The sequence below is a fragment of the Cibotium barometz genome, chromosome 11, assembly GCF_041138505.1.
Source record: "Cibotium barometz isolate CiBa-2024 chromosome 11, ASM4113850v1, whole genome shotgun sequence".
Taxonomy (NCBI): Eukaryota; Viridiplantae; Streptophyta; class Polypodiopsida; order Cyatheales; family Cibotiaceae; genus Cibotium; species Cibotium barometz.
Genome location: NC_141056.1, coordinates 26,171,710 through 26,243,798, shown reverse-complemented (window position 1 = coordinate 26,243,798; position 72,089 = coordinate 26,171,710). Strand labels below are relative to the sequence as shown.

Below are 72,089 nucleotides of genomic sequence, written 5' to 3'. Positions count from 1 at the left end.
TCTCGGCCAAGCCCTTCCCACCCCCTAGCGAGATCGGTACTCAAGCCAAGGGTTGGGGCCAAGTCTTCACCACCAATGTACCTAATCCTCCACTGTACCGCTTTACTCGGCAATCCCGGCATGGTAGATTCAAGCCATTCTCCCCCTGGGCCTCTCCTCCAATGCCCGAGGTACCCTCACCACATTTCTAGATTCTATGAATTGGAAGTGGGTACAATGTGAAGTGAGGTATGCTTGCTTGAATCAAATGATTAGGTTGGAGTTCTTACAAGTATGTGGCCTGACTCATGCCTTACATTTCATATGATTTACAATAAGATCTAGCATGAACTCATGCTTATCCCTTGCTTCCACAAATCCAAAACATCAACACCATTACAAGTCGATTGATCTTAATATATAGCATCAATCCCATTGGCAATGCAACTCCAAGCACTAGTGAGAATATCAATGGCTCTAAGTGAATGACTCAATGGCATGAAGCATGGCCAAGAGCATACTAGAGCATTGATGATCAAACCAATAACATTCTCAAATGGTATTCAATGGCATGAAGCATGGTCCAAAGTATACTTGAGCATTGATCACAAGCCCATAGCATCCCCAAATGACATAAGAGGTGCTTCATGCATCCCCATATTGCAATAGATGTGCTTCATGGCTTCTTACCACACTATGGCCAATCCCTGGATGACATATTGCAAGTGTCCAATCCATTAGCACTCAATGGATGGGCTATTGCATTCCCATAATTCTTAATGCCATGGAATAAGCCCCAATTTGCAATGAAATGAAGAGAGATGGCACCAATTGGAAAGATCACTTACCAATGGAATCAATCGGTGCATAAATGGTGACGATTGAAGCTTCTTTCTTCAATTTGCAGCTTCAATGGGAGCTTGAGAGTTGATGAAGAAGAGTCCTCCCATGAATTTGATGAAAATCTTGCTTCCTTGATGTAGCCTTCTCCATAATGTTAAAATGTGCAATAGGATCATCAAGAGATGTAGATTTGTAGGTTCTTCGATGTAATGATGCTCCATACTCTTCACTCACTTCATGTGAAACCCTAATTGAAGAAGAAGATAAGAAATCCCCAAAATGGATGCCATACTCTAAGATGATGATTAAGGGGGCCCAAGGACTTGTTAATTAAGAGCTTTAAGCTCTTGGCTCATAGCAAATTGAGCCGTAAGGCTGTTCGTGCAGTTGGTGCTACCGAGGGCAGCCTTATGGGCCAAAGTGTGATGTGGGAAACCATCCGAAGGGACATGGTGCCTTGAGGGTGTGCTAGACCGCCCCGCATATTATGCCTCTATATGGGGAGGAGGTGCAAGGAGAGGAAAATCATAGACCCATGGTAGGCACCTTAGGAACGCACTCATGCACCGGGTAGGCACGTTAGGCCCTCCCGGGTGTGGGGGAGGTTCCGCGGGAAACCATGTCCCTTCGGATGGTTTTCCATGTCACACAAAGAAGCGAAGAACACACACAAAGGCTTCAAATGGTGGTAGGCTGAGTGAATGGTCAAGAAACCCTATGGTTCTAGGGTTTGAGTAAGGGGAAGAAGAAAGAAAGCAGAAAATTTTCAAAAATCGCTCAAAATGTGCCCCATTATGGTATATGCATTGGATAGATCTTGGAGAGCAGTAAAACCCCCACATTAATGGCATTAAACGGTGAAGGAATGAGGGAGTAGAGCCATGTGAATCTTGGCATAGAAGCACAATTTGCTAATAATCATTAACAGAGTAATTAGCAAGTGGATTAATTCAAACTTCCCCCAAATTCTAGTCCCCTGCCCCAAATTTTGGTCCCATGGCCCAATTTTTGACCAAAATTGACCAAAATGGAGCCTCTAGCACCCAAATCTCCCCTAATCCCTCAAGATAAATAGATTTAGAGCATGATTAGAAATAATTAACCAAGGAAAGACCAAGAAAATCAAGAAATGAAAGAAAATAAAGGAAATAGTCACATGAAAATCAAGCAAATGGTATAAAATCAATGGATCAAATCCAATGCTTTGATATCAATGCAAGAGAGGAGGGAGATTAGGGAGGATTAATGATGGATTAGACTCATGACATGGAGTCCACATGGGTGTAGCTCACCAAGCACACTCATACATGAGGGAGTGTCACCTTGCACATGTGCTTGGCACCAAAGTTCCATTAAGATCATAAAGTGTAAATGATACATCCAAGGGCCCTTTTATACTGTTGGCCACCTTATTACAATGTATGTTGACCCATGGGCCATTATTGGGCTTATTTACACTTAAGCCACCTCATTAATACATGTAGCCATGTTACAATCTTCTGGTCATGTGACACACTCTTCTTAATTAGTGCTCTTCAACATATGGTAGTGCTATCATGTGATAACAATTTGGAGTGTTGTCTTGTGATCAAATAGGATTTATAAGGACAAAATACTCTCCATCTTTTGGTCATGTAACAAAATCTTATTGAAATTAAATAGCTATTGAGGCTATGAGGGTCTATAATGAAACCTATTCTAAGTGCTCTAAAACTAGGAGTTGATTGTTTTGACAACCAAACCAAAACTAGGAGAGCTAATGTTAATATCCATATATGTTTAGGTCACATGACCAAATCTTGTGAGAGCACATAGATATGTTCATGTGACCAAAACTTTGTGTTCTACATAATAGCATCATCTACTAATTTGGTCATAGCCATTTGAAAGTCCTCTCATAAATTTTGGGCTTATTATAAGTGCTATCAAACATTTGGTCATTTGACAAAAACTAGGAGAACTCATGTATATGTCCAAATTTGTTTAGGTCACATGACCAAATCTTCTTCTCAGTGCTTTGCGAATAGGAGAGATCATGACCAAATCTTCTTCTCAGTGCTTGCGAATAGGAGAGCTCATGTATATTTCCAAATTTGTTTAGGTCACATGACCAAATATTCTTCTCGGTGCTCTCTATTAGGAGAGCTCATGTATATGTCCAATTTTGTTTAGGTCACATGACCAAATCTTCTTTTTCTCAGTGTACTCTAATAGGAGAGCTTATGTATATGTCCATATATGTTTAGGTCGCATGACCAAATCTTGTAGAGCACATAGATATGGTCATGTGACCAAAACTTTCTGTTCTACATAATAGCATAATCTACTAATTTGGTCACAGCCATTTGAAAGTCCTCTCATAAATTTTTGGCATATTATAAGTGCTCTCGAACATTTGGTCATTTGACCAAATCTAGGAGAGCTCATGTATATGTCCAAATTTGTTTAGGTCACATGACCAAATCTTCTTCTCAGTGCTTGCTAATAGGAGAGTTCATGTATATGTCCAAATTTGTTTAGGTCACATGACCAAATCTTCTTCTCAGTGCTATCTATTAGGAGAGCTCTCTCAGAGATTTTCACATGGCGCCTCACTCTTTGGAGCCTCACATCTTCTCTTGTCTTCAGTCTTCTTGTCGTGGCAGCTTCTCTTCACGCGTCCATGTCTTCCTCTTCTTTCAGTCTTCTTGTTGTGGTAGCTTCTCTTCACACCTCCATGTCTTCCTTCAATGCTTCCTTTAGCTTTTCTTCTTAGTGTGGATCTTCCTCTTGGAAAGAGATGTTCTTCTTCTTTCATGGCTGGGGCCATGAGCTTGTCCGTCAGTTCTTGCTCCATGTGAGCAACATGTTTAAATGTTTTATTGACAGTTCTTTTGGGCTTTTGATGTTTATCTTGTGTCATTATGCAATGCAAACCCAAATCTACGTGGGAGGTCTTACCTCTTGCCTTATTCTGGACAAGGGCGGTGTCCGATCCCATTTTTACACTGATGTAATGTGCCCAATACATAATGCATATAGCATTCATTCTTATGTACATTCCCAAATGCAACTCTGGCTGTAAATAATCTTAAATTTGAGTGTAATTTTTAGGCATTAACTAAGGGTTAAATGCAAAATGATGATTACCATAAATTTATCAGCATAATTTTACCAGATTTACATTTGTACGGAATGGTTGGAGTATCAAACCATCTTCGAATTGCAATCTAAAGTTATAGGGATCTGTATCAGATACAACCCTCAATTGCACCAAAATATAGTGATTAGTATTGATTAATCATTGATTAGCAAATTAATCCTCTGTTTTGTGAGGAGATCTTCACTAAAAGTGTGCCTATGACAAAGTGACGAGTACAAGTATAGGTTATGAGACTAAAAGTAAAGTTGCTTGGAAGGAGGAGTGATGTGTTCGTCCCTCAAAATTTCAGCATCTCCAAGTTTTTGGCATGTGATCAAACCTTCTTCTCTCTAAATATTGGTTTTTTATGACATACGTTAGCCACTAATCATATGTTTGAACCATCATTTAAATGAGAAAAGGGACTCCAATCCACAAGTATGTTAACATATATTTGCATGTTTGTTGATAGGGTGACATGGCCCTTCAATTCTATCGTGGGGGTCGAGTGGGTAAAGATGATCATCAATGGTGACATGGTGGCTACTAGAAGGGTACATGCAGTTGATGTAAACGACGTATGTCATGGTGAGGTATTGGGGGATGGAAATATGTCGGCCTCTATAGAAAATCGCATCAATTGTGGCATCAGACTACCATTTCCTACATTGGATCCATGCACTGTAGGTGAGGCAATTGGCAGTATTGTCCAAGTGGCATAAGAATTGCTTAGAAAGCTTAGGGGCAACACCAAATTCCCAAGATGAACTTCAAGAAAGCGTGGATGAAAATAACTACATGAAATTAGTGCCATGAGATGAAATTTCATCCCATGATAGTTGGTAAGAGAAAATGATACTGCTATGGTCCAAGGACAAAGCATTATGTCTTGGCACAAAGGAGTTGTTTTATTGGTCTATCCATATGAGGTAGTCAACTTTAAAATTCTTGGAGAGGATGATGTGGGAGTGGTAGTTGACCAAGCTAGACATGATAATTCAGCAGTGCTCCAATGAGTAGATATTGCTAATCTCGTGAGGTGGCCTATAAAACAACTAACTTTCGAAGATGGATCACCACTTGTACATGCTGTTATGCAAGATGAGCAAGGAATGGATAGCAAATTTGCATGCAATGGTGATAAGTTTCTAGCTAAAAAGAGAAGGTATTGTATGGTGAAGAGGCAAGCCAAGGAGTACACAACTACAGGAGCTCCTAAAAGAACAATGCTAGAGGTAGTGGCACGTGTTACCATTGCCTGTTGTGGAAACAAATGTTGCCAATTAGCAAACTGCGATGTATTGTTGGCCTTGCAAAGAGATTATCGGGGGCATAGCTTGCAGATTTGCACAGACTATGTGTATGACTCCATGGACATAGCATGCCATTGTGGATGCAGTGGGAACAAGGCAACACAGGTTCACATTTAATGGTGTCGAGATATGTAGCAGGGCTGGATATGAGATGCATGAAATTTCAACTACATTATATTATTGATACAGGGGTAAATTTGAGAATGGCATGCGTAGATCTATGCATGGAAACAAAGGAATTATCAGAAAAGCATGGGATCATACTAAGTCAGCAAGGCAATAATACGAGATTTTGTGCAAAACAATGCTGAGCAGATGGGCCACAAGAGCAAGACATTAACAGATGGCTCAAGGGAGACACAACCTGTGATACCTGATGTTTATAAGCAAGTGTACATTTTGAATGAAGTAAATATGACATTGAAGCAACTAAATCAAAAAGAGATGTCCACGTCCACATTTGGTAGGATTTGGAATGTATCCAATAATGGCATTAAGCATATAGTTATTTTGAAGGTTGATAGTGTATGTTAGGTTCATTGTTTTTTTTAAATTCAGAAAAATAGAGTAGCTCAAGTAAAATTGTGTTCCATTAGCATCGGTGTTTATAAACACCACCTATATGCATTCGATCAACCTTGCTCTTCAGTATGGCAAAGAATTTTCACTATTTTACATGTTCTAAAAGACAAGCTCCTTATAATATATGATAACCAAATTTAATGAAATTATCAAAATAAATGAAATTACCATAATTAATTTCATGTCCACAATTTTGTGATTTCCAAAATATATGGATTTTCCCAAATTCCCTAATATGGTGTTCTATACTAAATGCACCTCTTTTACCTATATTTAGAGGAGAGTGTCTTTAATATGCCATCCATCACGTATCTATAAACTTCAATTCACCTATCCTTTTGGTGGACCTCTTACGTACTCTAGTACACATTTTCTAAAATAAGCTAATTTCATATATTTGAATACATAACATACTTCTCTCTTCCATAGGGCATGACACGAGTTTTTCCCTCTCTTTTCTTTCTACTTTTTTTTTCTCTCCCTGCCATCTCTTGCTTTCTCTTTGGATCATTTTTATTCCTATGGTGACTCCAAGAGTTGATCCACACTTAAAGAAAAGACACAATATCAACTTAGTACTTGACAAAGAATATTGTGCATGGAGAACTATTCATCTCACAAAGCTCTACATGATGAGGCTGAAGTTCAAAGGCTATGTGCATAAGGAAAGAAGCATGTAGATTTGTGGATTCAAGGAGGTTTATACCCGCTTGACCCATTAGTTGGTAAGCCTCTATCATTTAACACCTTGCATGATCTTGTTTGATTCATTGGGGATGGTAAAAAAGGCTTATTTGGATATTGCTCAAGATTGAATAATCAAGCTACTATTTTCAAGAAAACTATGCTTAGTGTGTGTAAGCAATCTGTTAAAGGACTAGAAGATATCATGATCTCACAAACGCAACATGTAAATGAGTTGGAAAGCCTACTTCAGTCATCTCAGGAAGAGGTAACAAAGCTTAAAAATACTAAGCAAACATTAGAGGAACATGAACTCCAAAAAACCCAACTAAAAAGCACTCCTTTTAGGTTAAGAGTGAGATCTAGATAGTTTAAAAGTGTTACATGCCTAGCCGCACATGGGGGTGCTAAGAAGAAATGGATGAGGCTTGCTCCAATCTACATGAATAGTGTGGGAGGTTTCTGCTTGGATAACCCACTATATAAAATTTCTATGATAAAATCTTCTATAAAAAATAATGACATGATTAAAATGATCAAGCTCTCGCAAGTGTGCAGGGAAGAAAGGCATTCAAGGAAGTTTGCAATGACTTTCGTGACTCGGTCAAGCCTGATGAGGTGGTGGAGGCATGGGACAAGGTTTCAATAAGCAGAAAGGAATACAAAGCCATATCAAAGCTACTCATCCAAGGTATGAGGCCTCATCGTCTTCATGTGTTCGGCTTACCCCGACCACATACCGTAGCAATGGCATGACACTAAAAAAATTTGGTTATTCTAGGGTTCATAGGTGAATACAAACACATTGATGGTTTAATAAACCCAAAAAAAAATATTCAACTACGACATGTATAATAACATATTTAAAGATGTTAGAAGGGTCCGATTAGCCATGGTGAAGTTCTATCAATGCACAATAGAGGATTGTGAGGGTAATCTTATTTTTGTTATCAAGCTTGATGAGACACAAATTTTCAAACATAAAAAAATGGAAAGAATCAGTATAGGGCTGATAAACAAAGATTTAAATTATTCCCAAGGTAAGGAAGACCAGCCATTACATAGCACACAGTCAGAGATGGAACTATGGTACATAGGGGTGGCTGTAGTGCCAGATGAGAGTCATGATACTCTCAAATGGTTGTTTTGGCACACAGAAATTCCAAGCATCATTGATGCTCATAATAAAGGAGAGATGATTGTGGTGGATGGGGTAGGAAACTTTATAGTTGAGCGGTACATGAGTGCTGACTTGAAAGCATTGAAGTGCATATATGGGGTGTGTGGTGGTCCTAGATGTGCAAACCCATGCCTCTATTGCATGGCAAGAATAAACAGTCCGGATTGGTACAACCCTACAATGGATTGTACAAAGTCTCCATCTAGAGACAAGATAAAGCAAGTAACTGGTGATAAAGACCAGACCAAGGCTAAAGGGAAATCAAAGACTAGGAGCAAGGGAAAGTCAACAAAATAGCCAAATTTAAGGGTGAACCAAGTATTGTGCTTGAGGATCCCATACTTCCTATAAAGCTAGAGAGAGTTCGCATTTGTAGTTTACATGCAAAAATTAGAATATTGGATAAGCTATTAAAGCTTCATCTTGACTATGCTCATTCGATTTTGCCATCAGAGTTATCAGATGCATGCTTAGAGCAATGTGAGATTTTACTCTCTAACATGGGATTTCATGGTGGACATGTGCAACTTAAAAAGGATGACAAGAAATCAGGTACCACTGGTGATATTTTGGCAGATGTGTTAATGGGAGGAGCCAAAGCTAGGAGGTTCTTGTCAAACTATGAAAACAAACAAGTTACAACAGTATGGGAATGTTGGAATTCTCTACGTGAGCACACAACTAACCAAGCTAGTGATCCAAGGATGATAAAACTTTGTATGAGGGTTTGGATAGAGCTTGATAATTTTATAAAACTCTTACGTAAGCAAACGACTGAAGGTGATTAAGCAAGTCAGTTTGAAACAACAATCAAGACGCTTGCTGGGAGAATAAGGACATAACCTTCTACCTAGTAAGAGTTTTTGCTTCATGTAATTCATACATTGACTAATTAATATAATATAAATTTATTATTAATATATTTTTTTATAGGTGAAGCATATTTTGTTTGCACATGGCCCATACTTTGTGAGGAGCCTCTTGCTAGACTCCCCTCCTTTTTGGGACTTTCTTTGGGAAACTATTTACCCTCGTCTTTGGATAACTGCTTAGCTTCGCCTTCTTTGGGTAGTTTGCCTCTATAACCATGCCAGTCTCTAGTAATCCAAAATGGATGTCACACAACCTGTCATCCCACTGGCCGTATATCACTCATAATCTCACCAACTATGCCAGTGTGGTGTAGATGCGGAAGCTATCACCCAGGCGGGTCATCAATGTGTGCCGTAGCACTAGTTGAGCTCGATATCTCAACAAAAGCTACGGCTGAACATTCTACCATAAATTTGTGCCACCTCTCACTATTATTGAGAGTCGCAACAAGAAGCAAGCTTCAATATTCACAAAATCTAAGGAAACCCCCTTCACTTTAGCATCCACTATTCAAGGAACTCTGGATTATTTTACCTCCATAAGAAAAATACCTGCATGTCAAACGGACGACTAGATATGATGAGCTACAAAAACATGGCAACCCAAAGCTACCTTGAAATGGGTTCCTAGAATTTCTCCATCTGTATCACCTCAACCAACAAAACAAAGAGGGCCGGAAAAAAATAATCGACGCACAACGTCCAAATTACAAGCTACCCCAAAATGTATACCCAAATGCTTATTGAAAGCTCAAGGATACTATGAGAGTAACCATTATATTTGGATACCAAAACATAAAGGTATACCACTAGTCTCACCATTTTGCTTACAAATTCTCAAATCTTCTCATCAGTGAGATGGATAAAGGCTTTAATAGCTTAAATACCAATAAAGGGAAAAATATTGTAAAAGAACCTTCACCACAAATTCCCAAATAAGTTTGGATCCCAAAGAGAAACCTTATCACACGAGACATGGTGATTGATGGTGAAGCTTCTACACCACAAAATGTTACAAAACCATTGTTGGGTATCCAAACCCCAACCCCATTTGACCCACTTTGCAAGTACAAATTTCCTTGTCATGTCAACTCCATTGCTCATCTATAAGGGAGAACCCATAAGCTCCATCCAATCTTATGAGAGCCCTTTACCGCCATTAAAGATGGAAATTGACATTCCATAACAAGTAACAAAGGGCACTCCTAGTAGCCAACAAACACTGATGGAGCACAATTGGAAGGGATGGTTACAAAAAACCTACAATACTTTCCGTAAGGTCAAGGTATGATAGAAATCAGGAAGAGGGGACTTATGCTAATATCATTACTTTCATCCTCCACGTTTTCTCCCCGATAATTTTTATGGCCATATCAAGAGGGAGCCTGTTGAAAAAAGCCAACACATAATGATAATATATGTAAGATTCCTCCCCAGCCTCTCAAGATGTCCAGCATCTTCCCCTGTAATCAAATCCCTCTTCAGAAATATAAAAGATCTTGTTTCTACCAGTTTTGGCCTAGAGAGAGAAAATATTCTAGAAAGAGAATATTCAGATTTTAAATATTTTTGGATAGAAAAATATCTCATCTTATTAAAATAAGTTCCCTTGAAACAGAAATTCAAAAAGATTTTCAGAAGGTGCATTAGAAATTAAGTATAATATCTGTTCAAGAGGCATTATCCTGGGAGTGAAGATTTTTTCGAAATTTTAAATTAAGGTTCCTATGGACCAATAAGATTCATCCAAATGTAGGGAAGAGATAAATGAATAAATAAAAGAAAAATCCCCAAAAAATGAGTAAATACTCACATAAGATGAAGAGTTTGCAAGGTTAATAGTTAAAAAAGAGAAATATTTAGGTGAAATGATGCATTTTTGGCACCTCTACATGGGGAAATTCCCCTCATGAAGGAGGCACCTATTTCACATGCTTGAATGAGTTTTAAACTCCCAAATAATGGGATATTTTTATCTCTCCTGTTTCAACTAGATCCAAAAAGTGAGCAAAACTGACCTAAAAATGGTCAAAATTGACCAAACTGATCTGGAAAATTCTAGTTGGCTTGGTTAGAAGCTCACTTTTTCCTATAAATAGAAACCCTTCCCTTTGTTGAAACTTAATAGTGTTTTGCACTGTTACCCTGTCTCTCCCAAGTGCCAAAAACAGTGAATTGTATTCATAATTCATTAGTTTTTGGCCTTCCCTCTTCCAAAAGATTGGTGGCCACTCTTGTCTCAAACAAGAGTTGAATCCTCAAACCATCAAGCCAAAGGAAAGCTCTCAAATTCATTAGTAAGTTGGTGATTCTTCTCTTTTTCATTTATTTTATGGTTTTTATGGTTTTTTATGCTTTTTGTCTTCTCTAAAATTGCAAGTGATGTTATGCCTCATTGGCAAAAGGCATTCCCCTCTCTTCTCTAGTAAATCCAACCATTCTCTATCCTAGGTGAAAGATTAATGATTAAAGTCAAGTTTTTTATAATGTTTCTCTTAAATAAGTAGAAAAATGTTTACTTTAGAATAATCTCAATACTCTTGGTGAACTTTTAATTAATTTTAGAGACTTAAATATTGAAAAATTATCAGCCATACAAAGGAGGTTATGGTAAAATTTTTGAAAATTAGTAAAATAAATTTCATCTTTTATTATTCTAAAAGAGTAATTCTTATGGTTTCTATATTCTAAAGTATCATTTTCATGCATAGAAGATGCATTTTGATTATTTGTATAAAAGAAAATTAGTATTATTATAAAAGTATTACTTTCATTATATTTGATTTTTATGCATAAAAGATTATTTTTTATTATAAAAGTATTACTTTTATCATATTTGATTTTCATGCATAGAAGTATGCATAAAAGATTTTTTTTTATCATAAAAGTGTTACTTTTATCATATTTGATTTTCATGCATAGAAGTATGCATAAAAGATTATTTTTTTATCATAAAAGTGTTACTTTTATCATATTTGATTTTCATGCATAGAAGTATGCATAAAAGATTATTTTTTTATCATAAAAGTGTTACTTTTATCATATTTGATTTTCATGCATAGAAGTATGCATAAAAGATTATTTTTTTATTATAAAAGTGTTACTTTTATCATATTTGATTTTCATGCATAAAAGATTATTTTTTTATTATAAAAGTGTTACTTCTATCATAATTGATTTTCATGCATTCATGCATAGAAGTATGCATAAAAGATTATTTTTTTAATTATAAAAGTGTTACTTTTATCATATTTGATTTTCATGCATAGAAGTATGCACAAAAGATTAATTTTTATTATAAAAGTGTTACTTTTATCATATTTTATTTTTATACATAAAAGTATGCATAAAAGATTATTTTTTTATTATAAAAGTGTTACTTCTATCATAATTGATTTTCATGCATAGAAGTATGCATAAAAGATTTTTTTTTATTATAAAAGTGTTACTTTTATCATATTTGATTTTCATGCATAGAAGTATGCATAAAAGATATTGTTTTATATATTAAAAGTGTGATTTTCATCATAAATGGTTTTTAAGCATAAATGAGTGCATAAAAGATATTTTTTATATTAAAAGTGTGATTTTCATCATAAATGGTTTTTATGCATAAATGGGTGCATAAAAGATATTTTTTTAAAAGAGTGATTTTCACCATAAATGATTCTTTTTGTTTGATGATAAAAGTGTGACTTTCATCAAAATCGGATTGTATGCATAATTAGATGCATATAGAATCTTTATAATTAAATAAGGGTTCTCCTTAATCCTCTATTTAATTTTCACAAAAATTGAAAAAATGAATAAATAGATAATCTGTGAGAAAAAATGCTACCGTAATGAAAAAAATTCAATAAAACTATCGAAGTCAGAGATCATCGAGATAAAAATTAGAAAAATGAATAAATAGATAATCTGTGAGAAAAAATGCTACCGTAATGAAAAAAATTCAATAAAACTATCGAAGTCAAAGATCATCGAGATAAATGACTATCTTATTCCTCATAAGAAGTTCATGTTTTAGAAACCTGTAAGCAAATATTCGTCGAACGAAATTTAGAAAAAGAGAAATTGAAATAGTAACTTTCGAGAGAGATAGTTTAGGAAGAACCTTTCGAGACCCAAACTCTGATTCTGACTATTGACCAAGACCTAATTTCTTTGTCAATGACGATGTGCTCAGTTCAGGAAAAATGCACTCAAAACACCCACCGAATCTGAAACTAAGTTAAGACTTTTGATTTTGATCTGAGGATCAAGTTAACAGAATTCAAGGAATTTTGTTTGGAATTCAGACCTGGATCTAGAAGTATTGGGATACGGATTTAAGATTATTCATGGTTTTCAAACAAAAATCAAAACAAAACTTGCATAGAAACCCTGTTTTCTTAAAAGACTGTCTTACGCCAGAATGCTGGAGGGAGCATTGAGCATATATGTTTATCTAAGGAAAGTTCGGTTGCAATAGCTGGCGGGGAGTGTTCGAGGGACAGCTCACGCGACAATGCCTACCGAGGTCTTGACCAGCCTTGGTATGGTTAAAATGGTACGCTTCCGGTACGATGGGCAAGGGCCGACGAAGCGGTCCCTGAGTGAAGTGCCAGGACACCTAAGGAGGATACTGGAGGGTTCTGACCAGGCGATGCACGGGCTCACGGTGCCGAGGACACCCATTCGTATGTCGAGGAAGATATTGTATGACAGACCAATGTTATTGTAATCTATCACTGGATCTCATTGTTGACTCGCTGGTCTCAAAACGGAGAGTCCAGAGTGATACTGTTTTGTGAGAAACAAAGACTCAATGGAAATTTTGAAGTATGAAATGTGTAACCAATAAATTGTTTGTCCAATAGATTGTTTTTATTAAAGTTTTAAAGAGGACTGTGTGCGTATCTGTTTTCTAAAGCTAAAGTTAAGAAAGGTATTTCAATTATGGGTGGGTGAGTACTTGTTGGTTCCACCGATTCCAGTGGTAGGGTGGTGGCTAACCCATGGGCTGGATGGGGTTAGGCTGGAATCATGGAGTTTTAATAATCAAACTGAAAAATCTTAGGATTATGCTAGGCTTCGAAATCAGGAAAACCTATGTAAGTTGAATTGGCCAGTGGGAAGACTCTTTTCACTCACCATGAGACAGATCTTATTCAGTTCAATCTAGATGGTAATGTAACCGACTGTCAGTTTAAAGTCTTACCTTTGGGAGTTTTTGACGGGATCCTTGGAATGGATTGGCTCCACAAAAATCAAGCTGACATACACTATCACAATGGAACCATTTCCTTCCATGACCTTCACGGGAACAAAGTTCAAGGAACCAGAATTTCAGGATCCCCAAGTTTGCAGTTAGTAAAGGCTTCTAAGTTACTAAAAGGACTTAGAAAGAAACAGCGCATTTATCTTGTCAAAATGAATCCGGTAGACTCAAAGTTAAAAGCTAAAGAGCCTTATTGGTTAAGTGAATATGATGATTTATTCCCAGCAGAGCTAACTGAAATGCCTCCAATTCGGGAAGTAGATCATGTGATAGAATTGACCCCCGGAGCTCAGCCAGTAGCCCTGTGCACGTACAAAATGCCAGTTCCTGAAGCCATCAAACTCAAGGAACATCTTAGATAGCTATTGGAACAAGGGTTTGTAAGACCCAGTATTTCACCTTGGGGTGCGCGAGTTCTCTTTCAGAAAAAGAAAGATGGAATGCTAAGACTCTGTGTGGACTACAGAGGTCTAAATCAATTGACAATTAAGAATAAGTATCCTATCCCCAGAATTGATTAGCTTTTGGACAGGCTAAATAGAGCCCAGATCTTCACAAAGATAGATCTCAAAGCAGGGTATTATCAGATCAGGATTAATGAGCAAGATATCCCAAAGACAACCATCAATACTGGGTATGGGCATTATGAATTCACTGTCATGTCGTTTGGATTGACAAATGCCCCAACTACATTCAATCGCTTAATGCAAGACATTCTCAGAGAATACTTGGATGATTTTGTTCTTGTTTTCTTTGATGATATCTGATTTACTCAAAGAATGCAGCTGACCATGAAGCTCATGTCAAAAAAGTTCTTGAGATTCTAAGGAAGCATCAACTCTTTGCCAAAAAGAGCAAATGCACTTTCTCTACCGACCACATTGAATACTTGGGCTTTTTGGTATCCTCCAAAGATGGAATTTCTCCAGATTCCACAAAAGTCCAAGCAGTCATAGATTGGCCGCAACCAAAGACAGTGAAAGAAGTCAGAGGATTCTTGGGATTGACTGGTTGGTATAGAATTTTTATACCAAAGTATGCTCTCATAGCTTCCCCCTGACTAACCTTCTCAAAAAGAATATCCCATTTCAGTGGTCTGCTAGGTGTCAGAGTGCTTTTGATAAGCTGAAGACCGCCTTGGTAAAACGAGTCCCGTTCTGAAGCTGCCAGATTTCTCTCTACCCTTTGAGGTAGTAACTGATGCAAGTGGTTTTGCCCTGGGAGGTGCACTCATGCAGGAAGGTCATGCAGTGGCCTATGAATCCCGAAAGCTCAGAATGCATGAGAGGAATTATGCTGTCCACGACCTGGAATTACTTTCAGTAGTCTATGCCTTAAAGTTGTGGAGACATTACCTACTGGAAAAAGATTCACTTTGATGACAGATCATTAGAGCTTAAAGTGGATCTTTACTCAGAAGGACCTCAACATGTGCCAAAGAAGGTGGATGCAAACCCTGCAGGAATTTGATTTTGAAATCAAGTACTGCCCAGGCAAAGAAAATGTGGTAGCAGATGCCCTCAGCAGAAAAGCCTCCTTGCTTGCAATTACTATGATATCAAATCCTTTGATTATTGAAGCAAGAGAGAAGATCATGCAGGATAGATTCTTTGGCCCTATTGCGACCCTACTTATGCAGGAAAGCAAAACTCCTCAGGAGAGTTGAACAGAGTTCAAGGGTATAGCCTAGATGATGGCATCATGTATTATAATCGCAGGCTATGCATTCCTAATGATGAGGGAACCAAAGATCAAATTCTGAATGAAGCCCATGATAGCCTTATAGCAGGACATCCAGGTTTCATCAAAAACTACATGTCTGTAAAGAAAAGCTTCTTTTGGCCTGGTCTGAAAAAGGATGTATTGAATCATGTACGTCAATGTCTGACATGCCAGAAAGTCAAAGCCGAGAGAGTACAGATGCCTGGGAAGTTACATCCATTGGACATCCCCCAGATGAAGTGGGAATGTATCAGTATGGATTTTATTACTAGATTACCTTCAGTGCAATCAGGTTACAACTCCATTTTTGTGGTAGTTGACAGACTAACCAAAGTTGCCCATCTAATCCCAGTAAAAGAAACCTACAGAGTAGTGGATGTGGCCAGAGTGTTCCTCAAAGAAATCTTCAGATTGCATGGCCTACCCAGGAGAATAGTAAGTGATCGAGATCCCAAGTTTACTTCAAGGTTCTGGACTGCATTTTTCGAAGCAGTGGGAACTTTCTTGGATCTCAGGACAGCTTATCACCCTGAGACTGATGGGTCAAACTGAAAGGGTAAACCAAGTAATCGAAGATATACTTCGATCATGCTGTGGCAGAGAACCCAAGAAGTGACTAAGCTATCTGCACCTAGTCGAGTTCGCCTACAATGCTTCTTATCACCGAAGTATCGAGATGAGCCCTTTTAAAGCTCTATATGGACAAGATTGCTTAACTCCATTAACTTGGTTCGACCCATTGATTAGGGTCGAGATGTCCAGACAAATGCTTGACGACATGGAGCAGCAGATGCAGGCAATTCGTAAAGATATAAAAGCTGCCCAGGATCGACAGAAGCAGTATGCAAATAAGAAGAGGATAGACAGAGAATTCAAAGAAGCAGATATGGTCTTCATTCGAGTACGGCCCAAAAGAAGTTCTCTATCTCTTGGGAAGTACAAGAAATTATCCCCTTGATAATGTGGGCCATATCTGATTACAAAGAAAGTAGGTGACTTAGCCTACGAGCTTCTTCTGCCTCCTCATCTCGAAGCTCATAATGTATTTCATGTAAGCCTTCTAAAGAAATATGTGCCAAGCCCAAATCATGTGCTTGATGATGAAATCCTAACCTCTTCAACCCAAGGGCAGATGGAACTCCAACCTGAAGAAATTCTTGATGTTCGAGAAAAGATTCTCAGGAACAAAATTCTTAGAGAATTATTAGTAAAATGGAAGTTCTATCCTTTTGCAGATGCCACCTGGGAGAATGAAGTCGATCTGTTGTTTTGCGGGATTACCCCCAGTTTGCAAGATCAGGACATCTCACATTTTTCAAGTGGGAGAGAATGTAAGATTCCTCGCCAGCCTCTCAAGATGTCCAGCATCTTCCCCTGTAATCAAATCCCTCTTCAGAAATATAAAAGATCTTGTTTCTACCAGTTTTGGCCTAGAGAGAGAAAATATTCTAGAAAGATAATATTCAGATTTTAAATATTTTTAGATAGAAAAATATCTCATCTTATTAAAATAAGTTCCCCTGAAACAGAAGTTCAAAAATATTTTCAAAAGGTGCATTAGAAATTAAGTATAATCTGTTCAAGAGGCATTATCCTAGGGGTGAAGATTTTTTCAAAATTTTAAATTAAGGTTCCTATGGACCAATTAGATTCATCCAAATGTAAGGAGGAGATAAATGAAGAAATAAAAGAAAAATCTCCCAAAAATGAGTAAATACTCACATAAGATGAAGAGTTGACTAAGGACAAGGTTAATAGTTAAAAAAGAGAGATATTTAGGTGAAATGATGCATTTTTGACACCTCTGCATGGGGGAATTCCCCTCATGAAGGAGGCGCCTATTTAACATGCTTGAATGAGTTTTAAACTCCCAAATAGTGGGATATTTTTATCTCTCCTCTCTCCTGTTTCAACTAGATCCAAAAAGTGAGCAAAACTGACCTAAAAATAGTCAAAAATTGACCAAACTGATCTGGAAAATTCTAGAATCAATTGGCTTGGTTAGAAGCTCACTTTTTCCTATAAATAGAAGCCCTCTCCTTTTTTGAAACTTAATAGTGTTTTGCACTGTTACCCTGTCTCTCCCACTGTCTCTCCCAAGTGCCAAAAACAGTGAATTGTATTCATAGTTCATTAGTTTTTGGCCTTCCCTCTTCCAAAAGATTGGTGGCCACTCTTGTCTCAAACAAGAGTTGAACCCTCAAACCATCAAGCCAAAGGAAAGCTCTCAAATTCATTAGTAAGTTGGTGATTCTTCTCTTTTCCATTTATTTTATGGTTTTTATGGTTTTTTATGCTTTTTGTCTTCTCTAAATTTGCAAGTGATGTTATGCCTCATTGGCAAAAGGCATTATCCTCTCTTCTCTAGTAAATCCAACCATTCTCTATCCTAGGTGAAAGATTAATGATTAAAGTCAAGTTTTTTATAATGTTTGTCTTAAATAAGTAGAAAAATGTTTACTTTAGAATAATCTCAATACTCTTGGTGAACTTTTAATTAATTTTAGAGACCTAAAATTTGAAAAATGGTCAGCCATACAAAGGAGGTTATGGCAAAATTTTTGAAAATTAGTAAAATAAATTTCATCTTTTATTATTCTAAAAGAGTAATCCTTATGGTTTCTATATTCTAGAGTATCATTTTCATGCATAGAAGATGCATTTTGATTATTTGTATAAAAGAAAATTAGTATTATTATAAAAGTATTACTTTCATTATATTTGATTTTTATGCATAAAAGTATGCATAAAAGATTATTTTTTATTATAAAAGTGTTACTTTTATCATATTTTATTTTCATGCATAGAAGTATGCATAAAAGATTATTTTTTTATTATAAAAGTGTTACTTTTATCATATTTGATTTTCATGCATAGAAGTATGCATAAAAGATTATTTTTTTATTATAAAAATGTTATTTTTATCATATTTGATTTTCATGCATAGAAGTATGCATAAAAGATTATTTTTTAATTATAAAAGTGTTACTTTTATCATATTTGATTTTTATGCATAAAAGTATGCATAAAAGATTATTTTTTTATTATAAAAGTATTACTTCTATCATAATTGATTTTCATGCATAGAAGTTTACATAAAAAGATTATTTTTTATTATAAAAGTGTTACTTTTATCATATTTGATTTTCATGCATAGAAGTATGCATAAAAGATTAATTTTTATTATAAAAGTGTTACTTGTATCATATTTGATTTTTATGCATAAAAGTATGCATAAAAGATTATTTTTTAATTATTAAAGTGTTACTTCTATCATAATTGATTTTCATGCATAGAAGTATGCATAAAAGATTATTTTTTTATTATAAAAGTGTTACTTTTATCATATTTGATTTTCATGCATAGAAATATGCATAAAAGATATTTTTTTATATTAAAAGTGTGATTTTCATCATAAATGGTTTTTATGCATAAATGAGTGCATAAAAGATATTTTTTTATGTTAAAAGTGTGATTTTCATCATAAATGGTTTTTATGCATAAATGAGTACATAAAAGATATTTTTTTAAAAGAGTGATTTTCATTCTGACTATTGACCGACTAAATTCCTTCATCAATGACGATGTGCTCAGTTAAGGAAAAATGCACTCAAAACACCCATCGAATCTGAAACTAAGTTAAGACTTTTGATTTTGATCTGAGGATCAAGTTAACAGAATTCGAGGAATTCTATTTGGAATTCAGACCTGGATCTAGAAGTATTGGGATACGGATTTAAGATTATTCATGGTTTTCAAACAAAAATCAAAACAAAACTTGCATAGAAACCCTATTTTCTTAAAAGACTGTCTTACGCCAGAATCCTGGAGGGAGCATTTGGCATATATGTTTATCTAAGGGAAGTTCGGTTGCAACAGCTAGCGGGGAGTGTTCGAGGGACAGCTCATGCGGGAAAGCCTACCGAGGTCTTGACCAGCCTCGTGATGGTTAAAATGGTGCGCTTCCGGTACGATGGGTGAGGGCCGATGAAGCAGTCCTTGAGTGAAGTGCCAGGACACCTAAGGAGGATCTTGGAGGGTTCTGACCAGGCGATGCATGGGCTCGTGGTGCCGAGGACACCCATTCATATGTCAAGGAAGATATTGTATGATAGACCAATGTTATTGTAAGCTATCATTGGATCTCGTTGTTGTTGACTCGCGAGTCTCAACGGAGAGTCCAGAGTGATACTGTTTTGTGAGGAACAAAGACTCAATGGAAATTTTGAAGTATGACATGTGTAACCAATAAATTGTTTGTCAATAGATTGTTTTTAATAAAGTTTTAAAGAGAAGTGTGTGCGTATCTGTTTTCTAAAGCTAAAGTTAAGAAAGGCATTTCAATTATGGGTGGGTGAGTACTTGTTGGTTCCACCGGTTCCAGTGGTAGGGTGGTGGCTAACCCATGGGCCGAATGGGGTTAGGCTAGAATCATGGAGTTTTAATAATCAAACTGAAAAATCTTAGGATTACGCTAGGCTTCGAGTAGATAGTTAATGCCCTGATAAATTTCTCGATTGAGTGGATCAACGGCTGTGCCTAATCTTGATTAGGAAAAAATCTTAGGATTACGCTAGGCTTCGAGTAGATAGTTAATGCCCTGATAAATTTCTCGATTGAGTGGATCAACGGCTGTGCCTAATCTTGATTAGGAAAAAAGCGTTGAATTGCTCAGATGATCAAATTATATCAGTGATAGTTTCCTTCTATTTGGTTTATTCAGGTGGAGGATAGTTTAGATTTTGATCTTGTTGATAATGGTAGTAGCTCTTATTAACCCTAGAAATGGGTTAACATTCTTCCCTTCTTGATGGCAATCGCGTCCTTGTGATCACGTTGAAAACCTTTATGTGGGGAGAATTGACATGCTTGTAGATGGCTTTGATGTTGATTGTTTAATGGTCTTTTGTTCCTCCGGAAGGAATAAGAAGGGCTAGTTAGTAAATGAAAAGTTTAGTGGTTTACTGGGAATTCATAACGGGTTTGGGGGGTGGGTGTTTTGCGAATGATTGCATTTTTATATTTTTGTGAGCATAGTTTTTTTTTGGCTCACTTTGTTTTTGGCAGTCATAAGCTAGGTTACATGTGATTTGTGTTAGTGGGGAAGCTAAGAGATGTTAATGATGGGGGAGAAGAGAAGTAAGGATTCGGAGGAACGTAGACAAAATCATCAGAATGAGATTGTGTTTCTCAGTTCCTCATTTGATTCATTGAAGTGACATTCATCATTTGAAGAAATTGGTCTTCGATGATGTCCCTATGTGTGGCAGGATTCTTGTTAAATGTTGTTAAGTAGGGCATGTTCTTGCATGCTTCTTCCCATATGCTTTTTATATTTTTATGATATTTAAGTGCTCTTCTGAAGTAGATATACATGAAGTATAAGAATTGAGTCATATAGACTCTTATTGAAGTGCTTTGTGTTGAAGTAGCCACTTGTTTGGTAAGGATTGAAAGAATTACGTTGACTTGCAAGGCTAATATATATATCTTCACTAAGGATTGGAGATCATGCGTTGTGAAGAATTGTGTTTGGGGAGAGATTTGCAATTTGAAGGAAAGTTTGAGGCGATGGGTTGTAGCATTGACCAGGCTTTTGCCCACCATGCTCCCCCATCCAAAGATGTACCTGGAAGTTGTCTAGATGAGGCTTTGGTGCAAATGTCCTCAAGTGTATGAGTATGGATATGCACTCATGGAGCAACTGCTATATTAACTTAGCCAAAATAATAGTAAGCTATAAGCTTAACGAAATTGTATTGGCCTATTGACGATTATTAGGAGTTACTTCTGATATTTTACCTTTTTTAGGTAGGCCATATGTGTGACACCCTAGTGTTTCTCTCTCTCTCTCTCTCTCTCTCTCTCTCTCTTTGCTACCACCTTCTTGCGATCAACGATTCTTGTGTCTATTCCCTATTTTAGAGAATAGGTGCTTATGTCTGCCACGCGTAGCTTCTACAATTATGCTTCAGATCTAGAGGGGTGAAAAGAGCATTGTGAGTTTGTCTTTGATGCGCTCATAAGTCTCTATTTGTAGATGTGGAAATGGAATCTTGAATTTTTGGCACAAGTGTTGTCGAGGCGGTAGGTACAACTTCTGGTTGGTTTCCATTGGGTTTAAATGGACATGCAAGCTCTTGTGTATTTGTTGAGTGGCTTGTTTTTAGTGTTGCTTGAGTTTCCATTCTTGTCGAACTTTAGATGAAACTATTGGGGTTGAAGTCACTAGTGAGACTTTCTTCACTTTGTTCGATTTTGGTAGCCATATGAAGGTATTACCATCATAATACCTTTGTTGTTGAAGCACGTTCACAGGCACCCATCTTTGATGAACATTATAAATTGGTGTGGCTGATGACTTTAGTGCTGATGTTTCTTTCTTTGTATAGGCTTAGGGGACTTTTTGATGCTCTTGGGAATCCAAGCTTTGGTATTACCCTTGTGCTTGCAATAATCTTTTTGGTACCCACACTGGTTGACTTATTAGAGTTGTTTGAGGAACTCGCATAGGCTTTTGTAGACGGTATTATGGAGAACTTTTATTTCTCCTTGGCCTCTAAGTGCTATGTTGAGGAAGAGGCTTTGACTGTGAAGGCACCGAGATTTGATTGGCACCTTTGTAGTAGCCTTGTGCTACAAGTAGCTACTTCTCCACCCACATTTTGATACTATTAAGATACCTTGATTTGTTTTTCTTGGTGGTTTTTCTTCTTGGTGGAATTGGAAGGTTTTGGGCCCTCCTTCACATTGGTTAAGGCTATAGATTTGAGACTCATGGTGTTGTTGTTGATGAAGCTTTTGTGGAGTTGATGATGAGGCTTTAGAGCATATTGCCATATCCTTTGATGAGGTTTGTCGATAAAGAGACATTGGCTCCGGGGTGTTTCCTTTGAGTTCCTTATTAGAGATAGATGGATGTGTATGGGGAGCTTTTTCAGGAATAGCTGCTAACTGCGAGGTTTCGACATTGGACTTCGTTTTGGTGAGGATGGAGTTGAAGGAGTAGATGGTTGTGCATGGGGAACTTTTTCAGGAATAGCTGCTAACTGCGAGGTTTTGACATTGGACTTCGTTTTGGTGAGGATGGAGTTGAAGGAGTAGATACTTTATCAGAGTCGGTTGTTGAGGAAGATAGTAGGTCATTGCATAGAGGGGCTTCCGTGGAAGAAGCTTGTAACTTTTTGTGTTCAGCATCATAGAAATCCATTAGGGTTGGATCCTCTTCCTCGCAGTATGGTATTGTTAACTTTGTGTCATTGACCATCATGATGATGAAAAGATGCAGGGAAGAAGAGATCTTAAGCTCTTGCGAGCACACACACACTCACACAAACTCTAGAAGAGAACACATAAGGTGAGAGGCTGAAAATTCTTCTTCTTCTTCACACAACAAAAGAGGTCTACAAAGAGGATAAATTGACTAACACATATAACAGAGTATATACAAGCGGTCCATAACATGAACACGCTAAGTGGAGTGGATAGGTGTGCACTAGTTAGTGTAGTCTAGCTATAGAATCTCTGGGGAAGATATGTAAGTGCCAGCTACCAAACTCGCCAATGATATAAATGTCGAACGGTCATGCAGGCACCTCATGAGTGTCAGCTCATGTTGAGCTAAACATCTTAACACTCCCCCTTAACTCTAGCTCATGAACTCCATGCATATCTCAAAATCTGCGGAGCTTCTCAGCTCCCAGAGCCTTTGTTGGAAGATGTTAGCGACCTGATCCTATGTGCTAATGTAGGCCAAGTCGATGTCACCTTCCAAGACTCTCTCCCTAATAAAGTGGTAATGTATCTCAATGTGTTTCATCTGCGCATGGAAAACTGGGTTCCTAAACCAACTGTATACTACTAAGATTGTCACAATATATGACAACCTTTCTCTCCACATGCAACCCCAAATCAACACGTAGCTTGCGTAACCAAACTACCTCACATGCTGCCACTGCAGCTTCTTTGTACTCTACCTTTGTACTTGACAAGGCAACTGTGGGCTACTTCTTACTGCTCCATGTCACAAAAGCACTCCCCAATGAAAACATAAATCCACTACTAGTAGATCTCATGTCTAAGATGCTACCTGCCCAATCTGCATTTGTGTACCCATATAGCTCTAATGGTACACCTGCTGCATAAAACAATAACAAGGGCCCTCAAATATCGAAGTGTGTGTCACACACTATCAAGATGTGGTTTATATGTATAACCTACATAAAGTGGCTCTCTAAGACAACACTGTAACTCAAATCTGGCCTGCTAATCATGACATATCCCCACAATCTTCTTGTACATAGTGGGGTCCTCCAACACATAACCTACATCCGCAGTAAGCTTTCCATTTTGATCTAATGGCACTGATATTGACTTATAGTCAACCATCCCATACTTGGACAACATTTCCAATACATATTGTCTCTGTGTGTGGCAATCAAGTGTGCGAATGACCTCAATTCCTAAAAAGTATCATAGATCTCCCAAATCCTTCATCTCAAACTTCCTTTTGAGATGACTTTTCACATTCTCAATCTCATCCAAGTTGTTACCCCCAACAATAAGATCATCTACATAGATGGTGATGATCATAATATCTTTATCACTCTTGCTCACATATAAAGAGTGATCTACATCTGCCATATGAAAACTAATATAGTGACAAGATACTCAGCAATCTTGTCATGCCATGCTTGTGGAGCTTGCTTGAGCCATATATAGCCTTATGAAGCTTACATATGTACTCCGGGTGACCTATATCCTCCAAACCAGGTGGCTGATCCATATACACTTCTTCTTGCAAGTCACCATGCAAGAATGCATTTTTTACATCCATCTAATGTAAAAACTTGCCTTTAGTTTTGCAGTCCACTGGAATCATAGCTCTCATAGTTTCCATCTTTGCAAACTGGGTAAAATGTCTCCTCATAATCAATGCCATGTGTCTACACATATCCTTTGGCTACCAATCTAGCCTTGTATCTACTTATGCTACCATCACTGTTATGTTTCACCTTATACACCCACTTACAACCAATAGCTTTCTTGCCTTCAGGCAATGGCACCAAATCCCAAGTCTCATTTCCATACAATGCATCCATCTCCTCATCCATAACTTTCTCCCAACACACATTTCCAATAGTCTCATCAAAACATGTGGGTTCTACAACTTGAACAACTTTTGCCATATAAGCATAGTGATGTGCCATATAACCATCATAAGTCAACCTCTGCACAGGGTTTTTAACTCTTCCAGATCTTCGTAACTTTTTATTCATGGCTTTCATAGCCTTCTTCACACCAGGTATTCTCATTGCTGGAATCCCAAGCTCCTCATCAAGGCTCATCTCCGAGAGCCACTAGACTCTCCATCAACAAGAGAATGCCCCCTCCAAAAATATCAAGCATACCAAGGGACTCAACCACTTTCCCTTTGCCTTTATGTGATGTACCAACTACATTTTTAGGACTAGTACTATAACGCAGCAGCCTGCCACTCCATGGTCTATCAACAGAACCATTGGATGAGGACTCACCTAGTCGACTCAATGACTGTGATTGCTAACTTGCATTCTGTACAAGCACATTTCCACTTACATCAACCCCAACAACATCTTTTTCATCAGTAGCATACGAGCTACTCATCTCATCAAATACAACATCCATGTGCTGCTTACCCTCAATTCACGTGTAGCAAGATTATAGCATCTATATCCCTTTTGCTTAAGAGAATACCCAATAAACACACATTTTTCTACCTTTGGATCTAGCTTAGTACACAACTCATCTGGCACATTGTAAGGTTCCCCCTTCCAAAATAGGGAAAACACTTAAGATAGTCCACTAAGTATTAACTTGGAGAAAACTTCGTACTCATCGACACCTTGACCATGTAGAGATTCAAGGATACGATTTATAGGTAAGACCTAGTCCTATCCCGCAAGGAGAGCGTAATCTTCTAAAAATCAAATCATCCTAAGGTAATTGATCATAATTTGGGCAACTACTAGTCTTAATTCCTAGCGACAATGCTTTTTTTCTCATCCATGCAAGGCACAGCCAACCACCGCTAGCCTAGTCTTCTAGAATAGAATTGCCCGAGAACCTATTTATCTAGCCTAGGGCTTTCACTTAATCTATTGGAAAGCTACCCGACTAATCGGGTCCACTCATCCATAGGATGGTGCCGTCGGGGCATTCCATCCTCCCACTTTCCACCCTACTCATGCGTTAATTTTGTTTTCTAATTAATCCTACCACACTGTTTGACATAAATAAACATGTTTCTTAATTAAGGCCCTTTTCACACGGTTTGTTAAAATAGCCTTTTACCATAGTACAATAATGCCAAAGATAAGATTTATAAAAAAAAGTTTATACATGAATCAATCCCATACACAAGCCAAACCCGCTCTCTTATTCTTTTCCTTTATACTGCCGCGATGATCTAGAATTTGGCCTTCCAGCCCCTACATGCTGAGCAAAACCCTACGGGACCATACACCTCATCTATGGTTGCTGGCGAGGACTTAAGTCAGCCTGTTGCCCTCTTAGGCTCCGTCGCTCGATCCTCCCACCCCTCAGAGGGATGTCTACGCACTAGGGTGGGCTTATTCACCGCACTAGCCTGGGCCCTTAGGACTAGACAGCATCATAATCTCTCGCCTCAATCGGCAAACCTTATTCTCCCAATGGTATGAGTTGGGCCAATCCCCCGGCGGCTTTGCTAACGATGTTGCCTGGCTACACAAGTACGGAACGGAGTTCAGAAAAACTTGCACTCTTTCTCTTAAAGATAACAATTTCAATACAATTCATTGAATATAACATCACTTCAAATCGTAGCTTCATACAATTTTTTTTAAAAGAAAAAGATACACATTTTCTTTCTTCATTTATTAACATTAATATTAAAGAAAAAACACTTCTTTAAAAGATAACCAAGCTAACCTGGTCACCATTTCCTTGAGGAGCTTGTAACAGGTGGGTTAGAGCCGCATTAGGAGCATCTTCTCCAATCTCACTGTTGCATACTCCTCCCTGATGCAATATTTTGACATTTCTAGGATGGGGCCATCTTGGTCATCGCCTTGTAGTGCTCGCTGTCGTGGTCGTAATGATTCAGTCAGATCTTGATTTTGAGATTGTTTGCTCACCGTATGAGCAAAAGACCACAGTGCACAAACCCTCTCTACGGTAAAAACCTCTTGCTAAAGTCCACGCAAATGGGGGGGGAATTGTGAGATGCCTTAAGAAAAAGGTAAAAATGTTTTGTTGAAGGGGAGAGGGGTGGTGCTGTAAGTCTCTCCACACAGGGGGGAGGGGGAGAAGAGCTAAGGACACTGTCTCCTAACAAGGGTGGACTAGAGGAAAGTTGGCTTATCTGACAAGTGGCAGCAGATGAGGGGTGTTGAGAGGGGCAATAGCACTGCAGCAAGTACACTGTGCAGGGATAGAAGGGCGGTACATACGGCGACACGGCCTTATGCGCAAAGTATAGGCTACGCAGAAATGTGTGCTACCCATAGAGCACCCCAGGGGTTTATATAGATGTGGGGTATGGGTGTGGGCGCTATGCAAAGTACGGTCGAAAGGATGGTGTGCCAGCAAAGGATGTGGATCAATGGCCTGCATGGCCCTGGGGGAAAGGTACGGTGGCGGTTAACAGGGAAAGGAGTGGTATGCATGTACCTTATCTAGTCAGAGGCAGCATGGGTGTCCATGTAGCGGTGCATGTGGACCACACAGTGGGTGTCTGACCTTTGGTTCTTGTGCGGCCATTGTACGGGCACCCTGGTGAGTGTGTACGGTCCCTTTTTGGGGTGTGGTCTCCAAATTTGGGGCTCCGGCCTCGATTTGCATGTAGGACCGCCCGAGGAGACGATTTTTTTTTTGGGTTCGAGATGTTCCCCTGGTCATTGGGGTGCAGACCATTTGTCAAAATTGGACGCCCGGTCATGCATTTATTAAGGTTTAAAGGTCGTCGTTTTTTAACTAAAAATAACCAAAATTGCGTATAAGCTTGATCAGGTGTCCGTTTTGGATGACGTAAAATCCTATATCAGGGTAAAACAGATTCTAAATTTGGGCTTGGAATTTGAAGATTCTAAGTAGAAATGACTCATTTAATAAAATCATTAATTTTTAAACCATAAAAACTCATAAATTCATCTATTACATGGACATTTCTTTATTAGTGAAGATGGGTAATGTTACACACATGCACATATGCAATATATCCAAAAACTTTCAAGTGAGAGCGAGTAAACATCTCCTCTGGCATTTATGGCTATAGTAGGAGTCAAGTTCATTATATAAACTATTATAGACACAGCCTTAGCCCAATAGCTATGTGGCATATTCTTCTTTGTCTCATCAATGCTCATGCTATCTCTGTAATGTGCCTATTTTTCTACTCAGCAACTACATTTTTCTACGGAGTGTATCTACATGTAAAGTGTGTCTGAATGCCATTTTTTCGCAAGAATTCAAAAAAATCATTGGAGAAGTATTCTCTCCCTCATCTGACCTTAGGCACTTCACATGTTTTCCTATCTATTTTTCAGCCATGATTGAAAAATGAGTGCACTTCACTCTTCTCCATCATGAAATACACCCGTGTGGTCATCTCAATGAATGTTACATAGTACCTGCAGCCGAATGCCATTTTTTTTCAAGAATTCAAAAAACTCATTAGAGAAGTATTCTCCCCCTCATCTGACCTTAGGCACTTCACATGTTTTCTTATCTATTTTTCAGCCATGAAAAATGAGTAAACACTTCACTCTTCTCCATCATGAAATACACCCACACTTTCCTTGTGTGGTCATCTCAATGAATGTTACATAGTACCTACAGCCCCCCCATAGACGTAGTCTTCGCAGGACCCCATACATCTGAATTCACAACATCTAGTACATTCTTGCTCACATTTTTGTCATGTGGAAATACATGTTTGTTTGCTTTCCAAATTAACATGCTTCACATACTTTTTGCATACCTTCAACCTTAAACTTAGGTAGCCTCATAATTTCTTTAGTCTGCATAGACTTCATTCTTTGCACATTTACATGCCCAATTCTCTTATGCCAAATGTTTGTATCTACAACAACTCCTAAACCATTTACAAACGTTACAGCACTCACTTCAGGCATATTTACATTTAATGTAAACATTCTGCCCACTCTATTGCCTTTTGCAAAACCAACTTGCACTTCTCTTTAAAGTCTTCTACATAATAGCCATCAAGGTTAAATCGGACTTGCAAACCCTGCTCAATCATTTGGCCAATTGAAACCAGATTCTTTGTAATGTTTGGAACATGACATACATTTGCAAGATACTTCACCTTACCATCCTGCATAAACAATGGCACATCTTTAACATGGGAATCATATTTTGTGCAATAAACAGTGGGCCACCAAGATGTATTTGTTTCTTGTCCTTTGAGAAGCTGGTTTGAATGGGCCGACGAAGTCCAAACCCCATTTCTAGAATGGCTCAACTAGCAGGATTGTATTATGAGGCATCATGTCTGCATTGTTCGATTTCCCTAGCCTCTGACACATGTTGCACTCCCTTGCAAACTTGTGTGCATCTTTTATGGCCACCATAGTCTTGCTTGGAACACTTTCCTGCCGCCGTCGTCGCTGACCAAAAAAATTCCCACCACTTACATCTTGATGTGCTTCTCCTAACACAGCCAGTTTCTCTTGTTCAAGGACACATCTCCTCAGAATTTGGTCGATGCCCATCTTGTAGAGTTGCCCAACCACTATCATGAATGACTTGCTTTGGAGAGTCAGCTTCTTCCTCTGATCTCTGGACATATACTCCAGAAAGGACAAGTAAGACAGGAATTATAGCAGTTTGTTGTACCAACTAAGTCTTTCTCCTTCTGTGAGGAAACGCTATGCATCTGGGAAATTTTCTTTCACCCCTTCTAGTTCTTCTCCTGCACAGCAGCAAAAGAATCCATCTCGCCAACTTTCTCACCACGTCTAGTTTATTTATTAAGTATAGGAGAGCTTTGTGATCTACATGAAGCTCAAACATCTTACCCAGTAAGTAGTGCTTGAATTTCTTGATGGAGTAGATCATTCCTAGTGAGTCCTTCTCTATGTGAAGCAGTTCTTTTTCGATTTGGATAGCCTCTTGCTTGCATAGTATGTACCATCCCTCTTGTGCTTCCTACATCAGAGCACTGCCAATGCCTACATCAGAGGCGTCGCAACACACATGAAACACCATGTCATAGTTGGGCTGCTGGAGGATGGGAGTTGCTGAGAGTATCTTCTTAAGATTTTAGAATGCCTGTTGATAGGATTCAGACCAGACATATTATGCATCCTTCATCATGAGGTTGTATAAGAGCACTGCCACATTAGCTAGGAACCTCATGAATCTACTGTGCCACTTGATTAGCCCCATGAATCTTGCAAGCTCTTTGGCATTCTTAGGGGGATCTAGTTTCATGATGACTGTGACCTTGGCCGGGATCCACCACAAGTCCTTCTCTAGACACTATATGTCCCAAGAAGAGAGATCCACTTGCTTACAAACGAAGGCACACTTGGCTAGATTTAGGCTTGGTCTGACCCTCCTGCACTTTTCTAGGCACATTGTGAGATGTGTAATGTGTTCTTCTTTCTTCCCAAACACACTAAAGTCATCCACAAACACCCTCATGAAGCTGGTTAGATATTCATAAAATATTTCTTGAACCATAATCTAGAATATAGTAGGAGCATTTTTCTGCCCGAATGTTATCACATTGTATGTAAATGCCTCCATTATGCCACAAAAGCAATCTTTTCTTTATCTTACTAAGCCATTTGCACTTGATTTTACCCACTAAATCCATCCAGAAAAGAATATGTTTCATGTCCCACTACTACTGCATCCAGCAAGGAATCAATGAAAGGCAATGGTAATGGGTTGGTGGATATAGTGTGAGAAGTCGATACACACCCTAAGATTCCCATTATTTTTTGGGAGAATGGCTATCGATGATAGCCATTCCACCCGATCCATAGGATAGATGAGCCCTACCTTCAATAATTTGTCAATATCTTCTGTCACCTGTTTGACATAGTTTGGGTTCATCTCGCATCTGCTCTGCCTGATTGGGTTCATCTTGCATCTGCTCTGCCTGATTGGGGTTGCATCTTCTTTCAGGTTAATTTTATGCTGGTAGAAACTGGGATCAATCCCCTTCGTATCAAAATAGTTCCAAGAAAACACATCCTTGTAGGAATTAAGCAACAAGAGTCTCCCTCTAAATTCCTAATTCAGTTTTGCACTAATCCTGATTGTCCCTAGGTTCACCTCCTCAAGATCTTCTTCTTGAACTCTGATATTCCTTTTCCTGAGAGCTCGACTTCCTCTTGTTTTAGAGCCACCATGATATTTTCTTATTCTGCCTATGGCCCCTTCACATTATCCTGAGTGTCTTCTTCCTCTTTTACAAGTGCTTTCCTTATTGACTATCACTTCAGAGGATGAGCTACCAAGACCTCTGTATCATACCTCTGCATAATCCTCTCTATATCTACTTCAAATAAGAATAAAATATTTGGATTCTCCTTCAAGATCTTCTCTTCTTTGTCATCTTCTACCCCTTTTGGGTAGTTCAGGACTTCTGCAGGCATTGGTCGGCTTCCCGACTCCTGCCACTAAGGTGCAGACTTTCTTTTTGCCTCTTCTGATCATGATCTGGTTTGTCTCTGTGGACTACAAAGGTTTCAATCAGCCTGACAGTTAAGAATAAGTATCTTATCCCCAGAATTAATGAGCTTTTGGACAGGCTAAGTGGAGCCCATATCTTCACAAAGATACATCTCAAATCAGGGTATTATCAGATCAGGATTAATGAGCAAGATATCCTGAAGAGAGCCATCAATACTTGGTATGGGTATTATGAATTCACTGTCATGCCGTTTGGATTGACAAATACCCCAGCTACATTCGCTTAATGCAAGACATTCTCAGAGAATACTTGGATGATTTTGTTCTTGTTTTCTTTGATGATATTCTGATTTACTCAAAGAATGCAGCTGACCACATGAAGCTCATGTCAGAAAAGTTCTTGAGATTCTAAGGAAGCACCAACTCTTTGCAAAAAAAGAGTAAATGCACTTTCTCTGCCGACCATGTTGAATACTTGGGCTTTCTGGTATCAAAAGATGGAATTTCTCCATGGCTCTGTAGGAATTGGAAAACCTGATGGTAAAATGCAAAAATGTGGAAACTGTTAAGGACTGTGACACGTGCGTTCTAGAAGTGACCATCAAGATTAGAGGACAAATAGTGGAAAGGGTTATTCTGGATAGAGGATCGAGAGTGAACATTATATTAGATAGCCTGGCCAAAAAACTGGGTATCACTGAATTACAGCCAGCCCCATTCCATATCCGCATGGCTAACTAGAGAAGGGTCTGACTAGTCGAAATAGTCAAAAGAGAGCAAATGGAAGTGGCAAAATGCATATTCACTCCAATATTCATAGTCCTCTTAGCGTTCCATCTTTCTTTTTCTGAAAGAGAACTGGCGCACCCCAAGGTGAAACACTGGGTCTTACAAACCCTTGTTCTAACAGCTATCTAAGCTGTTCCTTGAGTTCGATGGCTTCAAGAACTGGCATTTTGTACGTGCGCAAGGCTACTGGCTAAGAATTGGAGGCATCTTTGTTAGCTCTGTCAAGAATAAATCATCATAATCACTTAACCATTCAGGTTCTTTAGCTTTTAACTTTGAGTCCACCGGATTCATTTTGACAAGATAATGCGTTGTTTCTTTCTAAGTCCTTTTAGTAACTTAGAAGCCTTTACTAATTGCAGACTTGGGGATCCTAAAATTCCGGTTCCTTGAACCGTGAAGGTCATGGACGGAAATGGTTCCATTATGATAGTGAATGTCTACTTGATTTTTGTGGTGCCAATCCATTCCAAGGATCCCGTCAAAAACTCCCAAAGGTATAACTCTGAACTGACAGTCAGTTAAATTCCCATCTAGATTGAACTGAATACGATCTGTCTCAAGGTGAGTGAAAAGAATCTTCCCACTTGCCAATTCAACTTGCATAGGTTTCCCTGATTTGTGATCTAAGACTAGCTTACACAAGCATCCAGGGAAAATGAAAGAATGAGTACTGCCTGAATCAATCAAAAGCTTAAAAGGCTTACCCTGATACTCAACTGGAGTATGAATGACGGAGAATTGGCAATTTGGCCCTTGGTTTTCAATTGGAGCATAAATCTGTCCTCTTTCCTCTTCCACTACTTCTGCAATTATGATTGCTCTGGTTGCTGCAATCTGAGGCGGAACTCTTTCTCTTTGGTTGCCCCAATTCTGGGAAGGAGTTCTGAGGCTACTGTGGACAGAGGCAGATGGGTGAGCTAGAGTTCTCCTAGGATTCCCCTGGTTTGGGCGAGATCCTGATTTGACTGCTCTGCTGATAGGAAGGGGCTGGTCTCTGCACTCTGGGTCGACTTCCCTGTCCCCTTGACATGGCAGGAGTTGGGTAGTCTTTCAGCTGGTGACCAAAACCCTGGCATCCAAAACACCGGTTCTCACTTCTGAGCTCATCCCTCTCTAGATCCTTGTGAAAAAGGTGAGGCTCCTAAGAAAGTGTTCTGTGGGAAGGGTCTTCCTTCACTTCTAAATCTCCCAGTATCCTGATTCTGATTGGGCCTTGCTACCTCTTTGGGGGAGGAAAGTTTGAAGTACTTCCTAGGGTTTGGAATCTTTTAAAGTAAGAGGGTACAGGATTTGGCGAGACCTTAACAACAAAGGCTTTGGCAAAGTCTTTTGCCATTCGTACTACTTCAGCCATTGAGACAGGTTTGGCATTCTTCACTAAGGTGTCCAATGGCTCGTTCATTCCTTGAATGAACCTGGCCATCAACTGCTCTTCATCCAATTGAGGAGAATATTTGAGGAGAAGGGCAAAAGTTTGATGGTACTCTTCAATTGTCCGGCTATCCTGCTTTAGTTCCAAGAACTCATTCATTTTAGTTTCAAGGAAGCCCGGAGGACAAAACCTCTTTCTGAGGTAAGCTTTAAGATCGGTCTAGGTCCGGGTATTCTGGTCGAGACGGTTAGTCTCGCAGTGATTCCTCCAAGCAACCTTGGTCATTTCCACAATCTTTAACTTGGCGAGAGCCATCTTGCTTCTCTCATTGTAGCCAGTTACCTCAAAGTATTCCTCCATTGCCTCAATCTACTTTTCCACTACTTCACCTAACTGCTCTCCTTCACCCATGAAGAGACCAGGTTGGGATCTGTGCAGGGCTTTTCGAACATCCGGATCTAACTCTTCGTCCATCAGTTAGAGGATTCGGTTGCCTTGCACAGGCCGCGCACCTCATGACTCTGACAAAATGAGATTTTCGTCAACTTAACTTTGACAACAGATTTATGATTATTTAATTTTTACGATTTATTCTTTAAATAAATAATTATTTCATCATACTTCTTGAACAAGATTAACCATATTCACAATCATGAAAATAATTTAGAATTTTTTTACAAAACATCATTTATTATCAAAAGTTTTTGATATATACATAGAGCATCACGGCTCCCCAAAATCACTATCTCAATCGTATACGCATAAAGAAGCGAAATTGTGAAGGAGACATGCCATGGTACACATGATTCATTACAGAAAGAGCTGCTGTAATTCTATCTCTAGGGATAAAGCGGCTAAGAAGCCTAAAAACTTGGCATGAAATTCTGAAGTTTCTGAGTGAATGATCAAAGAGTTGTACACGTTGAACAAGCCCTAGCCTTATCAAAATCATGGCTAAGGAAATATTTTGCCTGAGCCTCTGACGCTAACTGGTACTGACATTAATACATCGTCCTCCACAGAACCACATATACCGACGTCGCTCAAGAGGATTAGGAAAGTAAAGACTCTCAAAATGACATGCGAGTCTCACTCTGCTTACTCGGGTCATAGCAGAGTTAATGAGGTGCTCAAATGCAAAGGCTATCATATCTTGACTCTGGGGAGAGTTCAAGAATGCTAGATAGATTCAGGGTATCCATCTATAAATTCCAATTCAATTTATGAGTTTTCAATTTTTGAAGTTCCTTCAACATAATATTAACAAGAGGACATTATTTCCCAGATTTACTTTAAAAATTTTAAGCAGTTTCTGCTGCTGTTACATAAATTTACAACAGCGCTCTAATACCAACTATGAGATCCCACTACCCCCTCTGCGCACCGAATTCCCGGATGGTAGAGCGGAAGTAGCTTCCTCTTGCGCGGGGCAAGGTTTCTCACTCGGGGCCTCGCCCTCGAATGTCCGGGCATGAGACTAAGCTGGTGGTCATTCCGAAAATCGAAACCGGGAACACTTCCCATGCCCGAAAAACGGGAACGATTCCACCATTTTTATTTTCTTAACGAATTCTTTTAACGAGGTCAAGATACTCAACTACCTTCATCTGATAAAACCAGATAGAAGGAAAACTATTACAAACTTAACTTTGAAGGAATCAACATTTTTTTCCTAATTGAATCAGGCACAGCCGTTGATTTATTCTCAATTTATTCTTTAGAGAAGTCTTCAGGATTCTAATTAACTACTCGAGTTCTAAGCATATTCCTATTAATCAATTTTATTATTAAAACTCTACTGATTCCAGCCAAGCACCGCCCAACCACTAGAATAGTAGAACCAGACAAGTACTCACCCACCCATAATTGAAAGCCTTTCTTAACTTTTGCTTTAGAATACAGATACTCACACACTCCTCTTTACACTTTAATTTATAAAACAATCCATTAATTTTCACAAACAATTACTGGTTACAGATGTCATAACTCAAAATTTCCATTCAATCCTTGTTTCTCACAAAATAGTATCACTCTGGACTCTGCGTTGAGACCAGCAGGTCAACAACGAGATCTAGTAATAACAGATTACAATAATTTTCTCGTCAACACACATATATATATCTTCCACGACATACGCATGGGTTTCCTAAGCACCGCGAGCCCGTACATCACCTGGTCAGAACCCTCCAGGATCCTCCTTATGTGTCCTGGAACTTCACTCAGGGACCGCTTCCTCGCCCATCATACCGAAAGCACACCATTTTACACCATACCTAGGATAGTCAAGACTTGGGAAGGTTTTTATCGCGTAAGCCATCCTTTGAACAGCTGTTGCACAGCCAAACTTCCCTTAGAAAAACACATATACCAATGCTCCTTCCAGCATTCTGGCATAAGACAGTCCTTTAAGAAAACTGGGTTTCTATGCAAGTTTTTAGTTTTGAATTACTTTTGAATACAATGGGTATTTCTTAAATCTGTATCCCAATACTTCTAGATCACAGGTCTGGATTCCCAAGCCGAATTCCTCGAATTCTGTAATCTTGTTCCTCAGATCAAAATCAAAGATCTCAACTTAGTTTCAGATTCAGTGGGATTTGAGTGTAGATTACTGAACTGGTCACATCGTCTATTCTTGAAACTGATGAAGGAGTTATATCTTGGTCATAGTCTGATGCAAGGGATTGAGTCTGAAAAGATTCTCCTTGAACTATCTTTATCGAAGGGTAATATTTCTCCGACTTCGATAGGTTTTCTGAATTTTCTCATTACCATCCTAGAGAATTTGAAACGGTAGAATTTTCTTTCACAGAGTATTTACTTATTCATTTACCAATATTCATGGGATTGTTTTGATATAAAAATTCTGTATACATCTATTTATGCATAAAATCCAACTTCTATGGGAATAACACTTTTATATAAAAGAAATCCTTTTATGCATCTATTTATGCATAAAAATCAATATTAGTGAAAGTAACACTTTTACAATTAAAAAAATTTCTTTTATGCATCATTTTATGTATAAAAATTGATATTAACACTTTTACAATTAAAAAAATTCTTTTATGCATCATTTTATGCATAAAAATTGATATTAGTAAAAATAACACTTTTACAAGTAAAAAAAATCTTTTATGTATCATTTTATGCATAAAAATCCATTTTGATGAAAGTAACACTTCTGTAATAAAAAAAATATTCTTTTATGCATCTATTTATGCATAAAAATCTATTTTGATAAAAGTAACACTTTTATAATAAAAAATATTCTTTTATGCATCTATTTATGCATAAAAATCAATATTGATGAAAGTAACACTTTTATAATAAAAATATTCTTTTATGCATCTATTTATGCATAAAAATCTATTTTGATGAAAGTAATACTTTTATAATTTACAAAAATTCTTTTATGCATCTATTTATGCATAAAAATCCATTTTGATGAAAGTAACACTTTTATAATAAAAAATATTCTTTTATGCATCTATTTATGCATAAAAATCAATATTAATGAAAGTAACACTTTTATAATAAAAATATTCTTTTATGCATAAAAATCAATATTGATGAAAGTAACACTTTTATAATAAAAATATTCTTTTATGCATCTATTTATGCATAAAAATTCATTTTGATAAAAGTAACACTTTTATAAATAAAAAATATTTTTTTATACATCTATTTATGCATAAAAATCCATTTTGATGAAAGTAACACTTTTATAATTAAAAAATATTCTTTTATGCATCTATTTATGCATAAAAATCCATTTTGATGAAAGTAACACTTTTGTTATTAAAAAAATAACCAATATGCATCTTTCTATGCATAGAATTTATATCTAAAAGAAATAACACTTTTATAATAAAAATATTTCTACTATGCATTTTTCTATGCCTAGAATGAAAATAACACTTTTAGAATACACAAATGTTGGGGATTATTCTTTTTGAATGATAAAAGATAAAACTTATTTCACCAAATTTTAGGAAATTTTTCCATAACCTCCTTTGTATGGCTGACCATTTTTCAAATTTTTCTATCTTAAAATTACTTAAAAATTATCCCCAAATGATTTTAAGCACTCTAAACTAATCAAATTTCACTTTTAAAAAAGAAACAATATGAAAAGTTTAATTCCAACTATTAGATCACTTAACTAGGATAAAGAAGGACTGATTTTAATAATGAGAGAGGGGGAAAGCCTTTCCAGCAAGGCATAACATCACATTATCATTTTAAAGATAACAAAAATTAAAAAACCATTAAAACAATAAGAAAAAGTAAGATTTCTAACTTACATGAATCTGGGAGCTTTCCTTTGGCTTGATGGTTTGAGGGATCTACTCTTGTTTGCAACAAGAGTGGCCACCAATTCTTTAGAAGAGGGAAAGGTGAAAAACTAGTGAATTATTAAGAAATTCACAGTTCTTGGCTCTTGGGAGGAGTAGAGTAACAGTGTATAAAACACTATTAAGCTTCAATAAAGGGGAAGGCTTCTATTTATAGGAAAAAGTGAGCTCCTAACCAAGCAAACTGATTCTAGAATTTTCAAGATCAGTTTGGTCAATTTTTGACCATTTTTAGGTCAGTTTAGCTTACTTTTTAGAACTAGACTTGAATTAGGAGAGATGAGAGATCAAATATCTCAATTTGTGCTAATTTAAAACTCCACCACACATGTGAAATAGGCGCCTCCTTCATAAGGGGGGAATTCTTATTGTGAGGTGTCAAAAATCCATTTTTTAAGTATTTCCTTTGGTCCTTAGTCCACTCTTCATCTTATGTGAGTATTTGCTCATTTTTGGGGAGATTTTATTTATTTCTTCTATTTCTCCACACATTTGGATGAATCTGATTGGCCCCTCAAAACCTTAATTTAAAATTTTTAAAAAATCTAGACCCCTAGGATAAGGCCTCTTGAACAGATTATACTTGATTTCTAATGCACCTTCTGAAAATCTTTTTGAGCTTTTGTTTCGGGGGAACTTATTTTAATAAGAAGAGATATTTTTTCATCCAAAAATATTCAAAATTTGAATAATCTCTCTCTAGAATATTTTCTCTCTCTAGGCCAAAACAAGTAGAAACAAGATCTTTTATATTTCTAAAGAGGGATTTGATTATAGGGGAAGATACTTGACATCTTAAGAGGCTGGGGAGGAATCTTACATACACCAACTACATAGATTGAACACAATGGGATGCAATGGGTAGAAGAAGATATCTTTTGGGTTAGTTAGTACTATGTCCCCCCGAAAAATACCCATAATAATGGTTGGGTCGGCATCTCTTTTTGTATTTTGCTTAATTAGTGTTAAATCTCCTAGGCTTAAGTCTTCAGACAAGTTGATTTCATATTGAAGTAATGAGAGGGTTAGTGTAGATAAAAAAAGTTTAGAGTTTGAGGAGGGACCCAAGGAGTCACCGGCCAACGAACCTATCTCCGAGGCTCACTCAAGAAGTAGTCGTAACTCATCTGTTGGCTCTTGTCTTTGGCTTCTTTCCCTAACTACCTGTTGGTGCTCCAATTCTTGTATCCTTGTGTCTTTGGTTGAGAGAAGATCGGATATTGCCATTTCTCAAACCATTCTAGCTCTAGCTGCAACCAAGTCCTCAAAACCTCTGTGTGGCTACTTCCTGTGCTCTTCTTGCAAATGCTTCTAACCCTTGAGCCTCTTCAATCCTCTTAAGCCTTTCTAATGCCAATACTTGGATGTCCTTATGCTGAGTGAGTTGGTCCATTTCTTGTTTATGGCTCTTGGACATCTGTTCCATTTCCAAGGACTTAGCATTGAGCATGTCATTTAATGTTCTTACTTTTTCTGCATGTGCTTTGTTTGCATGTTCCCTTTCAGATTAAAGATGAAGTATCTTTTAGTCAGCAGATGGTGAGGGCTTCATTTAATGTAGCTATGGTCTTGGTGAAATCCTCTACCTTTTTGTTAGCTTCTTGAAGCTGTTGGGCATGTTGATGTACTTGTTCTTTTGTTTGTGAAACTTCTTTTTGAATTTGTTCTTTGGCTTGCTCCACTTGCGACTTTAGTTCTGTATTTTCTTTAATCCTCTGTATAATCATTTGGTCGAGGACTTGATTATTTCTCTCTAAGACCTGGTACCTTGTTTATTCCTCTTCTGCAACCTTTAACTCTTTGAGGATTACCTCTTTGTGTGTTGATGCGGTTGCCACCATTTGTTCTTGGAGCATTTGCACCTAGTCAATGGCCTCTTGGACTTGCTACACCACAATGCAGCATTTATGTCACTAAGCATATGAGTGGTTAATAGGTGGCAACACCACACCCTTTGTCCCTATTCCCAAATGGGGGCATTTGTTGTAGTTGCTCCTTCTAATTCATGGTGTGGTAATTGTAACAAACTATTCAGGCCCTTCACAATCTCTTTAATAAAGCGCTCGTCATCCAGATTATATAAGAAAGAAGTGGTTGGGATTGTTTCTGCATCATCCAGCCTTTGTCGTTTACTTGGGCTCGTTTCTTACTCAGTTCTCTTTCTTTTGTCTCCTTCCTGTCTTTTGTCAAGGACCTCCATCGGTGCTGAAGTTGTCTGTTCATGTTTTTGGTGCTCCTCCTCTTGCAACACCTCTTTTCCCAGGGCCTCTTACAACACCTCTTCTCTACACCAATCTCGGCTGATGTATTCTGATCTGATATAATGGAATTACAAAGTGGTGAGACGTTTCTGAAAATGATCTGAGCTAGGCTAGGGGGAGGTGTTCGCATCTACTCCAGTTTTGAGGTGGGGGTCCCTAATTTCTCTTGATTGAAGAAATGTTTCAGCAAAACATGCTTGGTCGGGGGAGGCTTGGTGTGGTGGATGTTAGAGAAGCCGGTTTGATTTCGAGGAGGAAGAGGATGGGGAGGTCGGTCTCTTTCTTGTTGTCCTACACACAAGCTTGAGCTTGGGCTTGCTTCACCACAACACTTACCTCAAGAATATGGCATTAGCAAATAGTTGTGCATGTGCTCAAAAATAGCTTTAGTATAGAGCATGCATAAAGTCTCTCTTTCCTATTCTCTTTCAATCCCTCTGCTCTTTCTCACATGCTTTCCTCTTATCTACTCAATGTATCTCTCTCACACACAAATCAAAGCACTAAGAATGTGCTTACCATGTTGACATCCAAAAAGATGACCTCAGTTTGTGGCTAAACAAGGTTAATGTAAAACACCATCATTGTAACATGCTAGAGAAGAAAGGCAATATTGCATGAACATGAGCAATCATTATTTTTGAAATTTAAGAGAATATCACACTCTTACACACACAAACCCTCTTCATTTCTATTCATAAAAGAAGGTAAGCATGGAAACCACAAGTGAGTACATTTAATGGTTTAAAATCTTAAAAGGAAATAGATCTTGTACTCTTTGTCGCACAAATGATACACTTGTAACTCTGGTCTGTATACACAAGAAGATCCCGGTATGATACACAAATGATATGGGGACTGGGGGCCTATTTATATGCCCCCACATGAGCAGTCGGCCTGCTGGTAGGCAGCCGACTGGCCCTGAAAACTCCACGACCAGCAACACATCCAGTTGGCCAGATCATCAGCAGTCGGCCACCTTTGGCATGGGGTCGTGGACCAATTGAGCAGTTGGCCAACAAATGGGATGCCTCCCAAGCCACAGAAAAATGAAAAAAATAGGAAAAAAATGCGAGGAGTGAAGAAAAATGATAAAACACCTCATAAGGGCGAGCACACCCATAACAAAGGCCCTGGTGTATAAATCTAGACAGGAGATGACTTCTAACACCCCCCTCTCAACTCCTGGCTGTGAAACCAACCACAGGGAGCTGGGGTGCCGCCTGAGCAAATCCTGAGATAGCGACTTCGTGAAGAGGTCCACCGTACTGTCCTCCGTCCGAACAGAACTCTAGCAAGATGTTGGAATGAAGGGATGTAATGCATGAAAATATGAGTAATCACCATGTAAACATGATGCCTAAGTGTGTTTAGTCTCTCACACCAAGAGAATGGAAATAGCCTTCCACAAGCCAAGAAGCCATGAGCTCCAAGAAACATGAGTTTCCATTTCTAAAAATGATCATCAAAAGTTACAACCATGGTCCAAGTCCCCTCTTTTATACATGGACTTGTCCCATTATTAACCCTATTGAATAAAGTTTCTACTTTATTACAAACCATCCCTTCCCAAAGATTTTGTCCTCAAAATCAATAACATGTACAATCTCAAAGTATGAGACTCTAATGTAATCAATGGGAAGTGGTTAAGAGTTCTCAAGTACATCCAAAGCACATATACAATGAAAATTTGGATGTGTACGAGTCCACAAAGCTTCAAGCCCAAAGTGTATGAGTGGGACTGTTATGACAGCCCTTCTAGTCGATGAAGACCCTTGAAAATCCTTCATTTAGACTCCATATATTGGGCTGAAAATGATATGTACACTCAGCCATATGTAGCCCACATCATAATCTTTCATTAGGATACGCCATGAAGCTTGTTGGAGTAGAAAAATAGGCCCAATAGTAGACCTTCCCAAAGCTGTCCAGAAATTACAGCATGTATACTTCTCCTCATATTACCCAATTTGCTCAAGTAAACCATACCACTTGGTCACGGAAAGTCATCCACAAGTAAACCATGTTGTTGGACATACTCCAATGATTGCCAAGTAGCCTCATCCATGGGTAATTGCTTCCATTTGACAAGGTATTCATCAATAAGACCCTCTTAGGTGGTAGACTCTTTGGCACTTGCAAAAATATCTTCATACTCCTTAAGAAGAGTTGCCATTTCCTCATCTATGTGCTGTCCACTGCCTTCCATCCCCTCTTGGGTAACATGTAACACATAGATAGTGTCAAAAGCCTTAATCTCTTTCTTGAGTCACCTTGGAGTGATCAAAGAGAGCTTCTTAGGTGCATTTGCAGCAAGTACCACCTCCCGGATCAAACGGAAACTCACCATCCTCCGTGATGAAAGAATGGTCTTCAAGTGACTCCTCATGTGCTTCTTCATTGCAATCCTCCCATTCTTCAATGTCATGAGAGTCATCCTTGTTCTCTTCCTCATCCATGAGGATCATAGTGGCCACAATCTTCTTTGATTTGCACACATGCCCGGGTGACCACCTCTCTTTGCACTTGAAACATAGCCCTTTGCTTCTCAACTCCTCAATCTTTGGATCATCCATTCTTTGAGTCTTCTTGAAGGGTTGAAAGGGCTTCTTCTTCATGAAGTCACTACTCCTTTTGGCATCAAATTGATGTATCCCATTCTTTGGCTGTCCACCCCCAAATGATGTAGGAGTTCTTGGATTAGAGGATGGTAATGTAGAGGTAGGACCTTTCCCAAAATTGTAAGAAGTAGTGGTTGGTTTGAGTGTGTCCTTGGTGAAGGTCATGGGCTGAGACCTCTTGTACTTTGGCTCATAGAGTTCGGCTAACCTCATAGCTTCTTTGAGAGAGCTAGGCCTTTGAGCCGACACATCCGCCTTGATGAAGTGTTCAAGCCCATGCACAAACTTTTTCATCTTCATGTCTTCACTCAAGCCTTCCACGTACATTGAAAGCTTCAAAAATTTCTTGATATAATCTCTCACCATCATCCCCTTTTGAGAAAGTTCATACCATTCTTCATGGTAACGGTCAAGCACTAGGGGTGAAATGAAGGCCAAGTTCATCTCCCGCTTCAATCCTTCCCAAGTTGATGGCGTGTTCCCTTGTTTGACCAAGTGCCTCCACCATTGATGTGCATAATCTTCAAGGTGTAAGGAAGCAAATTGTACCATATCACGCTCACTTTTTGGGTAAAGTTGGAAATAAGTGTCAAGCTTAGTAGCCCACTCCTCCAACTCTTGCGGAGATGATCCATCACCTTTGAACTTTGATAGTGAGACTTTGTCTTTGACATCCTTAGAAGCTGTGTAGGATGGGTTGTCATGTTGGGTAGAGGGTTTGAACCTTTGCATCTTCATATACGATTCCATGAATTGCGCAAAGTCTTTGTAGTCCCTCTTGATGTCATTTGGTAACTCCATCCACTTCTCATGAGCATCCCTTTGTCTTTGGGCAAAGGACAATTGGTTCCAATCGAGTACCACCTCTTCATCAATCATGTGCATATTGGAATTAGATGGACCCGAGTGAAAAGAAGAATGAAACATGTCCTTGACAAGGGGCCTCCGTGCATCCGCCATGAATCCAAAAGTAGCATTCTTGGTGGCATGCTCATGCATTACTTTGGGAGAAACCTCTTGTGCCATAGGTAGCTTGCCTTCCCTACGGCCTTCAAAAGCTGTCCCATATTGCTTGCCTGCATGTGAAACACCATGACCACTATCAAATGAAGGTTGGCTCATTGGCCGAGCCACCCTCTCTTCCAAGACTTCCATCCTTGTGGCCATAGTATCAAGTCTATCATTGACCTCCACCCTTGTAGCCATCGTGTCCATCTTCGCATTCATTTGCATCAGCATTTGCATGATCGAATCGATGGGGATGGTATGTGACGCTTGTGGGGTGGGCTTGTGGGCACTTCCAACATTCACTTCTTCATGCACTTCCCTTGAAGTATGCCCACAAGTATCTTCCGAAGCATCTAAGATTCCTTGCTCCATAATTGCTTCTTCTCCCTCTACCTCGTCGGGAGTCAAGGTGTTATGCTTTGGTCGCCCTCTTGTCCTCGTTCCCATGGAAAGTATTGGTTTCAAAGATTTGGCTCTAACTTGAGGTAGGGATGTCCGATTGAAGTGGTCTAGAGCTTGTTGGAGAGCTAATGAGGTGTACTAGACCACTATACAAAGACCCTTAAGAAGTGAGAAGTGCTACTATTCTCTGTTTTAGGGTTTACAGGGTTATAGGCTGAAATAGTATTTTGAGCATAACTTGAGCTAGAAATATCCGAATGCAAAACTTCTTAGCTCAAATCGAAGCCCTCGATGAGTACTACGAGCCTATGTGATTAGATCTTGAAGACCTTAAAACCCCTATGACTGAATTAGGGTTTACTGTTTCTGCAAAAACGCTAATTTATACCCCAAAGAGATATCGAAACGGAAAGGTTAAGGGCTCGTTGGGTAGCTCTAAGGAAGCACTAAGAGCTCGTATGATCACCTTTAATTCAGTCCAAAAGGTTTGGGACTGAATTAGGGTTTTGTAAATCTGCAATTTTCTTGCCCAAGTGACCCTTTTGTGCCCCCAATGATCCTTGCTTGTTCCCGCACCTTTGTTAGCACCTTTTGCACTTCCTTTGCATCCCAAGGTCTGCAATTAATGTTTCACCAACCTCAATTGCCATGCATAGTCAAGATTTTGGAAGAATTTCGCCATAGTCTCCTTTGTAAATGGAGCCAAATCTCAACTGAAAATGCAATTTCTGAAATCAAAATACAATGCTCTTTGCATCCCACAATGCCATGAAAGCTCTTATGCAATCTTTGTCCATCAAGGCATTAGCAACATCCACACAATATGATGGAATAGGGGGCCCCATTGCCCAAATGCATCCATAAAGTCGATGTGAGGATTGTTGAGGACGCGCGTTGAAGCTTGCCGATCTCCCGGCCAAGCCCTTCTCACCCCTTCACCAAGTTTTCCTCCAAGGTGAAGGTTGAGGCCATTTCTTCACTCCGTGTACCTAATCCCTCTTTGTACCGCTTTTCCAAGGCAATCACGGCACAAAGAGTTCAAGACATTCTCCCCTTGGCCTCTCCAACCAATGCCAAGGTACCCTCACACATTGCTAGATTCTAGAAAACTTGAAGTGGTAGCAATGGTGAGTGTAGGTACAAAAATGATGTGAATGTAATGGAAGAGATCACTTACAAGTATATGGCATGACTCATGCCATTTACAATTTTCTCATGAATCAATACGCATGAACTCATGCTCATTCTCCTCACTCCAAGTGTTCACCATCCATCAAACAAATTCCAACATCAACAACATCCAACAACACATTGACACTTGTGAAATATGAGTTCAATCCCCCAAAATTGATCCAAGAGCTATGCTTTCTTATGCCAAAATGCAAGTCATAGCATTGAATGGCTATGTAGATGATTCAAGGCATCTATGTGGCATAAAGATAAGCATGAATGGCTCCCAAAAGCATTGAGTAAACTTGATACTCCATCAATGGCATGCCAATTGAATCAAAGTGAAGAGTATCTCCAAAAATATGATCTATGAATTGGCCAAGCTCATGTGGAATCAATTCCTTTCACCATTGCCATCAATAATGCATGGAGAAGCAATATTGGCATGTGAATGGTCAAGCTTTAATGGTTAATTTCTGAAAATTAGGGGAATTTGAATGTGTCCAACCCTAATCCATTCCCAAGCTCCACCAAATGCTTCAAACTTGCAAGAAATTGATCATACCACTCACCAATGTCATCCGGAAAGCTTCAATGGTAGAAAATGTTGAAGAAGCCTCTTGTTGAAGAAAAACGTAGCTCTCTTTTGCTCTGAAATTTGCAGCCAAAATACATCTCCCATGTGCTTGAATAAGGCTTGAAAATATGCTCCAAATAATAGCTAAAAACCCTATTGCAAGGCTTCCATGTCTTGAGGTAGTAGAGCTAGGTGAAGCCTAGCTCTCCCTCTCCCAAATTTCAGCGCTGATTTGAGGCGGCAGCCTGCAGCCCGCCGTTTGTTGCTTTCTTGCCTCACTCATGAGATGATAATGCTTACAAAGATGCATATGAAGTATAAGCTTAGCAATTGCAAGATATGGTTCATGGTGGAAGGTAGGTTAAGCTCAATTTTCAGCCATGGAGAAATGAACAAAAGCTCCCAAATCTTGAGAAAAAAATTAGCAAGAAGAGGCTCAAATGAAAGATCTCGGAAAGCTCTACAAAAACCCTAAGGTTTGGCATCAAAACGGGTAAAGGAAGAGCATCCCATGGCTATGGAAAGCTTGAGGAAGAAGAAGATGATTACTAATCATGATTAGCAGAAAAGTTAATTGCAATTAGTCACTTGCCCTAAGTTTTGGCCCGACTGCCCCAAATTTTTGGTCCAGAGGCCCAAAATTTGATCCAAAAATGGCAAAATTGGTCAAAATCACTCAAAATTCAAGCAATTTCCATGAAATGCTCACCATCTCCATGAGATTAAGCAAGATTAGAGAAGATTTGTCAAGAATCACTCAAGGATTACAAGAAAATGAAAAAAAAAATTAAAAGAAACTCAAATTTTCAAGCAAATTTTCCCAACAACCCATGCATGCCCATGATCAAAATCAAGAGCTCTGATACCAATTGGAATGAAGGGATGTAATGCATGAAAATATGAGTAATCACCATGTAAACATGATGCCTAAGTGTGTTTAGTCTCTCACACCAAGAGAATGGAAATAGCCTTCCACAAGCCAAGAAGCCATGAGCTCCAAGAAACATGAGTTTCCATTTCTAAAAATGATCATCAAAAGTTACAACCATGGTCCAAGTCCCCTCTTTTATACATGGACTTGTCCCATTATTAACCCTATTGAATAAAGTTTCTACTTTATTACAGATGTCATCAGCAACGATCTGTTCACGATCAAAGTGCCTCTAGATGACTATGGGTACCTCCAGTGGAAGCCCAAACCTGCTATGCAACCTCTGCATTCTCACCACCTCACAAACAGCATCACAAACAGCCCGATACCCTGCCTCTGTACTCGATAAGGCAAAAGATGACTGTCTCCTACTGCTCCGTAAAACTACTCCTGGGCCTGAAGTAGATCTTGTCGTGTCCGGATCTCCTCCCCAAACTGAGTCACTCCAACCGTGGAGTCGGACTCCATCCAATAATCCCTCTCCTGTGTACAAGAGTCCATGATCCTTCGCATGCCACAAAAACCACAGGAAACGCAATCTGCCTCCCAAAGAGTCATCTACGACCATGAGCTCAACTGCCTCATCAGGACGCTCTTGTCCAATCTGGTGTCCATCAACCAGATCAATGAACCATACTGCTTCTGAGTCAAAGAGGCATCACACAGCTCACAAGGATCAACACATGTTACGGTGCACAAACAAGTCCTGGAAACCTGCTGAAGACCACGCAAGGCCTTCTGAGACCTGTCAAACACCCCCTTTGAATCCGGAACCACAAAGCCTGGAGAACCCACCTCCTTCTGCAAGTAATCACCTGCCACTTGCCTGGCTCTCCGAAAGGTCCTCGTGGAAAGAACATCCTCATCTACTGGAGGTGCTTTGTCCCGAATACTACGAGAAATGAGATCATAAGTGATTTAGCTTCCTCTGACTGACAAACACAAGAACTATCAACATCAGTACTGGAAAGTTCTTGCCAACTGTTGCCATCTACTGGCAAGCTATCCATCATCTGGTCTCGGAAAGCTTGTACCTGCACACTTAAGTGGCCATTTCCAGACTGCCACTCATCACAAACCGAAGGACCTGGGAGAGAGAGTGGTGAAAGCTTGTAAACTCCATTCTCCACTCTGCCTTCCCAAACCACCTGGCATGTTGCTTTGTCTCGGAGAGCAACAAGTGCTCATCAAACTCCACCCATACGCCAGTCTTGCAAACCTGATGCACTGACAACAGATGAAAACCAAGTGGCGGAATATACAACACCTGGGAGGAATGCTTCCCCCCTCTACTATCGGGAACTATCTCCATCGTGTCCTCACTGTGAACTGGGATAGTGGATGTATCTCCAGTAAGAATGTGACCAAAAAGCCTGCAGAGATCTTGTAAACCGGAACGGGAAGGAGTCATGTGCCTGGAAGCACCACTATCTAGAATCCACTCCCGAGTATCCGTTGTCGAGAGTCCTCCAATCTCCTCCTTGCCTGAAGAAAATGAAACATCGGTGTCCACCACCTCCAGGTGCACAAAAGCCGGAGTCTTCATGATTGCTGCTGAGGAATCTTCATCCTTCTTGGTCTTCTGCTTGGGACACTGCCTCTAGTAGTGGCCTTTCTCGCCACAATCATTACAGGTCCTCTCTGCCTTTAGTTTCTCATGGTCAGTAAAACGGACTTCTTCTCAAAAGACTTCTCCAACGAAGCCTTCCCTTTGCCCGTGTTATGGCCTTTTGACCGTTGGCCAGTTAAGGCCTCTGAACCTTCACCCTGAGGAGGGTTCGTGAATCGTTCCTCCTGGGCCAGGACCATGAGCACAAGCTCCTCCCACGTGATGGTGCTGAGCCTGCCACTCGTAATCAAAGACGAGTAAAATGTTGAGTACGAAGAGGGCAAGCGCGACAGCAACGTTATGGCCATGTCCTCTGACGACATCTCCTTCCCAGCCTGAAGAACGGACCCTGGTGTTGACATGATCCCACATATGTGTGGGCCTCCCGCTCCTTTCGGATCGATGGTAACTCCCCTTCCTCTGCTTCCGGCCGTGGAACCCCTTGCCAATATGACATCATCATGTGTCACGTTACAGTTGACATCAACAGCCTCATGATGTGTGTATGAACCACCACTATATGCTAAGCTGTGTAGGATATTCTTGGGTGCTCTATAAATGGTCTTGTAAACTTTTCTCTATGTGGTTTTTGTTGCATATCAATGCTCCACCCTCAATTGTAAGGATTCTAGCTAGCTCTTGTTGTAAGCTTCCCATTATAAGAGAAAGCCAGGTATGTGCAACCTGGATATCCTAACCTAGTCCTGACACTAATGGTGGCCGTTGTGGGCTTGATGGTAAGATCTAACATACATTGCTAGATAGTGTTTAGGTAGATGCTGACCATTAGTTGTGAAATGGACTGCACTAGGGTTATATGGTACCATACTTCAGGTTGCAAGGCCCAAATAAGGCAAAGGTGAGCTCGATGGCCATGGGAGATGGGGGAAACTTTTACACATCCCGAGCTAAGTCCACCATATATGGTGGCACCGATTATGTGTGCAGACCAATGCAATATAGTCATGGTTGTGTCTCGGAGCCTATATATATGGACATTTAGGCACCATCTCTATATATAGTCCACAAGCATTTAGCCCTTGTCTCTCCCATCATATAGTCTTCTCTACAACATCTATAGATTACCATTGAATGCTCTCCTCCATGTGCACACAATTGTTAAGCTTTCCCACCATCTGTTGTAAGTATCAAGATGCACTTCTTACATGGTATCAAAGTATAAGTTTATGATCACCACTTCTCTGTTCTTTTCCCACTGTCTAGTCCTTGAACTCCACTTTTTGGTTATTTTTCTTCTTAGTAGAGTAGGAGAAATGACATCAATAAAATGTGATGCTAGTAGGAAGTTAGACAACACCAACTCTCCTCTTTGGAAGTTCAAACTCATAGTAATTTTGTTTTATCATTTATTCCTATTCTCTCTACAACATGTCATAAAATGTATTAATGCCAAAACATAATTTACGTTTTTGGATATTCTCTCTTTTAAGTTGCTTCCCCTCTATATTACCAATACTTGTCTATATATTACCATGCAAATACTAGACTATCAATGTTACCAAATGTTATGTGGTAAATGTGATGGCATGTTAGTTTAGGAATGCCATCCAAGTATGTGATGCCATATTATTTCAAGAATGCCATCCAAGTATATCCCCGATAGAGACTATTAAAGGTAAAATAGTTGTTGTGATTGCATGCTTTCATTAGCTGTTTTCATGGATGCTTGTTTGTAGTAGCCGTGTGATAATTCATATCACATCTCACTTTGGTGTGAAAGGCTTGGTAAAACCCTTTCATAAAGAGGATAAGAAAATACCATTTCGAGATGAGAGTTTCTACATTTTCATTCTTTTTTACATTTTCAACATAAAGATGTGCTGTCCTCAACAGTTTGTAAAAGGAGATTTCTCACGATCCTCTCTTTATTTTGTAGGTCTTGGAATGTGATGCGGCCTCTCAACAACTTGAATGGTTTGGCAATATCTCGTTGGGAAACACTTATAGACGTGGATGCCATTATTTCTCTGCGCTCTCTCAAGAGGCTTCAGATTTGGGATTGTGGGAGCCTCCAGTCGCTACCGGAAGGAGATCAATAAGAAAAGAGAGTGTAATTAGAAAGAGTGAGACAATAAGGCTAGAAACATTAGAAAAGTGTTAGAATAAAAATATTAGCTCCAAAAATCCTAAAAAAAATAAGAACATAAGAATAGTTCTATTAAGAGATAAGTATCCCCAAAAATAGAATTTCGATTTTAGGTGATAAGAGGTCATATTTAGAGTACTTTTACACCTTTAGAGTCCATGCATACTAAAAATATGGAAAAACAACGCGTTTCTAAAGATGGTGCGTTTGCGGCTATATACAGACGTTTTTGCCTATTCTGTCCGCGTTGGCTTGTAGACCAGATGCCTTCCCGTTCTTTTGACTGGTTACATGACCATATTCTGAGTTTTTATCAGAGAGTTATGGCCGAAACAGTTTGCTGTTTCTCTCAGAGTCTCTACATAGAGAAAACTGTGAGAAGGCAACAAGTAGCCTCAAGGTAATCCTAGAGTTTGAGATGTATATATCCCTTCATTCTTATCTAATATCTCAGAAAAGAAGCTTAGATTGCTATAGTCTTTCGGAGGAAGAGACCTAAACTCCATAGCTTTTCTTTTAGAGAAAGAATACTATGCTGTAGACCTGTAGGAGAAGGCTATTTTGCCATAGATCTTAGAAAGAGAGAAGAATCACAGTATGAGTAAGAGGAGATAAAGCTTGGAGATTATTGGATGATTTCAATCAAAGGACAAGGTATTAGAAGACTCTATTCTCATATGTCAAGTTCTAAAGCTCTTGTTAACAAGCAAGGACAACGAGATAAACGACAAATTTCTATAAGGTATATACATATTTTGTTTTTCAATTATACATCATTCTTAGGGGTTGAGGTATGGCCCCGGCTTCTCTATTGATTGTTACAAGTGATCTATTTGATTGATTTACCATTTAAAGTTTGTATTCTTTTAAGCAATAACATATGCCTTAATAAAGAATGACTTATCACAATCTCAAGTTGAAATGCTAAAATCTTTGTGAAAAAGATTGTTTTCTTAAAGAAGGTGACATGGATCCTAGTCAGATGGTTTAGTGAGTAAATGGATTGTTATCTTTGTTAAATTAAGGTACATGTACAACTTCTCCCTGTCTTGACGCTGCCCCGTTCTTGTGCTTGTATAGCCGGACGGCGGAGACGTTAGTAAGGCCCGGAGTTGGCCCATGGTATCCCTCATACCATTGGGATAATGAGGTTTGCCGATTGAGGCGATTGATTATGATGCTGCCTAGTTCTGAGGGCCCAAGCTAGTGCGGTGAATTAGCCCACCCTAGTGCGCAGACATCCCTCTGAGGGGCGGGAGGATCGAGCGATGGAGCCTGAGAGGGCGACAGGCCGGCTTGAGTCCTCGCCAGCGGCCGACGATGAGGTGTATGGTCCCGTAGGGTTTTGCCCAGCATGTGGAGGCTGGAAGGCCGAATTCTAGATCATCGGCGGTATAAAGGAAAAGAATAAGAGAGCCAGTTTGGCTTGTATGAAATTGATTCATGTTTAAACTTTGTTTTTATAAATCTTATCTTTGGCATTATTGTATTGTGGAAAAAGGCAAAGGCTGTTTTAATAAACCTTGTGAAAGGGCCTTAATTAAGGAACATGTTTGTTTATGTCAAACAGTGTGGTAGGATTAATTAGAAAACAAATTGACGCGTGAGTAGGGTGGAAAGTGGGAGGATGGAATGCCCCGACGGCACCATCCTACGGACGAGTGGACCCGATTAGTCGGGTAGCTTTCCAACATATTAAGTGAAAGCCCTACGTTAGATAAATAGGTTCTCGAGCAATTCTATTCTAGAAGACTAGGCCAACGGCTGTGCCTTGCATGGATGAGGAAAAAAGCGTTGTTGCCCAATTTATGTGATCAATTACCCTATGGGTGATTTGATTTTAGAAGACCACGCTCCCCCTGCGGGATAGAACTAGGTCTTACCTATGAATCGTATCCTTGAATCTCTGCAAGGTCAAGGTGTTGATGAATAGGAAATTTTTCCCAAGATAAGACTTAGTGGACTATCTTAAGCGTTTCCCCTATTTGTGGAAGGGGAGAACCTTACAAGTGGTATCAGAGCCGATCTTAGTTCCTAGGATTTGTTTTTCAAAGGTTAACTGTCAAGGGATTAAAACAAGTGATTGTTTATCATATGAGGACGAATCAATCATCTCTACTGGCCATAGAAGTGATTTGAATATCCTCACATGTTGAGACAATCATCTTATGAAATTGTGCTTGTATCTTGGGGGTGCACACGCAAGATATTTGTACAATAAATTTGAGAAATTAGATTGGGGAGAAAACCTTTTGTAAACATAGGGTGATCAAATAAAGAAACTAGTAAGAGACTAAATGACTAGAAGGATAGACCGAAACTAGTGAGAGACTGAATGACTAGAAGGATAGACCGAAACCTTGTTTAGAGAAATTTTCAGGATATATCTCATTAACTTGCATATTATAAATTATTAAGATTGTAACTCCATTAAGATTTGAATAGTTGACGTGTGAATGCCATCCATTCGATACTGTACACTAGGACGATCATCCAAGATCTTTAAACCATCTCAGACAAACATGGGTCGTCTTGGATGTGTAATTCCCAGAGGATCATGCTCTTAGATGTGTTAGTCCCAAGATACCAGACGTGTAATTCTCAAAAAAATGAAGATCTCAGATGTGTTAATCTTGACTACCTTCAAATGTGGTGCTATGATAAGTATTTGATAGTCTTGAACTTTTAATGGATACAATGAAAGAAGCAAGCTCACCCTTGCTCGTGTCTGAAAATCATAAGAAATGCCAAATTAGTTGGAAGCATTGTTGTCAATCTAACCATTGGAGCTAGAAAGTTACAAGCATTGTTGTCAATCTAACCACTGGAGCTAGAATCAGTTATGAGATGCCATGAAAGTACACCTTCGTGAAAGGTTTTGTCCTCTAGGATTTCGAGAGGATAAAATGAACGAATTTTTGGAGCTAACCCAAGAAGGAAAGACCCTAAAAGAATACCACCAATAAACTTCTCCGATTTGCTCTAGATGGATGAGGTAACTCTTCTCCATCGATTCATTTGGAAGCTTAATCTATCTATTGAATAACCTCATCAAGAATGTGAAACCATCCTCTATTTCAAAAGCCATAAGTATAGCCAGAGACTATGATAAAGTTTTTATATAGAAAGTGTCGAGAAGGACATGAGTCATGTTAATCAAGAAGAGGTCCCCTAATTCAAGAGGAACGTCAAGTCCACCCTTGGCTACAAGGAATCATGAGCTAGAGCAAAAATTAGGTCAAGAAATAGGGATAGCTGGGTTAAAGATAACCGAATTTAACAAGTATTTCTATGAGTAAATAGAAGAGGATTGGTGCAAGATTTATGTGAAGTAATGTGCATGATGAATAGAGGTATTCTACAAGATGATACTAAGATTATGAAATTGCTATCATAGGTTAGATTGCGTAAAGGATTGATTCCCTTGCATTTTTCCATGAAAATTTATTAAGTACTATATTATATGGGGGTATAGAATAAGGAATTCGAAGGTTCATACCATATGAGAGGTATATGGATACATGAAATTAGAATAATAAAGATCTTTTGGAGGCACAACAAAATGAGCCAAGCACATGAAATAAACGAATCTTTAAGAACAATGTTTAGATAAAAGAGAATTTTTACCTAGTGGTGGGGACACCAATTTGAAAGAGATAGGAGGATTTACTTAGATACTACCCTAGCTCGCGAGATGAGGACATCTCGAATCTTTTAAGTGGGGGAGATTGTAACGTCCCTCCCAAGCCACGTATGTATGTGTCTCTTTGAATATAGATTTCAATAAGAAAAGAGAGTGTAATTAGAAAGAGTGAGACAATAAGGCTAGAAACATTAGAAAAGTGTTAGAATAAAAATATTAGCTCCAAAAATCCTAAAAAAAATAAGAACATAAGAATAGTTCTATTAAGAGATAAGTATCCCCAAAAATAGAATTTCGATTTTAGGTGATAAGAGGTCATATTTAGAGTACTTTTACACCTTTAGAGTCCATGCATACTAAAAATATGAAAAAACAACGCGTTTCTAAAGATGGTGCGTTTGCGGCTATATACAGACGTTTTTGCCTATTCTGCCCGCGTTGGCTTGTAGACCAGATGCCTTCCCGTTCTTTTGACTGGTTACATGACCATATTCTGAGTTTTTATCAGAGAGTTATGGCCGAAACAGTTTGCTGTTTCTCTCAGGGTCTCTACATAGAGAAAACTGTGAGAAGGCAACAAGTAGCCTCAAGGTAATCCTAGAGTTTGAGATGTATATATCCCTTCATTCTTATCTAATATCTCAGAAAAGAAGCTTAGATTGCTATAGTCTTTCGGAGGAAGAGACCTAAACTCCATAGCTTTTCTTTTAGAGAAAGAATACTATGCTGTAGACCTGTAGGAGAAGGCTATTTTGCCATAGATCTTAGAAAGAGAGAAGAATCACAGTATGAGTAAGAGGAGATAAAGCTTGGAGATTATTGGATGATTTCAATCAAAGGACAAGGTATTAGAAGACTCTATTCTCATATGTCAAGTTCTAAAGCTCTTGTTAACAAGCAAGGACAACGAGATAAACGACAAATTTCTATAAGGTATATACATATTTTGTTTTTCAATTATACATCATTCTTAGGGGTTGAGGTATGGCCCCGGCTTCTCTATTGATTGTTACAAGTGATCTATTTGATTGATTTACCATTTAAAGTTTGTATTCTTTTAAGCAATAACATATGCCTTAATAAAGAATGACTTATCACAATCTCAAGTTGAAATGCTAAAATCTTTGTGAAAAAGATTGTTTTCTTAAAGAAGGTGACATGGATCCTAGTCAGATGGTTTAGTGAGTAAATGGATTGTTATCTTTGTTAAATTAAGGTACATGTACAACTTCTCCCTGCCTTGACGCTGCCCCGTTCTTGTGCTTGTATAGCCGGACGGCGGAGACGTTAGTAAGGCCCGGAGTTGGCCCATGGTATCCCTCATACCATTGGGATAATGAGGTTTGCCGATTGAGGCGATTGATTATGATGCTGCCTAGTTCTGAGGGCCCAAGCTAGTGCGGTGAATTAGCCCACCCTAGTGCGCAGACATCCCTCTGAGGGGCGGGAGGATCGAGCGATGGAGCCTGAGAGGGCGACAGGCCGGCTTGAGTCCTCGCCAGCGGCCGACGATGAGGTGTATGGTCCCGTAGGGTTTTGCCCAGCATGTGGAGGCTGGAAGGCCGAATTCTAGATCATCGGCGGTATAAAGGAAAAGAATAAGAGAGCCAGTTTGGCTTGTATGAAATTGATTCATGTTTAAACTTTGTTTTTATAAATCTTATCTTTGGCATTATTGTATTGTGGAAAAAGGCAAAGGCTGTTTTAATAAACCTTGTGAAAGGGCCTTAATTAAGGAACATGTTTGTTTATGTCAAACAGTGTGGTAGGATTAATTAGAAAACAAATTGACGCGTGAGTAGGGTGGAAAGTGGGAGGATGGAATGCCCCGACGGCACCATCCTACGGACGGGTGGACCCGATTAGTCGGGTAGCTTTCCAACATATTAAGTGAAAGCCCTACGTTAGATAAATAGGTTCTCGAGCAATTCTATTCTAGAAGACTAGGCCAACGGCTGTGCCTTGCATGGATGAGGAAAAAAGCGTTGTTGCCCAATTTATGTGATCAATTACCCTATGGGTGATTTGATTTTAGAAGACCACGCTCCCCCTGCGGGATAGAACTAGGTCTTACCTATGAATCGTATCCTTGAATCTCTGCAGGGTCAAGGTGTTGATGAATAGGAAATTTTTCCCAAGATAAGACTTAGTGGACTATCTTAAGCGTTTCCCCTATTTGTGGAAGGGGGGAACCTTACAGTGCGGGAGCCTCCAGTCTCGCTACCGGAAAGAGTAGCAAGCCTGACGGGCTTGATGAGACTCGGCTTGTCTTGGTGCGGGAGTCTCCGATCACTGCCTAGAAATATAGCAAGCCTCACACGGCTGGAGAAGCTCCGCCTGGTGGGTTGTTGCGACATACAAGCACTGCCGGATGACATGTTTGGATGGCTACCATGCCTGCAGGAGCTAGGTTTGGATAGCTGTTACCTTCCTCGAAGAACTCTGGTACGCCCACTCACACCCACGTCTTCGAGCAGCAACCCATTTTCTGTACCACACATTTTCTGATGCAGCTGCACAAATGGTATAAAGCAAATAGCACTTTTACATGACATCTTATATGCATATCCTTAGTAATGTCTTCCCAAATGGTATAAAGCAAAGTTTTGTGATCAAGTACTTCTTCAAACCAACTTCTCTGCTAGTCTGTTCTAAGACCATACACTATTTAAATTTTACAAATATTATTAAGCATCTTTTACGTTTATGGCTTATTTTGCAAAGATTATTCAGCATCCTACGTTTTTTTTGGCTTTTCTTCTTAATATATTGCAAAGATTATATTAAGCATCCTACATTGTTCAATGCTCCTTGGATTTGAGAATGGAAATTGATTGGCCGTTACCATCCTAGGGTAACCATGTACACCCATCCCCATACCACCACGAGAAATCAAATATAGCTCCTTCCCCATGTTTAAGATGTTTTATGTCTTGCCTTTAATGTGAAAGTGAAAAACATGTTAGTATTGAGTTGCTCACAATTGTCTAGTACATCCATGTAAGCATTATGGCCATAGTTCTTCGATTTTTGTATTTCAAATATGAGTGAATTTATCAAAGCAATTAGAATAGTAGAGGAGCAAATTGGGAATGATGGGCATGGAAGTATATAACATGTATATCTATTTTGGTGCTTTTCTAATTTGAACAAGGGCCTTGTGGTAGTCCCACATAGCCACTACAAAACTATTCAGCATCACCTTTATTCCCATTAGATATTTGTGTACCTAAAAAGATGTGCAAATCAACTCACTTAGGGACGTAGGGTTTGATGTCAAGCAACTTTGAAATACTATACAAACCATCTCTCAAATCTTAAAGCAAGAAGCTTTCAAATATCATTTGAATGGGCTAAAGAGGAAAAGAGCTTGTATTCTTCTTGTTCATTTTGTTGTATTGAGCTACCCATGATAAATGCATTAATTCAAAAACTTTTATATTGAGTGTAAAGTAATGATTACAAGTGAAACCATGCAGATGTAGATGTGCCCTAGACTAGTGTACCACTATGATGGATATGAGATCTAATATGCCAATCCTGGAATAAAGCACGCCATCAAAATTCCTAGCACTGGTATTGGAAAGAAATTTACTCAAAGTTCTACCAATACTACCTTTCTAGAATCCGTACTGCTTACATCACTAGCTCCGATACTACCTTTTGAGATCCATATTACTCACTTGCACACAATTGATGACCTTGTAGGGCATTGTGATCGCCAAACAAAAAATTTGCAAGGAAAACTTATAACAATAATTACGACAAATGAAGACATTAGAAAGGAAGAAAAGAGCTAGACAAAAAATAGTAAAAAAAGAACACCCTCCATAGAAGAGCACTTAATAGGTCAAGCACATGAATAATTGCCTATTGTTGACTATTCAAGTTAATGGAAGAAGAATATTAAAGGAGATCCATGTAATTGAGAACATAATCCCGAAGAAGAGTACCAAAGACTCCACATTAATTATTATTTTTTCTTCCAAAAGTTAGTCGTAAGCAATTCATTCTCACCTTTCAAACTTATACTACTATAATCTTTCATCCATTCACCCTTGAATTTAATTAAATTACACTCTATTCACATCCTTTCTTAAGGGTAATGCGTAAATATTTTATTTTATATTTTTACAAATAATTCTTATTATTTAATTGTACTCTATTCACATCCTTTACCAAGTGTAATGCACAAATATGTCATTTTATCTTTTAATGGATAATTATTTTTATTTATTTTAAAAAAAATATTTTTATTTATTTAAAAATAATTTTTATGCTTTTCTTTCTTTAATTTAATCCCAATGTGCAGGGAGTGTAGGTGCACATCGGGAAACCAAAACTTAAATTTAACACATGACATCTCGACTATTAGTATTAAATTATGTTTTCTAACCTCAATAAATATTTTTTATTTAAAAGTGCTCATATCAAAATATCTTCTCTCACTAGAAATATACATCCAAAATAAATTCCTCAACTATATTAGGGTAAGGGGAAGAGGGATCTTACACTCTCCCCCACTTGAAGATCCGAAATTTTCTCATCTTGCAAATTGGGGATAATATCTCCTCAACTCTTCCTCTTTCTCCCAATTAGCATCCTCAACCGAGAAAAACTTTCATATGATTAAATATTCTTTTAAGATATTGTTCCTAAGGGGTTTTTCTTTGCTGCCCAAAACTGTTATAGTTCCAATTTCATGACCTTGACCGGGAAAGGTGACGTGCTTGTCATCCAATATATGACTTAGATGTGCAACATACTTCTTCAATAATCTGAAGTGAAAGACATTGTGAATCTTTAAGTATGGAGGGAGAAAAATTTTGTAAGCTTGATCTTTAAGTCTCTTCTTGTAATCACACGTGGTCCATAATATTTGGGTGATAGCTTTTTGTACTTTCCACCTTCGATCGTATATAAAGAAAGACCATATCACCGTCAATAAACTCTCTGATAGTTCAATTTAGATCAGCATAATGCTCTTGAATAGCTTTGATATCCTTCTTTATTTTCTTCATTTGATTATCCATTTTGTCTAATATTTGCTTCATCATTTTCACTTTTTTTAATGTGTTGGACCAATATAATTTCTCTGTAAAGTGCCTTAAATGTACTCATCTCTATGCTTCGATAAGAAAATTCTACCAGATGTACATAATTCTTCATCTTCTAGGTTCTCATCCACAAAACGCTCAAAGTATATCTTTGATCACTTGGATATGTCTGGTCATTAGTTTTCATATGGTAGATAGTTCTAAGATCTAGAGAAGTACCCATAACTTTAAATAATGCAGTCCGAAAGTGGGATGTGAACTTAGCATCTCGATCACATTGACTATTCTTTTAGGTGCAGTCCATGAAGTCTGAATATTTCCTACAAGAAGGCTTCAGTTACATCAAGAGTATTATATGGCTTTTTCAATGGAATCAGATGAACAACCTTAGTCAAGCGATCTACCCATGATTATATCTTGCATTAATTAAAGGAAATCCAGTAATGAAATCCATACTTATACACTCCCACTTCATCTGCGGGTTATGTAAAGGATTCAAGTTTCCTGACATTTTTTATCCTTTTGGTAGACAAACATGTTGAAGTACATCCTTCTTCAGTGCAGACCAAAATAAACTCTTCTTTATAGCCATGAAAGGCTTCACATAGCCAAGGTATCTTGCTATAGGACTATCACGAAATTCATTTAGAATCCTATATTTCTATCTGCATAGGAACACACAATCGATATTGAATTACAAACATCCATTGTCTAACTAGAATCCTTGGACTTTCTTTACTTCTTAGGCCATCTTATTATATTTAAGCAAGGCAAAAATACGGGTGGATAATTTATTTGACCTAATCTTTTCCTTAGTTTCAGTGGGTAAAGGATTTGAAATCACGTTTGCCACCACAAGTAAGGAGGCCTTCTTGCTAAGCGCTTTAGAGCATCTCTTTTCTTCCCGATGTATACTTGATTTCACAAGCATGTGCATCCATCTTCTTTGCCTCATGTTAAGATCATTCTGAGTGAAAATACATTTTAAGCTCTTATGGTCTATAACTAAGGTGATTTTTTATCTGAGAAGATAAGTGTCACCAAGGCTTCAAGATGTGCACTATTGCAAGCAACTCTAGGTCATGAACATAATAATTCCTTTTACGAGGTCTTAAGTTTCAAGACTCATAAGCTATGGGGTGTCCTTCCTACATTAGGATTTTGCCAATAGTGAAATCAGCGACATTGGTAATGACTTCGAAGGGCTTCCCAAATTCTGGCAAGTTCAGTATAGGATTCATTATAGTAACAGGATTTTTAGCTTATCAAACACACTTTGACACATTAAAGAACAATGAAAGGGAACATCCTTCTTAAGAAGTGCCATCAAGGTAGAAATAATCTTCGTATACTCGGGAATAAAGATTCGATACCACCCTATCAACCCTAAGAATTATGTGACTTCCTTTATTGTCTTTGATTCTAGCCAATCCATTGACAGTTTGCACTTTTGTGGGATCCATTGATATTCCATCTCTTGGCCTATGAACCCTTGATATTTAATTCGATCAATAAAGAAACTAAACTTGCTCTTCTTGGTGAAAAGTTAATGCTTTTTGAGGTCTTCCAAGACTTTATCACATGCTTCTCATGATTCATAACATTCTTGGAGTAAACCAGAATATCATCAAAGCAGACTAAAACAAAATCATCCAGATGCTCTATAATTATTTCTTACATCAATAAATTAAAGATATCAAGGGTATTTAATAATTAATTTGAATGGCATTATTGTGAACTCATAATGTCCCTATTGGTGTTAAAAGCCATCTTAGGAATATCTTGCTTCTTAATTCTGATCTCATAATATCCTGATTTTAAGTTAATATTTATGAATATCAGGGCTCCATGCAAATGGTCTAACAACTCATCTATCCTATATTTTTTCTTAATGATAAGTCAATATTCAACCCTCAATAATCAATGCATTATCTGAGAGTTCCATCCGTCTTTGTCTGGAAAAGAATTGGCACATCCTAAGGGAATACATTGGGTCAAACAAAGCGTTGATCCCAAAGTTTCCTCAACTATTCCTTGGGTCCAATTGCTTTTGGAATGGCCATATTATAAGCTCTTTTTGTAGTTGGATGAGCTCCAGTAGGTATCAACCATATCTCATGATCAACTTCACAAGTCAAAGACATTTTACATAAATCTTCAGGAAATATGCTAGCATACTCACTCAACCATTCTGGTTTCTTTGTATTTGACTCTACCTAGAGGATTGAGCTTGACAATCTAGATTGCTTGTGTCTTCCTAAGTTCCTTCAATAACTTGGATGCCTTTATAAGTTCTAAGGTAGGGGCTCCAATTACTCCAATCCCTTACACCTTGTTTCCATGAAGATACATGAAGGAAATAGTTTCTTTGTGACAATCTAGATTGCTTGTGTCTTCCTACGCTCCTTCAATAACTTGGATGCCTTTATAAGTTGTAGGATAGGGTCTCCAATTACTCCAATCCATTGCACCTTGTCGCATAAAGATACATGAAGAAAATAGTTCCTTTGTGACAATGAATATTAGCTATTTCTACATGAGCCAGTCATACCAAGAATCCCATTATATATGCCTAAGGACAAGACTCTAAACTTAAGTTTGGTCATATACCCATTCAAGGAGAACTGAATTATATCTGCCTCATGGCACATAAGAACCTTTCCACTTGTATTGGTTTACCCTACATCTAGGTGGCGATTACTAATTTATGCAAGCATCTGGGTGAAATAAAGGAATGAGTTCTTCTTGTGAACGAGCCAAAAGATTAAAATCTTTACCTTTGAAATTGATCGAGGGACATGATTATTGAAAACTACTAGTTTTGTGACCTTGCTGTGCTATATAGCAGCATGAATTATGCCTCTTTCTTCTCTCTTCACGTGAGTTATGGTAATAGCATTAGAATCTATTAACTGGCTAGAGCTTACCTCATCTACTCCAGTTTTGAGGTGGGGGTCCCTAATTTCTCTTGATTGAAGAAATGTTTCAGCAAAACATGCTTGGCCGGGGGAGGCTTGGTGTGGTGGATGTTAGAGAAGCCGGTTTGATTTCGAGGAGGAAGAGGATGGGGAGGTCGGTCTCTTTCTTGTTGTCCTACACACAAGCTTGAGCTTGGGCTTGCTTCACCACAACACTTACCTCAAGAATATGGCATTAGCAAATAGTTGTGCATGTGCTCAAAAATAGCTTTAGTATAGAGCATGCATAAAGTCTCTCTTTCCTATTCTCTTTCAATCCCTCTGTTCTTTCTCACATGCTTTCCTCTTATCTACTCAATGTATCTCTCTCGCACACAAATCAAAGCACTAAGAATGTGCTTACTATGTTGACATCCAAAAAGATGACCTCAGTTTGCGGCTAAACAAGGTTATATAGCCCCAAGATAAAATGTAAAACACCATCATTGTAACATGCTAGAGAAGAAAGGCAATATTGCATGAACATGAGCAATCATTATTTTTTAAAGTTAAGAGAATATCACACTCTTATGATACACACACACACCCTCTTCATTTCTATTCATAAAAGAAGGTAAGCATGGAAACCACAAGTGAGTACAGTTAATGGTTTAAAATTTTAAAAGGAAATAGATCTTGTACTCTCTTTGTTGCACAAACCCTTGCTTGCTGTCACAAGAATGTGTACACACTTTCGCGCTTCCATACCCATACACCCATACACATGTATGCACATGTATGTACATAAAATAGGGTAAGCATGGAAACCATAAGTGATTGCACTTAACATGGTTAAAACATTGAAAGGAAACAGATCGGTCAATCTCTTTTCACACACACACCCTTCCTTTTACACTCTTCTGTTGCCATAGGAACTTATCAATGCCTTTCCCTTCCTCTCTTAATGACGGTGACAAGAATCTGCTTGCTTATAAAGGGTTAAACCCCACTCTCATGCACTCAAGGGGTGAATCAAGCGCTCTTACTTTTGCATAGCTACTCTTGCTATTTTTCTTCCAGAGTTGACTAGTCATTTAACAATAAGAAAAGAATGCATACGTATTCAAACCCTAAAGGTGCTGCCTAAAGAGAATGTGTGACCCTAATTTTTATGTGGAACATCTTGTTAAACTCTTACCCTCTCTCAACCTCTCTGTCATGGACTAACATCTCATTAAACTCTTACCCTCTCTCAACCTCTCTCTCACATACTAACATGGTACTTTAAAAATTACATGCTATGGTCTTGAGGTAGGACATGGCAAGCTACAACAAGAACAACATGCATTCTAGATCTATTAGATGGGATATATACTTTAAAAATTACATGATATGGTCTTGAGGTAGGGCATGGCAAGCTGCAACAAGAAACATGTATTCTAAATCTATTAGATGGGATATATACATCCAGTCAATAGGATCTCAAAGCAAGCAACATACATTCAGATCAAGACTAGCAAACCCTAGCTTTGGTAATAGGTATTTGAAGAGAAAATTGTAGCGTGGTTTAGAAGTGTAAGGTGTTTGTGGGCATAACTACTCACCACATGAAGCTATGGGCAACTAGCGCGAGAACTAGACAAAGACGTCTAGTCTTGGTGCCCAAGCAGTACTGTGAGCACTTGCCCATGCAAAGATGGAAAACAAGGAATCATTGGGGCATTGCTCTTGCAGAGTAGGGAACATCTTTACATGATCTACAAGATCCTTAGGGAGTATCATTGATGATTACAAGGACTTCTTGTGTGGTTTTCGCTATCTCTGTGATGGTTACACTATCCAACACGTATGCCAAGCTCACAAACAACCGGAGATCTGCTAGCGTGTCATTTCCTTATTGACCAGTGTGTGAAATTTAGGGTTTTACAAGATTAGGGTGGATGTGAGTGATTAAGCATCATGATTAGCATTTAAGTTAATGCTAATGATAATGATTACTCACTAGAGTTGAGAGAGAGAGATTGCTAAAAGACACAAAAGAGAATATGCAAAAAGTACTTGTGCATACTTTCAATTAGAAAACCTGCCTTTATATAGGCACCAAACTAGCACATCACACAACTTGGATACTTATTTGACATTTTCCAACACTCCCCCTCAAATAATGATTATAATGGGTGATTTGGATTACAAAGCATACTTTTTGCTTTGGTTTCACCAACTTCACCATATAAGGAATACTTTACATGTTTGACAAACAAGGAGTAAACATGATAACATAAATACATAAGGAGAAATAAGGACTAAGGCTGGCCAAGACCACACAAGACTTAAAAGGTTCATACATCTTTGACAAAGTTAGCCTCTTCTTTGAAGGCTTGATTTGAAACTTCTTCATAGTTTTCACACTGTGCTGATGACATCTTCTTCTTGAACAAACGATCTTCTTTAAATTTGAAAGAACCATTATTGGAGTAGACAGTTTGAACTTCACCTTTCTTCTTTGAACTACTTGAGACTTTTTTTTGTTGAAGACTTTAAGTTGTCCACTAATTTGGACTTAGTGGCATCTTCATGGTTTTACATTATCGGCTCAATTTCCACTCGCTCATCTCGCATCAACACACCTTCACCATATAGGTGCATGTTGGTGCTAAGATACTATGAGAAAGCTAGTCCTTCGACATGGAAATTGTAGTACACCTTGAACCTAGCCTTAGGCTTTTTGCTTTTGAGATTAAGAAGCCATAATCATGTACCAAACCTTCAACCATAGTGGTTACATGCTAACAGATAACGAAAACATTGATGCTCCACCTAAGCTAAAAACTATAAGTATTTGGAGCTTGAAACTAGGGAACCAAACCAAGGGGCTTTTATAAAAGAAAGCAATAGAGTGATGGAGAAATCTCCAAGGTCAATATTGCACCCTCAATTGCTAAAATTTATGCACTTGATTACTTAATCATTGCTTAATGGAACTATACAAAAAATGAGTTTGATTGGTTCTCACTATATCCACTTGATGAAAAGCCTTGCAATTTGTTCTATGGGAAGCTCGAACCATTGCTAAATAACACCTCAAGGGGTTTTAAAGATTTTGTAAAAAAATGTCCAAAATCTGCATTTCTTTGTTTTGCTCCTCCCAGCTACCTATACAGAGCATCAATTGACTTGAAATTTCATGAGGAGGTAACTTTTATCAATAAGCCATACCTAAAAGAAATTTGTCCAATTGCTTGAGAAATTCATCAATTTTTGATGTGCAAAGGTGCTTGTTTGCTTTGCGTGTTGCATTTAAGATGGGCCATTTTATGTGTAGTTTAGCAATTGAAGGACCTTTCTTTTGAACCAAAAAGTTTATGATTAGGTCCATTGTGTAGAGGGAGAACCAAGCAAATCATTCTTGGTAGGGGTATTTTGGCAAAGAAGAAAGAGGAAAATTGGGATTAGTGAGACCATGGTTCTAATACTATGTAGGAAAATTACGGCTTCATAGGATTAGGATGGATGGTAATGATTAAGCATCATGATTAGGGTTTAGGATAATGCTAATGACAATGATTACTCACAAGAGTTGAGAGAGAGAGAAATCTAGACATGAGAGATTATGAGAAAAGTACTTGTGCATAACTTCAACTTGCCTTTATATAGGCACCAAAAGGTTACAACCAAAATCTCCCATGTGGGATAAACATCTTGATCTAAAATGGTGACCCTTAGAACATCCCACAATTTGATACCTATTTGACATGTTCCAACAACCAGCCAGAGAGGAGGGGATTGGCAGAGTAGGAGAGTCACTAGAGAGGAATGAGCGGTTTTAGAGAGAAGGGGGCTACAATGCAAGAAGAGACATTATCAAGAGCTCGCATGGGTGGAGCTGGCATCAGGAGCTAGCATGCACGTGTTAAAGGGGGGGCACACAGGGGAGGGGAGGGGTTGGCTATGAGGCTTGGGGGGTTTGGGCTACACAAGCGTGAAGCTAGGGGGTGGAGGAATGTTGGCGTCGCAGGGGAATTGCCAGAGCTGGCATGGATGGAGTTGGCATTAGGAGCTAGCATGCACGGGTATCAAAGGGAGGGGAGGGGTTGGGCTATGAGACATGGGGGGTTTGGGCTACGTAGGCATGAGGCTAGGGGGTGGGGGGAATGTTGACATCATAAGGGGAGGTTAGGGTTAGGAGTGTTTTTTCTTTTGGAATAATACTCATGTTAAGAAAAGGGTTATGGAGTGGGCGCAAAGGGGAGGGCCATAGGGGGATTAGGGTTTTTTATAAAATAAAAAATTGGTGCTTATTTATTGTATTAAATAAAAAAAGAGAAAAAAGAAAGAAAAAAGAAAATAAAAGATAAAAAGAAAAAACTTCAAGACAGCTCAACAAGCTGCCTGCCTACAGGAATGCCTAAGGAGGCTTTGGCTATAAACTCCATCAGACCCAAAATAACTCCACTACAGAGCTGCTATTTCCTAAATATCATAGGGTTCTTACCAAGTTTAACACATAACTACAAACTACCACATCTGAAAGGTCTTTTCAGGAGCCTTGAGGCCTATTAAAGTGCTAATCGCATCTCAATAACTTGAAAATAAATGTAAAACATACCCTAGGAGCCTTAGAATCCTGATACAAAGGAAGATACTTGGGAAAACCTGAATAAAAACCCTACCCTAGATGGCAACTTTGGTAATCTGTCCAAGTTGGTGACACTTGCACTTACCTAAGGAAACCTAGCTTCAATGGATCCTTCTAAGGATTTTAAACCCTAGTATGACACTCGCATTTACCAGAAACCCTAGCTTCAATTGGTTATCTCATATGCTTATCGCAACACAACCTGCAAATCCCACCTTGAATGGCCTCCGTAACCCAAAACACAGACAAAGTTTCGGTTCGCATTGGACAGCAAGCCGTGCCCTCAATTAATTATACCTAAAACAAACAAATCACATTATAATGACATTAAATGGCATAGCACTACCTTCAATGGCTTCTCTGGGAGTCTTAAACCCTAAAGAAAAACAGGAAGCAGACCATAAAAGAGGAAGAGTCACCTGAGAAAAACCTTCGGCTGCTTGAGGAAAGCGCGCTCCGTCTGCAGCAGAAAAGAGCAAACGGTGAGAGGAAGAGAGGTTGTGTAGATGACAAAAAGAGGAGGGAATCGGACACCGCACCTGTTCCGCCATAGCTGAATGTAGGCAGGCCGCTCAACACATAGCACACGCTTCAGAGAGACGGACGAAGAAGCCTCAGTAGAAGAAACCTTCAAAATGTTAGGGTTCCTATTTTATACAACATTTTTTATTCCACATTTTTCATCTAAACTTTTTTCTTCCAAAGCATTAGATCTAAACTTTTTTTTGACCAATAATATTTATTTATATTCTTTTTCTGGCTCTGGTGTATGACAGATTTGGAACAGTTAATATAAACTTTTTTTTTCAAACGCATTAGATCTAGTTAAACCTTTTTTCTTTTTTGAGAGGAATTAACACTCCTTGGGCCCTTTATTTATCTCAACCCTTCGCTGCTGCAAAGTGAGAGGGCAAAGTAGGCCAGAATCAAACCATGTCTCTCTGTTATCCATTTGGCATTTCTTCCAAAGTCCTTCCCAATGAAAGCACTTTCTCACGCTATCATATAGGTCTTGAAGAGACCCAAGTGACCTGCCAATGGCATGGAATGCATTTCTTCAAACACCTTTGGCTTGAATGATGAAAGGTACTTAAAGAAATGCATTCCATGCCATTGGCAAGTCAGTTGGGTCTCTTCAAGACTTATGATATTGTGAGAAAATGCTTTCATTGGAAAGGACTTTGGAGAGAGACGTGTATGCTTTTGTCTCAAGATGTTTAAAATGCCAAATGGATAAGGATCTTGTATTTTCTCTACCGTTTGAGATACCTCTTCGTCGAGCAAGTACTCCTCTTGTATGTCAATGATCCAATCACTATGCACCTCTGATATGGCTGCTAATGAACATGCCCATATTCTAGAGAGTGAATCGGCAACCACATTGTCCTTCCCCCTTTGTGATCTAGAGTCATAATTTGAAGAGTAAAAACCCACCTTCATTGCTTGGGAGAGAGATTGGGCTGACATAAGAAATATTTTAGCATCGAGCACCCTTCGAATAAAATCTACTCCCATAGAGGTAGTGACGCCACCCACTTCTTAATGGCATGTGAGATAGCAATCATCTCTTGATCAACATACATGCATTTGTATCTCCCTATCGTGTAGCTTTCAACTCTCTCATATGCAATCACTCCATGGTCGATATACAAGATAACCCCAATGCCTCTTCCACATGCATCTACCCTCGTGTGGTGAAATGCTTTAATAAATCTAGACACACAAGCATGGGGGCTAAAGTGAGCATATTTTTCAGCTCTTCAAAGCTCTTGTTAGCCGTGGTGGGCATCCCAAAAGAATGCCCTCCTCTTCAAATTATCTATCTCCCATAGAATGATGATAGACAAAGAAACCCTCTTAGTTGAGTAGAATTAGACCTTCCTTGGATCCACTCCAATGCCATCTTTGCCCACAATATAGCTAAGGTATTCCACCTCATGTGCCACCATGAACGTGCATTTGCTTTCCATCACATAAAGGTGGTTGGCTCTCTCACATCCAATACTTCTCTCACATGCCTCAAGTGTTCTTCCTCGTCCTTGCTATATACCAAGATGTCATTGAAGAATACAAGGACCTATTTGAAGAGGTAGGCTGACGTACCTTATTCATCATCAAGGCTTCGGATGCATTGCATAGACCAAACGGCATCACCATAAAGTGAAAAAGACCCCTTTCGGTTCTAAAGGCAAATTTATGCTCATCACCCTCTTCATACAAATTTGATGGTATTCCAATCTCAAATCAATCTTAGAGAACACCCTTGCTCCCTTGAGCTCATGAAGGAAGTCATCTATGCAAGGAATTAGGTATCTATTCTTGATAGAGATCTTATTAATTAAGAGATCCCTATAATCAATACACATGCAAAAGGAACCATCTTTCTTTTTGACCAAGAGAACAAGTGAGGCAAATAGAGATTAAATTGGTTCCACCCATCCCATATCGGTTAGTTCCTTCACTTTCTTGGTAACTTCATCCTTCTCCACCTTTGGGACCTTGTGAATTGGTATCTATTCTTTATAGAGATCTTGTTAAGAGATCCCTATAATCAATACATCTGTGGAAGGAACCAACTTCCTTTTTTACTGAGAGAACGGGTGAAGCAAAGGATAATGAATATCAATTAGTTCCTTCACTTGCTTGGCAACTTTATCCTTCTCCACCTTTGGGAGACAATAAGGGGGTTTATTCATCGGCTTGGCATTTGGTTCAAGCTCATTGGCTCAAGCTCAACTCCATGATCAACAACCCCCTTAGGTGGCAAGGATTTGGGCATGTCAAATACATCTGTATGCTCTTGCAAAAGCTTAGCCATACCCTCATGCACATACAAGGGTTAAACACAACATTGGTGAACGCATACACATATGATTCCAAATTCCAACAAAAACTTGTTCACGCCCTATTGGAAATTTGCTCATACTCCATCTATAAGCATAGGAATGGATTAGTTGCATGAGTCCATTTTTGTTGGTTATTGTTTGATTGAACATATCAATGAACATTGATCATTGAGATTGTTATGACCATGGATAGATTAAAAGAGAAGGATTGATTCTCATACTTTATAAATGAAGCACTCCAACTCTGCACCCTTACATATTTTTATACATAGGCTAAAAGTATTTTGAAGTGTGATATTAGTATACCAACCATTCCAAATATTATCTACTAGGACCTACTTTTAATATGCACCTCTTGTTGTAATATTTAAAGTCTTGATATTATTTCTTTTGAGTTTCCCTAAGGATACTTTTTCGAGTGTACAATGCACCTCATGATATGGAAATGCTTGTTGGAATGCATAAACACAAAGATTACCTTGACAAACACAAGATCATATTTACACTTATTTATCTCATTTGCAGCACGCCATTGTTTCTTAATTAAGCATAAATGTAAAGCATGGAACAATTCATGTAATGCAGCAATAGTAACGTGACTTCTTCATTAATTTAACTTACACTCCTATTAATTCTCAATGCATTCACCATTTTTGTAAGATTTCTAGAGAAAAATGGGTCAATTTGATCCATTTGATTATGTTGCTCACCTAACAAGGAGTATTGACCTTTGCATTATACTCTTGCCATTGTTATTTTCTTTGAAATTATACTCTTGATTTGACAATATTGATTTAGATCTTGGATTTTTGATGAATTTATCAAAATTTGAATAAAGATATCTATAAATCTTAAGAATTAGAGGAGCATTTTGTTGCTTGCATTATAAACCTCGGTTAGCCCTTACAACAAGAAGCTAGAAAAAGCTTATTGTGAGGCCCAACCCAGCTTCCCCCTCTTGGGATCTGGATAGACATTCCTCCAAACCCAAGAGGGTCTCAAAATCAATATCAATTTTTTGGTCAATTTAAAAACTTTTTGGTAGAAGGGGAATACAATTCTAGTTTATTCTTTTCATCGCTTCTGTCAAGGAAATGAAGAAGGAGGCTCGAGCTTGTATTGAAGCTTGGGTTGTGGACCCTTTGATCTAGCCACCACCACCCTCCACTTGGTCCCTATGGATGGATTTAAGGTATTCCCTTAAGTTCATTTAGACAAAAAAACATCCATTCAAATCAACTTTATCTTGAAATAATTCTTTCACTTGAGGTAAGTTCCTCATCATTGTGCAAGTTCATTGATTGCCCATACTAGATTCATCTCCAAATACCTTATTAGCTTGACCTTCGTACTTCCATTGGTGCAATACATGAATATAATACCCTAAGATTTCTCATTCAAGCCACTTCATGACTTTTCCAGGAGTCGTGGTTCATGGTCTTTCCAAGGACTACATCCTAAGACCTTGTCCTGGTCACACCTAGTGGAGGAGGGGATTAGCTCAATACCCCTCAATGCCTCATCTTTCCTTCATTGATAAGTCAGTGGAATCATTTGGATCACCACCCCCCCACACGTGAAGATTGGTGTCCATCCTTCGGATGGGAGGCCATCCTCACCCAAAAAGTCCTTCAGTTTGCATACACATAAAGCAATGAATATAAATCGATCTAATCCTTTGGTTATTCCATATCTTAATGTGTTCATCTAGCTCCATCCCTGTGGGATTGAGTCTCTAATAAAAGTTCAACTAGGGGTTCATTTTTTTATCCTTAGAATCCTTAACAAATTTCATGCAATGTCTAGATTGTCCCTAAATGAGATTCACAATTATATTTTGTGACAAAGTCTGGAACTAGTTCTCATGTTTAAGACTTGGAACTAATACTCATATCCACGTCTTGTTTGTTCTTGTTAACTAATTCCAATAGTTGAAATCTTTTGTGTTGGATCCCTTAGAGACACACCCCTTAGAGACACACCCCTTTGTGTTGGATCCCTTAGAGACACACCCACACTTATTCAGTCCCTTCACTAATCCATGGAAAGACCCAAATAAGAATTCATACCAAACATTGACTTATCATATAACCTTGCCATAAGATTAGCACACAAATTCCAAGAAAATAGCTCAACCAATAATTTAAACAATCAAAAGGCATTTATACAATGCATCCTAATTTACCACACCATGACAAATAAGTGGTTAGGCCATTATTCTTAACATTAAAAGATTGAATTCCCACTTTAAAAGAGGTAATTATCAACTTAGATAAAATGACCTTTTTCCTAATTATTAGAATCATCATCCCAATAGCTAACCACACATGCTTGAGCATCCCAAGAACTACAAAACTTTCCAACTATGACTACTAGATAAGTACTTTTATAAAATAATGAAGCTCAAGCATGTTTAAAGGATAAATTGTTATAAATCATGACAAATTTACCCACACATAACAACCTAGCTTATACTCTTATCTTAGCTCTCTCTCACTAGGCAGTGTGAAGATGACTAAAGAAGGGATTCAGGAATGCCAGTTGGAGCTTAAAATAGCC

General features: G+C 38.6%; 1 protein-coding gene across 2 annotated transcripts; it reads right to left on the bottom strand.

The window, feature by feature from the left end:
* Positions 1 to 25,898: 25,898 nt before the first annotated feature.
* Positions 25,899 to 67,364, bottom strand: LOC147633966 (small ribosomal subunit protein uS17y-like). 2 transcript variants are annotated; one of them, XM_086805045.1, is made up of 3 exons: positions 67,224 to 67,364; positions 67,104 to 67,144; positions 25,899 to 26,299 (listed from the first exon to the last, which is right to left on the bottom strand). In XM_086805045.1, exons 1-3 carry the CDS (start codon positions 67,233 to 67,235, stop codon positions 26,179 to 26,181), a joined length of 174 nt encoding a protein of 57 aa, XP_086661171.1. In that variant the 5' UTR covers positions 67,236 to 67,364; the 3' UTR covers positions 25,899 to 26,178. The 2 variants fall into 2 exon arrangements, 1 of the variants encoding a protein (XP_086661171.1); XR_015266953.1 differs by lacking the exon at positions 25,899 to 26,299 and adding an exon at positions 65,659 to 66,981.
* Between the last annotated feature and the right edge of the window lie 4,725 nt (positions 67,365 to 72,089).

What these genes read in the sequence shown, in the direction of transcription:
- LOC147633966 (XM_086805045.1), bottom strand. An exon ending in CAGCCGAAGGTTTTTCTCAG is followed by an intron (nt 26,300 to 67,103) that starts GTGACTCTTCCT and finishes GTACTTGTGTAG; the next exon opens with CCAGGCAACATCGTTAGCAA.